General features: G+C 36.1%; 4 protein-coding genes across 5 annotated transcripts in view; 1 reads left to right on the forward strand and 3 right to left on the reverse strand.

Moving 5' to 3' along the window:
• LOC140150569 (ras-related protein Ral-A-like) overlaps positions 1-18,448 on the forward strand; it is a 53,397-nt gene extending 34,949 nt beyond the window's left edge. Inside the window, exons 3-6 of one of the 2 annotated variants that reach the window (XM_072172602.1) lie at positions 1,949-2,195; positions 8,797-9,005; positions 16,688-16,871; positions 18,071-18,448. In XM_072172602.1, the coding sequence (XP_072028703.1) occupies positions 2,091-2,195; positions 8,797-9,005; positions 16,688-16,871; positions 18,071-18,196 (624 nt within the window). In that variant the 5' untranslated portion in view covers positions 1,949-2,090 and the 3' untranslated portion in view covers positions 18,197-18,448. Of the gene's footprint in view, positions 1-1,948; positions 2,196-6,076; positions 6,185-8,796; positions 9,006-16,687; positions 16,872-18,070 lie in introns of those variants that run through there. The other variant, XM_072172603.1, reaches the window with a different exon arrangement.
• Positions 18,449-31,389: 12,941 nt separating this feature from the next.
• On the reverse strand, positions 31,390-37,970 carry LOC140149690 (PR domain zinc finger protein 14-like). Its single transcript, XM_072171762.1, has 4 exons — positions 37,901-37,970; positions 34,101-34,371; positions 33,298-33,527; positions 31,390-32,517 (listed from the first exon to the last, which is right to left on the reverse strand). Exons 2-4 carry the CDS (start codon positions 34,318-34,320, stop codon positions 32,302-32,304), a joined length of 666 nt encoding a protein of 221 aa, XP_072027863.1. The 5' UTR covers positions 34,321-34,371; positions 37,901-37,970; the 3' UTR covers positions 31,390-32,301.
• A 13,039-nt stretch (positions 37,971-51,009) lies between these two features.
• LOC140149982 (uncharacterized) lies at positions 51,010-51,486 on the reverse strand. The gene has a single exon (XM_072171984.1). The coding sequence runs from the start codon at positions 51,484-51,486 to the stop codon at positions 51,010-51,012; it is 477 nt and encodes a 158-aa protein (XP_072028085.1).
• Positions 51,487-69,571: 18,085 nt separating this feature from the next.
• Positions 69,572-71,137, reverse strand: LOC140149983 (surfactin synthase subunit 2-like). The gene has a single exon (XM_072171985.1). The coding sequence runs from the start codon at positions 71,135-71,137 to the stop codon at positions 69,572-69,574; it is 1,566 nt and encodes a 521-aa protein (XP_072028086.1).
• Between the last annotated feature and the right edge of the window lie 952 nt (positions 71,138-72,089).

Here is a 72,089-nt window from a genome sequence, read left to right on the forward strand (position 1 = left end):
GGAAGAAATGCATTGTGGGAAGGGTAATATATCTTCTCTGGTGATGAAGACTGCTCAAAATGGTTTTGAGTTACTACATGTAGTTACAACATTAACATTCTATTGGGTTTTTTATTGAGATTTTAATAACATTATAAAGTGACTGGGATACTATATCCTGGTATACTATATTTGGCTTGTTTGCCCGTCATCTGAAGAGGATATTGGAATTTCATGTCTGTTTGTGTTGAAAGTGTTGGCTATCTGCAAAGAACAATAATATGTGGGTATTAATCCCAGGTTCCCTACACTCCATGAATTCATGGGTATGCATGCTCATCCTGAATTTTGTGACAGAGAGGAGTATAGTCTGATACAGAAAATGTGATTTGCGAAACATGCAAGAAAAAAAAATTAAAGGGTTATGTTTCAGAACACATTTGGATTAAAGTGAAATATAAGAAATGGGGATATTTTTATCCATTTTTGAGCTAAAGATCTTTTCAAATAGCAAGAAATGATAATAAAGTGGCAGACATGCATACATTACTAGTATATGATGCATAAAAACATCCACATATTGTACATAAATCCTTGTATTTCCATCAAATATGGTGTGTATCGTTGAAATGTGGTTTGTTTTTTAGCGGAACAAGGGTATTGCTGAAGAGCAAAAATAAGGGAATTGCTTTAAAGATTACCTTTTTTCACCTAAAACTTATAAGAGATGTAGTGGCAGCGGAAGCATGGGGGACAAGTATATTATATGGTGAAGCATGCAAAAAATTTCAGACCATTTTAGCTCCAAATGGAGAAGATGGAAGGCGCTTCAAACACCTGAGTCTCGCATGAAACACCTACACCTCTATTTCCCCGAAAGGCTATATATCCTCCCACAAAATACGGGTCCGAGAGAAGATGACTACTGAACTGAAAACAGGGTCAAAGAGCTGGTGGTGGACAGCACGTAGACTAGCTGGGAAGGGTGGAAAGTCTGACATTCCAGTACTGAAGGCCAATGGAAATACACACATCTCTTCAGAAGACAAGGCAGAATGTTTATCGTCCCTTTTCTGTGAAAAATCTACCATCCCTGAAGAAGATAACAACAAAAGTGTCCCAGAGCTGCACACTAGGACTTCCTCCAGCTGCTCGAAGGTCGTATTCTGGCCCAGCAAAGTTAAGAAAGAGTTACTGAAGCTAGATATCAACAAGGCTTCTGGCCCATATGACATTCCTGCTCTTGTCCTGAAGATGGCGGCTCCTGAACTTGCTACTCCACTCGCTCTCCAACCAGAGAGATGCTGATTGCAAGCCATCCACCACTTCACTTTTTCAGTGTAACTCTTGAAGAAGCTGACAGCGTGGACCTTCTAGGTCTTACATTGAATAACAACTTGTCCTGGAACCAAGTAGTCACCAAAATGTCTAAGACAGCCGGTCAGCGACTGGGACTCCTCAGAAGAGCTTCGCTCTATACCTGCACAGAGAGCCATCATCTACAAGGCCATGATACAATCAAAAATGGAATATGCTAGCAGTGCTTGGACTGGTGCAACTCCCACCTCACTAGCTCAGCTTGACTCCATCCAAAATAGAGCTAAGCGTGTCATTGGTCTGCCAACGAATGAGTATGAAGATCATCGTATTCAGCTATTGAGCCACCGAAGGGCAGTTGGAGCAGCCACCCTCTTCCATTGTATGTTCTACAAGGAGGCCCCTGAGTTATTATGCCAGCTGATGCCAGACATCCATGTCCATTCCCCCAGGTTGCTTTATTTTTCTTCAGTTATGATTTGGGGGTGGGGTGTTGCTTTTTTAACCCACAAGAAAATGTAATGGAGAACCCCTGCGGTAGCCTGTATATCCTTACAACTATTTTCTATTTTATGGCAGAGAAAATTACATTCCCCATTATATTCAAAATTAATCACTCTTTCTTTGTAAATCCTTTTTATCTTCCATACAGAAAAGGCATAACTGAAAAGGAGAGACAACAGCTTGAACTCTACTATAGCAGTGGCGTTGGAGTAGAGGAACCAGCCCCCTCAACAAGTGTAGAACTAAAGCTTGGACCTGGAGCAGCGCAAAGTGACGTGACACCGGTCAAGATGTCCAAACCTAAACAACAGCAGTTGCCCTTACATAAGGTTATTATGGTCGGAAGTGGAGGTGTAGGCAAATCAGCGTTAACATTACAGTTTATGTACGATGAGGTGAGTTCATTCTGGAGCAAAAAAAAAGTAGTTCACGATGTTAACATCGTAATTAGCCCCTCTAATAGCATCCCATGTGAACCAAATTTCTAATGTTAATCTGTCCAAGTGCTCCAGTTTTCAGTACCCTTTCACTTTTGAATTGGGTCATAATCTAAATGAGATCCTGGAAAATGAGATGAGATTTGAGTTCTTACTGTGAGCCAAAAGGGTCTCATTTCCATTGGGTATTCCATTTAAAGTCCACACTCCCCTTGTGGAAGATTTTGGAAATGTATCTTCAACAGCGGGAGTATGAATTTCAAATGGAATTAGTACAATAATCAACTCCCAATTAAAACTCACCCTTTGTCTGTGGAAGATTTTGGTTGAATCTTTCTCCGAGGGCATATGAAATTCAATTGGAGTTGCCTAATGTGTTCATTCCATACAAAATTTGTACTCCCTCTGTAGAAGATATTTCTAACATCTTTTTTAAATGGAATTGTCCATTAGCACAGTATGTCATAGTTTTCAGCAACATGAGAGTAATTCTAAACAAGGAACCAAATTGGATTGAATTTTCAGTCAATTATATTTCCTATTTAGCTGTGCATGTATGTTAATTAGAGAAATGAAACTTGAATACGGCAACAATTACCAGTTTAACAGTGCCCTGATCCTTCTGTTGCGACTACCTGAATTCACCACATTTTTGTTTGCACCATCTAAACGAAGCATATCTCGGGCTGTCGGGCATTAAATTTGACTTGGGTATATAATGAGCAAAATATGAACTTCCTTCTGATACCAAAATCTAAGTTTTGTTGAATAAAAATGGGGATGCTGCTGTCATATGAAATTTTGTTAATGATATCACCTTTTCAACTCATCGTTCTTGAAAGCAAACTAAAGCAGACAATGCTGAAACATCAAATAACCTTAGAAACGTCAATTGCCCAATCACGGCAAGGAATAGAAAAAGTCATTTTAAAGTGTCGTCTGCTAGCTATATAAACCAACATGGACAGCCTATGTGGAAATTACTTCCTCAATTCACAAACATTACAAAAGTCCTTTTGTAAGCTTAAGTGGAGGGCAGGAATCCCCTTTAGTATTGCGGAAGGTGTGAAATTTTAGATGCCGTTTGTAGGAAGTGTTGACCATTTGATCTTACCAAGAGGAAGTGAAGTCGGTGATTGGATTGCTTAGTGTCATCACCATGGTTTCCTGTTACTATGATACCTGCAAGGGGTAGTAGATGTGTTGTGGATGTACTATTGACGATATGAAATCTGATTTGATTCTTAAGCCGGTGTGCAAGGAAAAGATGGTGTGTAAAATTTCTGTAAAAGTGGGATTATAGAATTTCACAAGGGCAATGACACACTAAAAATGTGTAAAAATTGGTGTGAGAAAATGCAGGGTAAGAATGCACAATTCTATAGTGGACAAATGCAAGGTTCTTCTATTAAGTAATAACTTCACCGATCCTATTATCTACAGAAGATAAGAAAATTATTCAGTCTCATGGTCTTAGATGATAGCAAGTTTGAATATGCATACACATGCATACAAATCTATACACACACATCCACTGACCTATTTCTGTGCTCCTTGCACCTCGTCCCTGTTACCAGCATGCCATCAAGTTAAGATGCAATTTACATGTGATGGGAGTGATAGTCATTAAAAGATTCCATCGGCCATTAAATTACTACCATTAACCATTAACCTAAGCCAAAAAACAGCCCTCGGAATTTCTAGGATTAGTGTAATAGGGGTGAGGTAATCCTAAGCGTGTAGTGCTAGATTTTGCTCAGTAAATATATGCACAGATATTGCATGGTGTCGAGGTTTGAGAACACCACTCAATGCATATATGTAAGCATAGACCCTGGAAGAAAAATGTAAGCAAGCAAGTAGGTATTAGCATTTTCCCTGAGGGACTCTGGATTGGATGGGGTTATGCTGGTGGAATTCTGAAATTTACCCCCAAATAACTCAACCGTAAAACTAAAAACGCGATAGTTAGCATATGTGCTTACTATCAAGCGGTTTTGAAAACATGAAATTGTACCATTCCTGCGCTTTACTAATTGAGCTAATGGGGTTGAGACACAAATTTGCAGGTTAACCTGTTCGTATATAACTATGTGTATCAATGATTTGCTCAAAACCCTTTACATTTTTGTGGATGGGGCTCTTCAAGTTTGCATGTTTTAAAAGTGCTCGATAGTAGGCACATATGCTAACTATCAAGTTTTTACGGTATATTTTGTGTAAAAGAGACCCAAAAATATACCAATTTTCTGGATGTTAAAATTATTAAATTTGCCATATTTTGCTTTTAAAAAAGCACTTGTACCAGATTTTTGGAGAAAATTTTGAAAAATCACCTTCTTTTTAAAAACCATTTTTCTGAAATTTGCTGCATAGCCCATACCCACCTTGCCTCTAAGAACCGACCCAGGTAATTTTATACATAAGTTGCTGCATAGTGCATAGACCCTGTAGCAAGAGTGCCACAAGCCCCCAATCAAGGTAAAAATTTTGCAAATTGCTTTAAAATTTTCTGAGCACTCATTGATAAGCCGAGATCCACAAAATTTGGATCACCACGTTTTAATGACTTGAGCTACACTCCTGGCAACTGTCATGTCAACAGGCAAAAATTTTTTATGGTATGTAATCTGCTGCACTGATGCGTTGAGCGTGATCTCTTAATCAAATTTACCCAAATTTAATCAGTAGTATATAATATATACAAATATACATGTGTTTGGATTAATTATAAATGCATATGAACATCTTGAAATTTAAGGCACATTTACAAACTTCATATAAAAAAAGACTGAAAATGAAAAAAAAAATGTTTGTCACATTTTCATATCATATCAATAAGGACAGTTGAAATGTATTCTTCCATTTTTTTGATTGATCACAGAGATGGGAGTTTAAAAAGAGTGAGAGCTTGGCTTAATGGCAATACATGTAGGGTAATTGCCTGTGGTGCTTGAGGTCCCGGGTTCAATTCCTGGGGTAGAGACTTGCTTGGGTATTGGCTAGGGGAAAAAAAGATAATTTGTAGATTGAATTCAGACTTCCGCTCTCCGACATTATACATTTAGAATTTGGTAAATGAACCATGAAAGTATTCCGTCCTTTGGAGGGGATGTTAAGTTGCCGGGCCCGTGTACAGAGAGCTCAGTCAGTGTGAAAAGAGTAGGGTGTTAGCCCCTGAATTTCCCATTCACAGTACATGTAAGTACGGACATTAGTGTGCACTACATGTATATGGTCGCATGCATGGATGATGAGAACTAATTCTGATAATATTTTCAATACACAATGGCCCTTTCATGAGGTGGTATTCACAATAATATTAATGATTATGCCACTACTATTATGTTGTCTACTTCCTGTTTGTCACACACATTGCGGGAATCAAATGATCTTGGTTCATGCAGAAATCATTTACAACTGATTCACTGTGTGGACTTGTACAATGTGTTTCATTTGCGAGAATCGATTAGCAGAGTCGCGCCAAAATTCTAACCCTACTTAAGCCTGCAACTACTGCAATTATTTTGACAGATGGAATGAATGCCATAATAATAGAGCAACGGAAATACTATATGCAATACGAAAAAATAAAGCTAAGCTATTCAGGCCTCTTTCAATGTCAAATCCATCTTCTGATATCAAGTTATTGTATGACGGAATACTTGATAGAGTCACGGCAAAGGTTATTGGCAAGAGAAATCCATAGCTGAGGGCATGGTTTACACTTGGGCCGTATTAGCCATCCATCCCGACATCCGCAAGTGTTTATTTGACCATGTGCATATTTCCTTTCGGTATTGAAATTCATCGATTTATTTTAGTTGGACAGTCAGTCGATGGAGCAATGTTCAAGTTCATAAAATCCCAGATAGGCAGATTTGCACTAGCTGGTTTCCTGAATGCTGAGTTCACAGAAGACTTGGAATATCTGGATTTGCTTTGAGGTATTATTAAAACCATATTGAAAAAAATATTATGATAATATTACTTATAATATGGATTTAGGAAAAAAAGCACTGCGCCAAAGTCGCCAGAAAAAAATCAGGCTCTTAATTATTGGTTAAAAACTACCATAGAATAAATAATAATAAAAAACATAATTTTTTTCATGTAATCTGATTTTTGTATCAGTTTTCTTCATCCTGGCTTTAACCATAAGGGTTAGCTTGCAATGGTGTATTCCTTCTGCTTGTCTATGCATGGAAGGGGGTGTGGTCCATTTTTGTTACGTTGTTCTTTTCTTCAAAATCTGGAGATCCATAAGATACAGTGATTTAACTTGGTAAGGGGTAGTAGGGATATAAACACATTCTCATCCTGATTAGCTTTTTAGCGCAAAGTATGCTTATTAAGTAGCTGATTTGCATAATTTGAATGGATGCAGTAAATAAATAAATAATAATAATAATTAAAAAAAGGAGAAGATATGTGGAAACCGAAAGATTTGTCATTGTGTAAAAAAGCCAATAAAAGTATTTTCAAATCTTTCAAGTTTAAATGAATGTATTAAATTAGTAGTCTGGTTGAAATATATTCCCTTTATGATTAGTGATGTCAGTACTCTATGTATATAGGCTATGTTATCCAAAACATATGTAGCTTTGTAGGTCAATTTATTTGAATGAGGAAATATTATTCACAATATTTATTCTGTGAGTGTCATTCAGTAAGTTCTGCCTCAACTCTTCTAACTTCAGTTCTGTAAATGATAGCTTCTTGTACATTGAATTAATATCTACAAATGGGGGCAAATGTATTAGATTGATACCTTTTGCAGATTTTTGTAGGTGGCTTCTGAACTAAAATAAGATTTGATATAAGCCCTACTGAAAACAGTAACCCCCCCCCAAAACACATTTACTCAAACAAATGTGCATCCCTCCTAATGGATTGCTTTATATTCCAGTGTAATGATTGCCTGCTTCATTGTAGATATCTATTGTATGCTTCTTTGTAGATGTCTGTGCAGATTTACGCTGTTTCCAATGCACAGAATCCCAATTTCATATTCCTTTGCCTACAACAAAAAAAAGAAATCAAAACAACCAAATAAAAGCAAAAGCTAGTTTAGACCCAAGATTGTAATCATGGAAAATATGAAAGAGCTACTATTTTTAGAAGTGTAGATTATGAGAGATATTTGGGTTGGAGGTTGAACTTTTTGAATGAGCCGCGCGTAGATCCTGAAATGCAACACTTTGAAGGTTGAAATTCTACATGTACAGGAAACCACCCAAACCGCTTTTCAATCAGATTTGTTTTGTTTATGATGAGTAATAAAATACTCTTTGTTTAATCCCCTGAGCACTACCTGCCGATCTAACATTACCTCTGATTGGTCAATTATATGATATTTTCACTCTAATCACCAATCAGAATAGAGCTTTACAAATAATTCACCCCAAATTTTTTGCGTGGTGAAATTATTCTAACAATGTTGCTGATTGGGCCAATTGATAATGAAAACTTCTTTTTGGCCAATCGGCAGGTTGTTCTCATGGGGTTAATAATGTTTAAGTTTTTACTTTCATTAGAAATAAGTGGAACTTAGTCAACCATCTGGTGACGATAAAATTATATAAAATTGTTGAGGGTTTGGATGATAAAATCACACTATCCATTTCATAATAGATTTTGGGTATATGAGAAATTATTTTGAATTTGAACTAGACTTGTATCGAAACCTAATTCCCTGCAAAGTGTAAAACCCTTTTTTAGGGATCCTTCTTTCATCCTGCCAAATAAAAACCTGTGAATTAAAACAAGATTTGTTAGATGCCATTTCGGATCATCATCAAATTAATTTGAAGAGAACCAACTTTCATTTCGTCTGAATTGGTCCTCTGCAGTCGGATAGAGATTACTGGTACATTTTTGATACATGTAATTCCTTTGGGGCTTACAAGATTGTCTAATCACTGGACCAGCTAGTAATTACTGGTCACAGTGATTCAGGTAATACAATAAAGTGATTAGTAGTTGGACAGTCCACTGGGAGAAAATGCAGAAACTCAATGAGATTACGACAAGTAAGGTCCAGCTTTTTTAAAAGCTGTTAAAATACATGGTACTTGTACATACCTGTACTTGCATTTCATCTAGATGCAATTTTAGGAAGGCATATTGTGGACTTTTCTAATTAATGCCCCCGGTAGTGTAACATTTTCAAAATGGGAGGGGGAGCATTTATTAGAGAATTTTTTTAACAACAATAATTCCTGAAAAAAATCATTAGGTAAGCTTAAAAAATCATGCTGAAATGATGAACTATGAACTATGAACTTACAATCAATGTCTTGAGGTTCACTTCTGACAATTGCCAATTGTATGTGGATCGTGGTAAGCTTGCTTACATGAGATAGCATGGAAATTTCAACATTTAACATTTTGGTTAAAAAAATAGGGGAAGGCATTTATAAGCAGGGACGTTAATTAGCAAATGATTAGAAAGAACACGGTAATTACGTATCAATAAAGAAACTTTGCACAACTGGCCATTTTGGTCAAAGGAATTGGTGTTTAGCTGGCTATTCTATATTCTTTTTCCCTTTTTCAGTTTGTGGAAGACTATGAGCCAACCAAAGCAGACAGCTATCGCAAGAAGGTACCACTGGACGGCGAAGATGTCCAGATTGACATCCTAGACACAGCAGGGCAAGAAGACTATGCAGCAATTAGGGATAACTACTTCAGGTCTGGGGAAGGATTCCTATGTGTATTTAGTATTACAGAGCAAGAATCATTTGCTACAACTTCAGAATTTAGGTAGGTGCATATATGTGTGCAGTTTGGTCCATTGAGCTCATCCGTTTATGCTTTGAAGTGCAATTAATTGGTCCCTTTTAACCCTAACGCCCGAACGGCTTTTTGGCAACTAGAAGGGAAAGAAGGAAGGAATAAAGAGAGAAAACAAACAAAGAAGTTGTTTATCTGGATTTTGTTCTGGATGGGATTCGAACCTGAGACCCCTCGGCCGCCGACACTTAGCCATGGGTCTTATGCTGGCTGGGCCAGCAAATTTGTGCCCATATATGACTTAGTGTTTTGTAGTACTCTGGCATGTTAGGTTTATATAAGTGACATGATCTCATCGACTGAGTCCAAGTTATTATCACTAATTACTATCTAGCTCAGTACATATCTTACTGATGTTGAAATTCAGCAGTCCCTGGCATACTTGGCTGCAAAGTTATGAACTTTTATATTCCAATTTTGTACTTTTTTTACGATATTTTTTGCGTTTTTGATTATTGCCAACTTTGGTTTAATTGGATCAGATTTAGTTACATATTGATATGTAGCCAGGGTGGAGCCGGGTGAAAACTGCCCCCTCACAGAAAATTTATAGGGATCAAATGGAGATGGCAAAGAGTAAAGTGTCCTTAAAATGACTAAAAATGGGTCAAAAATGGATGAATGGGGTGAAATCTTGGCTACATTATGCTACTGTTTCTTACTGTGATACACAATTTTCTTGCATATCCAACAAATATGTAATACCTGAAGGTTGTATATTCCATGAACCAAAACAAATCTTGCTTTGTTATTAGAGTTAGTATGATTGGAGTTTTCTACAAAATATATTCATTCCCACCTTGAGATTCCTTAGATAACACCATATTATTCTCTACTAGTTAAGTTTGAGGCCAGAGTGTGAGCATGTCCACACTAAAATAAGCATTCTTCAGCAGATGACAGATGTACCAATGTATGCTATCTTCGGTAGATAGCACGCTTTTCAATGTATGCATTCTTCATTAAGTAGTAGATTCCCAAACATCTTCAGTGCCCATCTGATTGATGGGGCAATCTTGTGTGGACATGCTCTCACTGCTGGGATAGTATGCCCTCTGGGAATTCCAAAGCAAAAATGCATAATGGCTTCCTTGTCCTTATAAGAAATTTATGTTAATTCATTAAATTCAAAGTATGGTAGGTGTGAAAGAGGTCAAAATGGGTGACTTCCACACCGCAATAGGTAGCATAATTAAAATTGATAACCATACACATACGATTGCCTCACACATTAAAATGCAATTAACTCGAAAATATATCTTAGACAAACTCCAGGTAACACCTTGGGGAACACCCACGGGATGAGTATTGTTACTAGGGATGATACTTAAAATAAGAAGAAAGAGAGAGAGATGGCGTGTGCAGACGGTGATAAAATTCTTGAGGATTAGCGTACTCGAGAGTTGTAATTTGTAAGTCAATCCTGACTGCGCATGTTCACACAATTTCATTGAAAACTTGAATCCTTGAGTTTTGCGATGCCTGATGATGCCAGTTTTGGAATCCCAACGAGAAGCTTACTGTGACCTACATATACCAAGTGGTTAAAGGTCATAGGTTAAGCTCAGCACTTGAGAATCACATAATGGCATGTTAAATATGTCTGTATCAGTTGAGGATCACTTGGGGAAATCGCAAAATCTTCTAAATATCTTGAGGATAAATTTGGGACAAACTTAGGGATTGGAATCCTCAAGACTGTTCACACGACAGATTTCCCCAAGTTTTTGCTCAAGAACCGTGTAGCTTAAAAAACCCTCCGTGTGGACATGCGTAGAGTGAAAGAGAGAGAGAGAGAGCACAGAAAGAAAAGGTGGGGAAATAACCAAAGGTGATGTTAATGTCACCAGTATAGAAAGGAGACTCCTGGCTGCATTTTGAGACAGAAAGGTAATTTGAAGTTTCTGCATGAGTAAACTGTCCAATATTTAGAATTACACTTGAAGACATTTTGAATCAATAGCCAGGGTGCAGTGCAAATTTCATACAATGCTGGCTCTTAGGCTTACTATGCTCATTGGACACGGCTAATAATATACCTTTTGCAAAGCTGGTTTGTTGAAAATTTCAAAAGATCATGATTTTCATGAGCCTTTTCTGCGGCTATATTCTGTATAGAATGAACCCGATCCATGGCAGTAGGTGGAGAAAGAAAAGCATAAAAGGGATAAATATAACTCAATGCTTTTTTTTATGCTAAAAGGAACAAACCCGGGCATAAAATGAACAAAATATGTAATGCCTTCACATCACAGTGAATTATTTTGAGTGCTTCCAGCCCATTTGCAAAACTTTCATCCATGAATTTCAGCGATAAAATGGTTGTCTTTAAAATTATATGGTTTCGCTTGAATTTATTGCGGGTTGGTATTGTGCACTATAAATCACCAAAATTTATTGTTTGCAATAAAGTTCATCTAATAAAATAATTACAGAGGTGAATGACTGCATATCAGTTGCTTTGAGGGTATTGAGATTTGTAAAAAAAATCTTAACATTTTACTTTGAGGCTGAGGAATATCCTGAGGGTGAGGGGTGCATCCGAGGTCCAAGCAAAATTTAAAGATTTTTCACAATTGCCGAAAAATAACTAATGCATATCATGAACCTCATTCATTGCTGTCACTTTTCAATTTGTCTATACTCTATCTGCATCATATTTTTTTTTACAAAATATTATTTGAACTTCATCTTTAGTGTTGTTTTCCCTTTAAAAATTGAATAGCTTAAATGCACTAGAGACTAATTACAAAGTGCTTAATCATCCAAATTCAAATACGATGCATAAATTGTTCGTTCATAAGATACATCGGCACGAAAGTCATAGTACATTTCCATACCACGCACAAGATCATTAAATGTTACGCGGCGATCCATTGTTGTTTATTAGTAATTGGCAAATAAATAAGTTCGATTGGGTCCCATGCATCACACATATGGTCGAATCCAACCAAAAGTGTCCACGGGCCAAAAATAAAAGTCCAAAATAAAAATGTCTCCACAATTTTTTTCTTTTGCCCATTGATTGATGGCATGTTGGCCTTATAGGATTCAAAAGTGCCATCACTAATCTTGAAAAATAAATCCAGGACGTGTGATAGTAAATGTGACATCAAAACCCAATGTTACCTACGAATACCACTAGGATGCTTTCACTATCGCAATACTAATCAACCTAAAACAAATGGAATATCCCCATTAACGCTTTTTTTCGTGTAATGTAGACCACAGGGTGTCAGGAAAATGCTAGCTCAACCAGAAAATATTTGTTTTTATTTTTATAACGCGATAAATATGATCTTAGTCAATTATGCTAGTTTATTTTTGAAAATGAAGTTTAGGTCAGTTACTGTATTTTATTTATCAAATGAGTATGAATCAATTTACATATTGTATAAGGACAACTGGGATATCTGTTTTCAGGAATATTAGGAATTATACGCATACACATAACACTTTATAAAATCATAGGTGAAGAAACCCGGGTATTCGTAGGTAACATGAGCAATTTAACAATATCTATATTGAGTTTAGAGGTTCAAATTTTGCTATTATAATAATGAATGAATAAAATTGTAGTTTTTAGATCTCTTTCAGATGGTACGTCCAAATGAATAAATGCTATTACCTTAGATCAAAAAAATTTGATGCTTTTAGCACGATTTTGAACACTTCATTTTGATATACAAGTAGTTAAACAGCAAATTTACATATTAAATAATTGTTGAATGAATCCGTATATGGGTAATAATATTGTCCGGGGGTACCGCTTAAAGTTTTTGACAATTAATTTCCATTGGTAGGGACACTTCATTACACATGTCATGTATTATGCTGTATTCGTAAGTAACATTTCAGTATTTCTAGGTAAGAATTAGACTTTTGGTGGATATCGCAATCAAATCTTCATTTTATAAAGCACTTTGAATGTGTTATTTTTTTATGTTCGTTTATTGATACTAGAGACCCTATCATGTATTAATAATGTTGATTCACAGCGGTTGAATGAGGATTGACGTAAGAAACAAAGGCACCAAAGTGACTTTAATTTGCTTAATTGCACAAAAATCGCATAAAACCGTTATTATAGACTTGTGAAGTCCATCTTGGAGCCAGTTACGTCTTGTGGCCTTTTGTTTGAGGGCAACTACAATTAGCTTTATATCAGGATCCATCACTGTGTTGTCTAGATCAGGAGACGATGAGAACAGTTGTTTTTGTCCACGGTATTCGTAGGTAACCTTAGCAAAAACATCAAAAGTTACCTTCGAATAAATCAATTTGGACACAAATTACTCAGAAACCAGAAGCATGACAGCTGACAAATTCAAGTATTTATCCCCTTCTAATCTTCCTCAAATCTGATTTTTCTTTCAAATGAGCAGACCGTCGTCTATTTCAGTACATATTTTTTCAACAATTAAGCCGTATTCAGTTTTGCATGGCAGGCATGCATGTGAATTTGCAACTTTCATTGACATATGATTTGATAGCGAACATACAGGCCTTCGTTATGTACCAATATGGGCATTGGCATGAATGGCTGTGTTTTACAATACTGTCATGAAGTCAAATTGTATTCGTAGGTAACATGCGGTTACCGAAATTTACCTATGAATACTTGCTTTTATTGTTGATATCTCAGAAATATTTAAACGCAGGCTATTAAAAATTGGTAGTATTAAAGAGTGTATTACCCTGCACCTATTGCTTAAATATAATTTACTATGCTCTCAATTTGTGGAAACGACAGAGCTTTTAACATGTATTCGGAGGTAATGCATATTTTTTACCAAACCTATCTTTGTGCCATTTAGAATTTCTGGCAGCTAAACACAATAATAAAGATGTCTGAATGCAATGCATTTCAGTATTGGACATATCAAAGCTTGTATCAATCGCGCAATTACTAGTGATTTCCATTTTTTAAAGATATATCTAGTGCCATGAAAAATTGTATTCGTAGGTAATGTAAAATAATACCACTCAAAAAAGTATCACCAAAAATTATTAATTATGTACAAATATGTGAAAAATTGAACAGGCAATCTTTGAACACACACCTTTCAGGAAATCAATTTAGATTCAATCAAATGACTGCTTTTCATAACTGATGTAGATGTTTTTAAAAATACTTTAAGAAATATTTTGAAAAAATTGATCAAAATAGCATGTTTTTGGGTCTCTGGGTCTAAGTTTTTTACAGAAGGGGTCTTATTATATATGGCGCGAAGCGTATGATCAAAACAAATAAACACAATACAAAAAAAGCGAAAGCCAATTGTTTAATACTTTTAAGTTATGGCCCTGAACATACCGTGTACACTTTTCGTTGGATTCGACCATATATTCATGAAGTTATGCATCTTTAGATAAATAACAGTGAATCAGTTCATTGCAAATAGGTCAATGATTGCATTGATGAGAATATCTGCAAGCAAAACTGATAAAGTATGGAATAGAATAAAATAGTCAGTAAATCATTCAAGTGTTTTCTAGTTTGAAAGAAAATGGGTGCTGCATCATAATTTCAGATGCATTGATTTTGGGATGGCAATCACAGTGCTTCCGGTCATATAAGACAGAGATGCTAGTGTTTGATATCAGGGTTGCCAAACCTGCGATTAGGGTGCCCAATTGGGTGCCTTTTGATGATTGCTCCTGCAACTTTTGGTCCTTCCCAATGTAATAGAAACCAGGGTTTAAGAAGAAAAAATTGGGTGACTTTTGGACATTGACTGCAGTGAGTTTAGGTAGTTTCCTGACCATTGAAAGCATTAGGTGTGAGAAAATTTGGGTGACTTTTGTTGATTTTGACCTACAATTTGGGCTGAAAGTTTGTGTCAACCCTGTGCAATATAAATGTCATGGTATCTTCATAGAATCACAAAGACCAAGATAGTTTTATCATTATATAGTAATATTCAGAACTCTGAATGAAATGTTAAAGTCTGAAAAGTTACCTCAGGGAGTTTGACTGAGATAGGATATATTGATACCCAGAATAACAGATTCATTTGAAGGAATTACAGGTATGCATACAGGTATCTGAACTGTGGCTCTGGGAGATCATGCTGTACATGAGAGATCATTGGGTACGCTTTTTAAAATGTGTGTGTTTGTTTTATTTCATCATTTTGATAGGCTCTAGAGTAAATATAATATAATTATTTCAAAATTATTATGTAAATGTGATTGAGCAATTCAGTAAGCTAGAAGATGAAAATAGCGGACAAGAAAATCATGAATTATGGTACCCTTTTGAGCGACAATACAGCTTATTTAGCCAATGTCAACATGGGGTCATCAGGTAAAATATTTTTCTAACATGTTGAACTTTAAAACGCCTTCACTATTTGGCACTTCACAATATGACAGTAATGGAAAGAAAAGTGCAAATGTTCATTGTTTTTTGGCACTTTAGATTTGGACAAATAGACACATGGCAACGTGAGCATTAATCTCTTACACAAGACATACCCCACGCTTGATCATGTATTCTATGCAGATTTGTGTTCAGGCAAAATAGTTGCATTTGTGTTAACATTGATGACCTGTAATTATAAACTGGGTTATCCAAACAAACAATAGCTGTCGTTGGAAAACTTTGATTTGGAAAGGTCTATTCTGGAGATAGAATTGGCCATAACCCATTTTTTTTTTGCATAATCTTTTTATGTACCTCCCCTCCATTTGATGAGATCAATTAAAATAAGAAAACACAATAATTTCAATCTTCATACTCACAAAATCAATTTTTGTTTTTTGTTCATTTCATACAATGCCTAATTCATAATACTGGAAATCCCATCATAATTGCAATGGTCATTTCTGTGATATGATTTGTTTTATACTGCTGAAAAACAGCAAAATACAAAAGATATCTATAATCTCTTAAAATTAGTTTCCAACATCCACTTATCTGCTTGATAGATCACCATGATCACACGGCATATGTCACCAGATGGGAGGAAAGATTCAAAGGAGAGATAAAATGGGGTGATAATATTTTATGAAGAAGTAAAAGCTTCTAATTTTTGTTGGTTCGTCTTACAGTTTCATACAGTGAAATGCAAGCAATGAATGTGTTAATTTGTGTGCATGTATATTTGGCTGTCTGTACATGTTTTCAAGCACCAAATTGGGGTAATACCGTCATTTTGGTGTTAGGCAGTAATTTTACTTTTTTCAGAGGTTGTAAATAATGGTAATGCTGATGAAAGTTGTATACATGTGACATGTAAAATGGCAGATTACTACAATTGAGAGTAACTGAATCTTGAAAATCAAGATACAAAGTCTGCTAATCATAATAAACCAAGTTGGGTCGATCCTTCATGTTCAATTATTTCGTGTAAGCTAATCCTAACCCTAATCCTAACCCTAATCCTAACCCTAAACTAACCCTAACCCTAATTTTGTGTATAATTACATAAAGGAGTAACCCTAATTTGGCGCGTATACCAAGCGTTATCAAATGAAAAGTGGTGTAAGGATTGAAATTGATGGGTTTTCTTTTTTCTTGTTTATTGTAAAACAATTTCTTCTGCCATTTTAGTGAAAACTTGCACCAAACGATCCTTGTGCCTTATCAATTAAGCTATTAATTAAGCTATTAACCATGTGCTCTTTCCTTTATTTTTTATTTTTAGGGAACAAATTTTAAGAGTAAAGAGCGATAAAACAGAGGAACAGATTCCTTTTCTTCTAGTAGGAAACAAAGCTGATCTAACAGACAAAAGGCAAGTCAGCCAGGAAGAAGCACAAGAGAGAGCGACGTCATGGGGTGTACCATACGTGGAGACTTCTGCAAAGACAAGGGAAAATGTAGATAAGGTATGTATGACAGGTAGACTCTATGATGATTGTGATATACTCTGGACAGCGAGCTTTTCAAATTAATTTGTTCATGGATGTGGCACGTCAAATACCTATCTGTCTAATACCTATACAGCAGTAAATTTACGACCCATCAATATTGTCACGGACTGCTCAGCCGATGGTAGTTGGACTCCCAGCCCACATCTGTAGAAACATTCAGCGAAGTAACCTGTTTCATACCGTGGTCAAGCTTTTATCTTCATTCTGTCGTGCTGAGATTCGAACCCATGATGGTTAAAAGGAGAGTGCGCTAGTGCATAGACCAGATGAGGACTTCCCCGTCTGGTCTATGATACTAACACACTTATACCTCATTGACTAACAATCTCATGGTTGAAAGGCGAGCTATAGTGCTTAGACCAAGTTTTGATAATCCAGGTTCACATCAAAGGCACTGTTTTTTCCTTCATCGAAAATTATGTCTTTATTGAAAATGCAGGCTTATATATCTGTAGAAAGAGGATTTATTAAAATCTTCAAACCAGCTTTGTACAGCAGTTGTGAACTTAAAAGCTTCAAAGGTAGCAAATGTTCTTGATAATAAAATGATTATGTAGACAAGCTTCTTACTATAACATATTATACAAAAGTAGACTAAAATTCCCCTCCCCATTAGTCTGTAGCACATTTTAGTCCCCATTTGTGAATATTGGCAATTGGTTATTCCAGTTGAAATCCATACACTCCAATATGTAAGACATGACCTTAATCTTCCACACAGGGGGTGTAGATTTCAAATGGAGCTACCCATTTAGGTAATCCCATTTGAAATTCACACCCCCTGTGTGGAAGATTAAAGTCATGTTTTCCATAGGGGTGTATGGATTTCAACTGGAACAGCCCAATTTCTTTTTCCCTATAAGATTTATGTGCAATATTGCTTCAGTTGAATGTCATAAAAATCAACCAAGTTTTAATTAAACACATCAATTTTCTCTTTTGGTTGGTAGACTTTGTCAAGTTTAAATTTCACCATCATTAATGCACTCAAACTACAAAAATTTATTGAACTGAAAATATGATCCAGCACAATGATCATAAACATATGACTCATAGGAGGACCATTGCAATTACGACCTTGCATGGTTTTTAATTATCCATTGCAAATATTAATAATTTCGTCTCTCGTTGTTGTCTGCTCTCCATCCCTACAGGCATTTTACGACCTCATGCGCAAGATACGCGACCAGAAGGCACTGGAGAATCAGAAGCTCAACGGCAAGAACAAGAAGAGTAAAAACACAGACGGTCGACGAAAGAGAAAATGCTGTATATTGTAAAAGGACTTAGAATAACGTAATAAATTGATGCAAGCTGATCACCATTTGGTTCCGCCTTTGTAAATCAACACATTTAAATTGTCTGCTACATACTATCAGTATCCCAAAAGGCTGCTTTGTGTGATTTTTTTTATTATTGTTATCTAATGTGATGTGATACACTGTAAAATTAACTTTATATATTAATTTGGAGGTATTATCACAATATTACAATATCATGCCCATTCATAAAAGAAACAAGCATGCTGAAATGTAAATGAAATACAACAATGATGATAAAAATCGCATAAGGCAGCCTTTTGAGATATGACAGTATGTGATGCAGACGACGATTCGATGTTGTGAACACTATTATTATATAACTGATATATATTTTTCAATTACGGTAGTCTGCTGTCTCGGGACCCCCACTTTGGTGTGTTTACGTTACAATCAAAATGACATAAAACAAACAAAATATATGATGGATGTGATGCAGCGAAGGTTAGAGCCTGGGAAACGATGCATCACAATTAATGGGCTATTCTACTTGAAATCCATACACTCCCTATCAATTCACCCCCTATTATAGCAGACATGACCTTAATCTTCCATGCAGGGAGTGTGAATTTCAAATGGGGTTACCTGAATGAGTGATTCTATTAGAAATCTTCACCCCCTGTGTGGGAGATTAAGGTCATATCTTCCATAGGGGGTATAATGATTTCAACTGGAATAGCCCAATTCTTTGCAGGCAACTTTATCACTAATAAACAGCAAATTTGATTTAGATTTTTTCCCCTTCAATTCTTCAAATCTGGAAGAACCATCTCAAAACCACTGAACGAAAAGTAGATTTGTAAGCTCTGTTTGTTTTACTATTTATTTAAAAAAGCGCTTGCAAAACTTTTATTGTGAAAATGTTGGATTCCAACTTGATTGACAGTTTGATCACTTTAAGTGGGTTCAGACAACTTTGATGGATACGGTTGAATATGTTAGATATAGTAGTCATTATACTACACTTTGTTCAGAACTAAACAGGCATTCCACACACTATGTTTTGGCTTTGAAAATTGTAGACCAATTCTAGGTAGGGGGTGTATGATAAAAATTTAGTACTTTAGCGATAGACTACAACTTTCATTCTGTATTTGAATATAAGGAGATCTTATAGTGAGTGCAATAGATAACTGAATACAGTAAATTCCCGGGCTATTCCAATTGAAATCCATACACCCCCTATGGAAGACATGACCTTAATCTTCCACACAGGGAGTGTGAATTTCAAATGGGATTACCTGAATGGGTGACTCCATTTGAAATCCACACCTCCTGTGTGGGAGATTAGGGTCATGTCTTCCATAGGTGGTGTATGGATTTCAAATGGAACAGCCCGTATGCCTGGCTAGTTCTGATCAAACTTTAAGTTAAACCAAGTTATGGGGTCTACAGACAGCACACTAACCAAGTTTAAACTGTAATATATTGTATTGTGGCATTTCTACAACGGGAACAGATAAAAAGAAGTGATATCTTCTTGATAAGTATGTGTCAGCCTGCAGTTTTTGTGCGTGTAGGAATGAAGCCTGCCGATGTGAATCAACTCTACATATTATGCACCGTGTATATATAAGAAAATATGAAACTGAAAATATATCATTAATGACGTGATTGAAGTTAGTGTGATGTTATAATATCACGTCGCTGAGAGGTTGTATGTAGTGTCGTCGCTGAGAGGTTGTATGTAGTGTATTAAATGACTGTAAGTAAGCACAATCAAGAGCTGATTTTATGGGGTATCGTTTTGATTTCAGATGAGGCATATTGATAGCAAAAATTATTTGGTTTTAAATTTCTAATAAATTACCTCATTTTTTATTTTATGATAGAATTTTTGTTGTAGATAGTGGGGATCTGATCAAAATGTGCTGGTATCAAAGATTGGGATATTCCAGTTGAATTATACACCCCCTATGGAAGATATAAGCTTAATCGCCCACACAGGGGGTGTAGATTTCAAATGGAGTCGCCCATTCAAGTAACCCCGTTTGAAATTCACACTCCCTGTGTGGAAGATTTAGGTGGTGTTTTCCATCATGGAAAATAGGGTTGTATGGATTTCAACCAGAATAAACCATTATCACTCTATCCCAATATCATCTAAACAAGTCCAATCGTGTTTAAAGAGAATTCACAGAAATTCAACTTTATAAAATTGAATTAACTAATTAAGCATGAATAGCATGGTTGGAAAAGACAAATTGGTTGTGTTAGTGAAAATTGATGATGAAGTAATTCTGTCTGGCTGCCACTAAAATTTCTGAGAAGAACATGCAAATAATCTTAATCAAGCAAAATGTGTGTTTCATTTTCAATATAAATATGTTTAATGTTGCAAAAGAAATTGAACATATATTCCATGTTGTGTGAGTTTGTCATGTTTTGGCCTTGTGTGAGTGGGGTTTATTGTCCAAGGTTATCAAACAGTGGCAGACTGGGCTGGGGAATGGCTCAAAATACCAGCACAAAATCAAGCAAAAGGTGTTGTATGCATGTCCCTGTGGCCTCTTTATATTCACCGTAAAATCATCCTAATTATTGAACACATTAATTCCATGGGCAGGCACTACCTGCCGAATTATCTGCTTCCAAGAACTACTTAATTGGTTACTTAAAGAGGCCTATATCTATCAAAAAGTCATTAGGGCTGAAGGGAATTGCACTTAAAAGATGATTAAGCAATCAGGGGCATTTTAAGAAGAATGGCAATTATAGTGCCAATGGAGTTAATGTAAAATCTGCAAATGTCTCATAGACTAGCGAAGACATTTTTTGGAGTCGATCAGAGGAATGACTTTACCATTATGCCCCCCTGGAAATTTTGCCTCATATACCATGGCAGTCATTCATACCCTACCTTGCCCTAAGTCACAAATGTTACTCTTCATAGGCCACTGGCAACATTTTTAATATTAATGTTGTGAAAGTGTTCAAAATTCAATTTTGTCAGGGCATTTTTAAACCAACAACTTAATCAGAGGAATGGATGAGATAACCTACTGTTACAAAGGTCTTGCCGAAAGATGAAATTTAAGAGATAACCATCTGCTATATAACCGGGGGAGGATGAGAAGGGGGAATATCACATTGATGCCAATTGATGCAGACATTCCAATTAAGGGAATGGGAACACAGATTGGATTATGAAATTGTTGCCACCAATTCACCAAATTAATCAAGTTCAAGAAACTGGAGTTGAAATCAAGAAAATTAACCAAAGTTCAGATTCAGGACACCGGATGTTTTAAAAAGAATATTAAAGATGTATAATTAAAAAAAAAATTGAATGAACATAATTTTCATTTGAAATTATACTGTGTGTGCACATTGTGATGAGATCAATGTGACTCTATCAAGCAAAATGAGCAATGGCCTATTCCAGTTGAAATCCATACCCCCTATATGGAAGACATGACCTTAATCTTCCACACAGGGAATGTGAATTTCAGAAGGGGTTACCTACATGGGTGACTCTATTTGAAATTCACATTCCCTTTGTGGAAGATTAAGGTCATGTCTTCCATAGTGGATGTGTGGATTTCAACTGGAATAGCCCAATGTCACAAAAATAGTTTTTGAGTTATGAGCCAGTTTTCCATTTGAATCTATATTCATTATTGCTTAAATACCCAATGATTTCAACTAACTTGGCTTTCCCATGTCACATTTTGATCACATCTACATCAAATTAAGTTGATTAACAGTTCTCATCATGATGCAAAAATATATAAATTGACTGTTCATGATATAGTCCTCGTTCCGATTGATCATGTCACATATTACTGGTAGTTAAGTTTTTTATCTCAACCATCTATCCATGCATTGAAGTCATGCATTGTTATACACACTATCAAATTGCATTAGAGTGAATCTTGATATTAAAGCAATACTATTTTGGCATGTTCCAGCTAAAATCCATACACCCTCTATGGAAGACATGACCTTAATCTCCCACACAAGGGGTATAGATTTCAAATCAAGTCGCACAATTCAGGTAACCCCATTTGAAATTCAATTCACCCCCTATAGTAGACATGACCTTAATCTTCCATGCAGGGAGTGTGAATTGCAAGTGGGGTTACCTGAATGAGTGATTCTATTTGAAATTCACACTCCCTGTGTGGAAGATTAAGGTCATGTCTTCCGTAGGGGGTGTATATATTTTAACTGTAATAGCGCAATACTTGCCTGTTCAAAATTGTATACTAATAGATGCTTTACCATCGTAGTGACTTGGATACATGACGTGCATGTCCCAGTATGTAAATGAGGTTTGAAGCACATATGTGACATGATCAAGGGGAATGAGTCACATGTCGGCCCTGGTCAAAAATGAGGTTTACATAGGTTCCTAAAGAGGACAATTAGAGCTTTCAGAAACTGAAAACCCCATGTTGATATGACTTTTCTTTGCAAAGTTCCATCAATTTATCAATCGCTGAAAACAATATAAAACATAAGAATTTTAACACTTTCTTTGCCAATATCTCAAAATCAATATCAGCGACATCCGACTCATTTCCCTTGATCGTGTCACATATATATATACAGAAGTCATGCTCTACGGGGACCAATCGTGCACTGACAATTTTATCATAAGTTATCGTTATGCACCGTTTGGGTATTGCAAGTATCTTGTTATATTAATTATATTATCATTTTTGGCCAAGGCATTACGATGGTATGCAGCTTGCTTTATATGTGATCGGATTCAAGTCTACAAGATACGGCCCCGGATTAGAGCAGCTATAACCTTAGAGCAGCTATAATCTTATTAACTGATTTAATCATCAGTCCCAAGAGTTGGCCTAGATTAAACATGGGTTCAATTTTGCTATGTAATTTAAGGAAGGTAATCATTGCATAGCTGCCACTAGTTAAAACTTGCCACATAGCTATTAGGTTATGGGCGTGTGTGTGAGTTTGGGTTGTGTGAAGAGGGATACTCTATTCAACCCATTTAGCACCCCTAATAGCGCCCCACTACGGAATCTGTTTAATTGACAACTATCTAAGCACTCCCTTTTCAGTGCCCCTGAAAAACTAAATTATGTAAAAATGTCTAAATAACATTACCATCTAAACCTTACTGCTTAGGATTATGATGATTTTGACTTTAGGTATATTGTATTTTTATTGTTCATGTGTGTGAATTCACAATATTGATTTTTCTTTCATTTTAATAAGTGCCCTGCAACTAACTGCTCGGGGGCGCTAATTGGGTTGAATACAGTAATCAAATTTCTCGTCAATATTTTGATAAATGATAGCATAAAAGTCTTAAGATAGAAGTTGTTATTTCATGCATCAATACTAGGCATGTTTGTAATATTTAAATGGATCTTAATTCTAGTTATTGTAGGTTTCACATTTGGACATAAAATATAGAAAATCCTTTCAACTGAATTGAACAAATGAATAATTTATGTGTACGGCACTCCAGGCTGATAACATGTGGACTGCTCAGTGCCAGAAGTGGGTAAGTCCAATAGCTAGCTGCCCTGTTAACATTTGGCAATTTACACACCATTTTGTACTCATCTACACATGGCAGCTATTGCACTTACCCACTTTTGGCACTGAGCAGTCGATTTGTACAGGAATGGATATCCTGCCATGTTTGGTTGGCACATACAGAGAGAAAAAAAATGGAACAATTTCAGATTCTTTTCCACCCTACTTTGATGGTCTTCCAGGAAAAATATCACGGCCAATAAATTAATTCATTTTGGATTGCAGTCACGTGTGATTAGGTTTTATAGCATTACGGTAGGATATTTATTTACAATGATATCCAGGCGTAAAATTTATCAGCTGAATAGAGTCTTTCTGGCTGCTCAAATTTGTGGGTTTTTTTTTCAAAATATATATTTTCAGCCCAATTTTGTGTTTTGGGGTTTTTTTTATGGTTTTTTTGCCAATTTTGTGCTTTTTCAGCTTTTTTTGTTTACTACTACAGCTTTTTTTGCAAGTCAATCCAATATCATTCCAGATATATCAAATTATTTAATCATATCTTGCTTTGGGTTATAAACATCAAACATGGCTGGGGGTACATTATGTTTATCTCATTGTGACGAGCCAACATGGATTTTCATTATTATTATACCCTCTCCTTTAAGCTTCTTTGGTTTCTAATCCTTTCTTAGCTTGCTTTGGGGCCGTTGATCTAATATCAAGAATTGATTTTACATATGGAAGAGGTACATAGACTTGAAACAAAAATAGGTAAATAGTTAAACATGTTATTGCATATATTTCATGAAATATCAAGTGACAATCTTCTAACCGAAATATTACAAAGGGTCTGGCTTAAAAATCTGTACTCAACCCTCATTTTGCCCCCAAAATTAATTAAAATGAAAATGGATAGCATGTGTTTGCAAGATTGTGAGAGTGGGGAAGTAATGTCTGCATAGCTATGCTGTTTTTATGATGTGATATGCAGTAAGTGCACCAAAAGGTATATATATATATAATGGTATATATTATAAAGGTATATAAATACTTCTGTTATCTGTATTTGATAACAGGAAGCGAGTTTTGATGTTGGTATGTGTACGAGCTATCAAGAATGTAAAAATATGTAAAAAAAGGCTTATGGATGTAATGCATGTATTGCCAGTAAGTGTGAATCATATTATGGCAACAATGCTTGATTTAAAATAAGTTATCGGGTTATTCCAGTTGAAAGCCACACTACCCCTGTGGAAGATTTTGGAAATATCTTCCACGGGGGAGTTTGAATTTCAAATGGAATGAACATATTCGGCAGCTCCATTTGAAACTTACCCTCCCTCGGTGGAAGATTCAAATTGAATCTTTCTTAGAGGGTGTATGAAATTCAAATGGAGCTGCATAAAGTGTTCATTCCATTTGAAATTCATACACCCCCTGTGGCAGATATTTCTTAAATCTTCAACAGGGGTAGTGTGGATTTTAAATGGAATAGTCCATTGAATCCATTAAAAGTTGATATTTTTAAGGTGAGTCTATGGTCTATATACCTTCATCGAGTCAGTATTGTTTTTAATTTTTTCTCTAAATGATGCAAGGATCCAACTAGGATAACAGATTCCTGAAAAAATTAACAGATTTTGAGAAAATCTCAAAAGTGGCTTTTACTTTACTGACTCGAGGAAGTTATACAGACTATAGATGGAATTTGCAGGGGTTAATATAAAGTCTGATCATACATTGAAGGAATCGGATTATTGCAAACAAATCCATCAGGTGCAAAACGTTTCTTGTAAAAATGTGTGCGGTAGATGGGAACAGAAATACCGATTCCTGCAAATGGGCTATTCCAGTTGAAATCCATACACCACCTGGAAGATACAAACTTAATCTCCTCCTTGAGTGGGATATAAAGGACAGATCTTCCATAGGGGGTATATGGATTTCAACTGGAATAGCCCATAATTGGTCAGCAGGTATAGACATGTTGTCATCATGAATGCATTAACAGAGTATGGTTTACATACAACATGTCTGTATGTGACATGTCGTGATGCACGCATAAGGTCAACTGGTCATACATGATTGGGCACTTGTACATCGCACTCAATGCAGAGCAAGTAACTCGGAACAATTATACTAATGCTTTTAGTTGTGTGCCAGTACTGATTTGGCTAGCCTTAGTGAGGCTTAGCTGAGAACATCAGTCCCTTATTACAGTTATGTAATCTTGAGTCCCATTTTTGAGAAATTGAGTTCACTTAGTGTAATTGCAATCTCAGTAGTTTCCTTGGCTGCATAGGGTGTGTGACATGAGAACAAATGGGGTAACGATTTTATCCTTGAGTGAGCATGAATTCTCTTATCTTCTGACTTTTTCATGAACTTTGGAATTCAGTTTGATAATCTCACTGAAAAGTAGGCACATTTCTTCTTTGCTTTTTATTAACAGTACAGCCGTGCCGCGCGTGAAGTATGCACACATCTTTGGATATGGTGCAAGTTATGTTACGCACAAGCCGTGCATGTGAGGATTACGCAGGTAATACAGAAAATATGACCTGCCTGTATATTAATGAGGAGTACGCAGGTAATATGAATTTTTATCCAAGTGGTGTTTGACCAGTGAGATTGCAGAATTCATGTTAACTAAAGGATTCATATGTCATAGGTTTGTACTTGGTATTTGTTATTGATTATTAATATTAACAGTAAATATGCAACTGTCATGAATACATTTTACCTTGCAATGAAATTGCGTCTTCAAAAAGAATAACTACACTGCAACTCTGCAAGTTTCCTATTGCTGTCACCTGAACCCTAAATTGTCGCTAAGGTTCTTGGCTAGTACTGTGCAGTACCAAGGGAGTACCAGCGCAGTAACACTGCTGGTGGGTCCTGTGCAGTAACAGCATTGGTACCAGTGTTCTGCTCTGAGATGCTTGTAAATGCAACTTTATAAACATAACTGTGAGCTCATCAGCATCCTTCTAGTTGGCCAATATCTGATAGTTTACTCCAATAATAAAAGTGGATCTTTTTCATTTTTTGATACATTACTAAGTTTTATACCAAAAAAAATGCTACTGCCGATCTCTAGATGTAAAAAAGGCTTTATGTGCCAGTAAGTCTTGTAGTTGAATAAATCATAAAATTGTGGATAGTTTTGTCAGCAAATTGTGGATGAAATGAAAGTTAAAGTTGGTGAAAAATCCACTTGTATATAATTACGGAGAATTGGTCTTCATGTTGAATAGGTCACCATCTTATCTTAAATCTACACTACCCCTGTGGAAGATTTGGGAAATACCTTCCACTGGGGAGTATAAATTTTAAATAGAATGAACACTTTATCAGCTCCGTTTAAACATCATCCTCCCTCTGTGGAAGATTCAGGGTGTATGAAATGCAAATGGAGCTGTGTTCATTCCTTTTGAAACTCATCCTCCCTCTGTGGAAGATATTTCCAAAATCTTCCACAGGGGTAGTGTGGATTTTAAATGGAACAGCCCATTACAAAGAAAAATGCCCAGAAATGTTGCTTCTTGATAATTTTAACTGAATTGCAATCAAATTTGTGTTTTCGGTTATCCACATTGCTTCCTTGTTGAAATACCACATTGAATACCAATTCGTTTGTGTGAGAATATCTAAGGAATTACTATGAGCATTTTAACTATACAACCAATGACATGCAAATATTTGTACTTATTCTTTCTTGCCTAAATGTTGACATGACCAATAACATGAGAATCATAGAAAGATTGAGCTAATTTCAAGTGAATTCTGCACCCCATCCTTTTTATGAGAGGCATATCCTGAATTAAGGTTAAAATGGACTTATAACAGAAGACCAGAGATGTATTTTTCACATTCATGAAAAAAAAATCAGTTAAAAGTGACTGGTAGAGTAATTAAGATAAACGTGTGCTCGGACAAAGCTGCAGAATCAGAGAGACTCTAAATAGTCAATCTGTCATGCAAAATATTGTTTACCCGTTGTTGAAAATGGACCCAGAGGGTGGTGGACACCAAGTGTGCCTAGAGCATTTTGGTGCTAAACTATTAACAATTATCCAGCATGCACAGAGTGTGTTATCATTGATAATAATATCCATATTTGAACTTAAAATTTAAAAAATAAATAACATGCTTGTATTAATGATAAGTGTCAATGCAACCGGAAATCTAATTAAACTAAGATGCCCAGTGTTTCCAAAATAAATGTACAAAATGTTTACCTAAGTATAAGTGACTGAAAACAATTACTTACAGTTCTGTATATGCATACCCTGATAATGAATGGTATTGTGGGTAATATAAGCATTGTGGGTAAATATATGCATTGTGGGTAATATATGCATTGTGGGTAAGATTTTAATTGACAGAATTGGTGTAACAGAATATAAAGTTATTAATTAATTAAGATATATATTTGATCTGTTTATTTTAAGCCTCAATGTTTCACCCAGTGCCTTATACATTAACAGTGACAATAAGTTGTATCAATCGATGTTTAAGTAATAGATATAGTTAGGTAGTTTATTGTTATCCTTGCAGATGTAAGACACAACTGTAGGAACTACACTTTGATCTCGATCTACCATCTTTCACTAGAATACTTTATAATAATTGCATAGATGAAAAAAATATAGACCATTCACCAATAGGCCAAGTCCAGCAACGGGCCAATCATTACACTCTATGCATGAGACCATATATTGTTTTAAAGCACAGTTTTGCCATCTTTGTATAAACATACATAGGCACCATAGAGCTGATAATAAACCTCCAATACAGCTCCATTGTAGCCACAAACGGTGTGTGCATGATTTATTATACACAGCCGTATGAATGGCCGCTCCTCATGAATATGCGAGAATTCTCATCATACAAAGCATGGGGACTTTGACTGTTGGTTAATAGTCTGGATATTTTCTCGTCTATGAATAATTGCCTTTATGGTGTTGCTGTGAAGACTATTTGAACAACTCTTGGGTCAAAATCTAATACAGACATTGACTTTTAGTATGTCATCAAGGAATTTGTCAAAAAAGTAGATAAAACTTATCTTGGTTATGAACACATGTCAAAATTTACTTCGTTCAATTTTAAACCGCACAGTATAAGTTGCAAACATTTATTTATTTATCATACAAAAAACTTCAATTTATTCAGCATCTAATCTGTATAGTTTTCTGACCAAAGTGTAGTACCAACCCCCATCTCTGGGATCTGTTTCACAAAGATTTAGATCAATCTAGATCAGTTGAGTCTGTGTGAAATGGGTCCCATGTAGATACATTACTGGGCTAGTTAGTAACTCATGCCCTTTGTGTATTTCTACAGAGTTTATTAACAACAGTACATGTAAATAATATGGTTTCTTAATGCAGGCTTTTAGACAAGTTCTAGACATTTTTAAATATCTGACATTTTCTTCTAAAATTACAGAAAAGTTATACACTTCACACAAGTTAAGGTGAATTTACACCCCAGTGAATAGCGACAAGCAGATTATTTTCGACCAATCAAATGGATTGTTGTATACAAAGCAAGAATAAAGTAAAAAGCTGATTGGTCGATTCTTAGAAGTTTGTCTGTAGTGACTCAAGTGTAAATTCAGTTTTACAGTATTTTTTTGTGTTTCTATAAAAGGTTATCTCGGCCATAGGCATAGATAAAAATCATGAAATGATGTATTCACATGAAAGTTTTAAGTAGCCAAATGATGTAGTGTTCATGTTATGTCAGCAAAGGCTTGTTATATGTGCACTTTATTTGCCTTCTTCATCATGTTAGTTGTACCAAAAGCTGTTAAGGGCCATTTATACTCTGCAGAATGTGTGTCTCTTTTGCCATGCAGGATTTTATCCATCGGACATCACATCACTCTCTGCTACAGTTTTCTTCCCTGTACAACTGTATATAAATGTTGGCAGGTCTGTGACAGACACCAAACTACTGGGCTAAAATATGCTGTATCAAAAATGTAGAGTGTAAACAGGTCTTTAAGTTACCTCTTGGCTATTTCACAAACTGGTATGCAGCGTATGTTATGTGTGCATTATAGGTTACACATATGCACATAGGTTATACATACATACAGGGCTAGAAATTTCATTGAGAATCAATTCTCGCAAAGATTCTCTTGAGTAGATATGAAGGAATCCAAAGTAGAGTCTTGTAAAATTTGTGTGGTGTGTAACATTACGTAAATGGAGGAGAACTGAATGATTCTTGTAGATTCTTTAGCAAGAATCTAGATGGATTCATGCAGCATGAAACAAACTTCTAGCCCTGATTTACGCTGTAGTTTTAACTTCGGCCCTGCAATATCGGTTTGTGCACTGCCATGAAGAAGGCAATTTAGGCACTATGTCTAATTTGGTCCTTTAGCACTATCGGTGCTCTGATATATACCAATGATTCTTTATATCGTACCCTGAGCATAGTGCTTTGGTTTTTTATTTAAATGAAAAATAATAAAACTATGCAAATGTTAATTATTATGCTTGATACATTACATCACCTGGGTATGACAAAAAAGTCATCGGTACCTAACCAGACACCATTAGTGCTATAGGACCAAATTGGATATGGTGCCTTAAGAATGTAATGATTTGTTATTAAGTGACAGGTTTCTATGACGATGTATATTGGGGAATAAAAGTTATGTAATATAATCATGATCAAATTTATATTATCAAAATCTAGTTCTGCCTTTCTTCACATTTCCTTAGCACCTCTTTAAAAGTCTATTAATCTATTTTACTTTGTTATCAAATTGCTTGTATGATTTTGCAAACTATAGTTAGAGAAAACACCATGTAGTCAGTTATCAAATATTTGTATAAATGTACTGTCCCAGTTGAAATAAATACACCCCCTATGGAAAACATGATGTTAATCTTCCACACAGGGAGTGTGAATTTCAAATGGGATTACCTGAATGGGTGATTCCATTTGAAATCTACAACCCCTGTGTGGGAGATTAAGGTCATGTCATCCATAGGGGGTGTATTGATTTCAACTAGGGTAGCACAGTTAGTCTGAGTCACATGTCAACCACCCCCTAGGAAATGTATCATGTATATTTAGGTGCTTTCTTTTAATTTATGTTTTGTTTGTCCACAGTGGCTTCCATTTCATGTATGTTTTTATGTTGCAAATATATTATTATTATTATCTTCAGTTGTTTGTATAAATCAGTCTCGAGGCCTTTGTCTATATCATTCATTATGTTTCTACTTGTATGATATTGAAATAATAATTATACAGGCTTGTATGCATGTATGCCTTCCACTGTAAAATTGTATAGATGGTTTAATTTTGTGTCTGATTGTATTATTTTCTTGTAAACCAGATATGCGAAGAAGAAGTTGAACATAGTAAATATTAGCAGAGAAGTTGTTGTTAGGTATAGCATGTGCTTAATAAATCATGTTTTTTCAATGAAATCAATTTAATTAAACTTGATTTTTTTTGCATTGTATTTGATCTGATAAAATATTCATTCCCTCTATGTTGAGATTCTTTCTTTATCCAGACCTTGTCAGCTGTTCTGTTAGGGTAATTTTATTTTGATATTGAGTTATTCCAGAATTTCCAATTGAAATCCATACACCCCCTGTGGAAGACCTAACCTTAATCTTCCACAGAGGGAGGGTGATTTTCAAATGGAGCCTCCCAAGGAATCCAAATATTACACTATTCTGTAGGTCTTGTTATTCTTATGTTATGGCTTAAAAATGACACAACTATGGTTTTGATTTTGACTTTATTGCCAGTTAGTTCTAACTATAGGATTAAGATTTAGCTATGTTTCATTTGGTAAAACTGGGTGATATGTTTTTAATCCCAAAAAACGAGTGCTGTATTTTTCTGGAATCGGAAGTAGTTCGGGTATTACAAGTCTCGGGGGGAATGGGGATTACAAAATTTTTTTAAAAAGTATTTAACGGTACTATATCCAAAATCATTTAACGGCTTGATGACCCACCTTTGCACAGTATTTTTTGTGGGACCCGATAGCACATACCAAATTGCATTCTGAATAGGAGGAATGTCCTGATGGTATCAAATAATTCTGATTCAAATTTTATGGCAAATTATTCAAAATTAACATTTTGTCCTCAAAATGAATTTTATATATGTGACATGATCAAGGGGAATGAGTCAAAATGAGTTTTATATAAAAATGTTTCTAAAGGGGTCATTTAGAGCTTTCAGAAACTGAAAATCCTATGTTGATACGATTTTTCTTTGCGAAGTTACATCAATTTATCAATCACTGAAAACAATAGAAAACAAAAGAATTTTAACACTTTCTTTGCCAATATCTCAAAATGAATATTAGCGACATCCGACTCATTCCCCTTGATCGTGTCACATATAATGATTATGTAATGATTTCCACATAGGTAGGTAGAACTTTATGAATGACCGTCATACTCAATTTCAAAAATTCTGTTATTCAGTTCAGGTCAGTTCAGTTTAACAGTTCACATAGCTTCTAAAGACCTTAATCTATAATGAAGGTCTGCTGACATATTCCGAAATTTTGTGTAAAAAGGTCACAAATGTTCCTGTCATTCTTCATGACATTACTGTTGTCCATGGGTGCGTCTCTCATGACTATCATGTGCCGCATGCGAGGCAAAAGTGCGCCCACAATGCCGACATTTAAATGGCCTTTCACCGCTGTGTTGCCTGAGATGAGTGCGTAATATACTGGATGCGGTGAATGATTTACTGCAGAAAGTACATCTGTAGGGGCGCTCTCCGCTATGGACACGAAGATGTTTATTCAGACTTGATGACTGTGAAGAGAAAGAAAGAAACATTTTTAATTTTGATACAAAACTATCCAATTTGTGTAGGTGGTACCCGGGGGTGGTACAGGCTGATTTCGAGGTATTCAGCAGGGTGAGTTTTATACATTAAAGGCCAAGCTCTTGTTTTGTCCTAAATTTTGATGCCTCACCCGAGTAACCCCATGACAGACCCAGAGGAATCCCCCCAGAGAATAGCCAGAATACCCATAAGCTAAGCAATGGCATCACATGTAACTCCTTCAATGCCTGGGCTTCAATGTAGCTTTCATTTGCCCAAGTTTGGTTATTCTCTCGGTCGGAGTGGTGTCATAACACATAGGCTATATCCCTCAACCTCCTGACACTGGAGTGAACGATTGCTGTTTGTGGTAAATTGGAAAGATCTCAGGATTTGTAACAGGAACCTAATTTTTTTATGACAACAAAAATCCACCTTGTAAAATATTGTCCTCTTTTATATTCTCTGCTCAAGAAAATGTTAATATCCATTGTGTCAAACCAAAGTTCAGGAGCGATGATGCCCTTGGATTGCCACTGAAGATTCATATATACCTTGCAGATTGTCGATGACAGCAGTAGCATAGCCAGCGGAAATTGTTATCCCCCCACACACACCAGGAAAGCTGGCTACATCCTTGGGTAACAGATACAGACTTATAGGCAATATTCTGTTGTGAAATCTAGCTAAAAACTTTCAAAACAACTTTTTTATACTAGTATATGGCTGAACTATTTTTAAACCACATGCTTTGAAATGCTTATTACCTGTGAAAATGACTTGCCGCAAACACTGCAGACATGAGGTCGATGTTTTTCATGAACATGGAGTATATGTATCCGTAGCCTGTCTCGTTTCTCAAAAGAGCGTTGACAAAGCTGACAGGGATAGCCTCTGTTCCCTGTATCAACACATCGTGTGTACTTGAGGTGCTTATCCCGATAGTACTGGTACGCAAAAAGCTTACCACATCGATCACATTGGAACCCTTCTGAATCTGTCAAATATAAGAAGTTAATAAAGAAAGAGGTACAGAGAATTAAAGAATTGGATACTTTTTTAAATAAAATGATAAATGCATATATAAATGTTGGTTGCTATATATTTGTCTCTCCCCGGTCCCCACCCTCACACGCATAGGCCTACAGCCACTGCCACAGCACACACACTCATCCCACTTCGCATCTTTGACAATTAAAGCAGCTCTGTCTACCGAAGAGTATGATCTTCTAAATCTCAAGAAATACCCACATATTCACACACCCACCCCTCCCCTAGGCCCACACATACACACCCCCATCGGCACTTTATCACATCTATAAACGGTATGTGAGATAACCATTTTAGCCTCCTGTGCTATCTACTGAAGATAGCAAGGTAGGCTCTCATTCAATTTATTGAGACACGGATGTGATACGAGTACAAAGCAATTCAATTATGATATCAAACAGTTAACACAGATTAATCAACATTTTAAGAAACATACAAACCCCCACCCTCACACAACACCCCCACACACACCCACCCCCACCCACCTCACACCCTCCCTACAAAAGAGAATGACACTTACTATCTAAAGCATTTTCGCTCTTTTCATTCCCATTTGTGTAGCTATTACTTTTCATTGCAATTGGAATCCCCATAAACTGTGTGTAACATTCCCCGTACCATACCAAAAGCTCCGTACCACATGGAATATCTTTGCAGCATTCGTAGTAGAGACCATCTTTTCGTTGTACCGCTACCACATTCTGTTCTTGAGCGAAGCGAGCACTGTTGATGTATTTCATCCACGTGTTACTGATACAATTGGAAGTAGGAACAATTCCATCTTTGGAGATCTGAAAATTGGGTAATAAAATCAGCGTTTATTTAATTCCACCCCAACAGAATTTGTGAGAAAATTGGCTGATACTATGATCTTTTTATGATCTGAGTCTTCCCAACATAGCTTTTACCCCATCTGGTCAGTAGTGTAGCTAAAGGGGGAGGGCCGTCGCTAGAGGGGGGTGTGACACCCCAATACACATCAGCAAAACCATGTGACTGTCGGCAAATGTAATCAAAGGTATGTGTGATTTTCGGCAAATTGTGAGAGCCATATAACAGATTAATGTGTTACGAAATTGTGTTGTTGTAACGTAATAGACATACTGTGAATGGTATAGTAGTTACTAGTCAAAAAAAAATTGAAAATTTTTTTGACTCCTGCCCCCCCCACACTTTTTAGATTTCTGAGCGCCGTCCTGGCTAAAAAAAATTTGGGTCAACAAATTACACAAAATTTCCGTCGGCAAACCATACTGTACACCCCCCGAATCATATTGGTCTAGCGACGCCCCTGGGGGGGCGTTCGGACAGGTCGGACAGCGTGCTGACAAAAAGAAAGAGAAAAGTGCCCCCTGACAACAAAATGAAAGAGAAGATCGGGAAGCTTAGGCAAAGGAAAAGAAAAGGGGCAAGGAGCCCGTTTCCCACCGAAATTCACCCCCGATTAAAATAGTGTCAAATGTCAAATTTTCCCAAAAATGCCCTTGGAAACCCGAAGACTTTACACGTACACTCTCTCTAAAAAACGGTATAGGCCCATTCCATGTCAACTCCAGGGATGTGCACCGCAGCACCTCTTCAATTTTTTTTTTCTTTTTCTGTGTGGTGGTAGATATTGATGAGAAAGTAAAATCCTGAAAATTTGAGCTTCATACTCTATTTCGTTTTCCTGTGGCATCAATTTGAAATTTAGGGGGGTCAGCGTAAAAAATGTGTCGCAACGCGAAAGACGACGTTTGGAGGTCCATAAATGTATAAAGGGAACCCTTTAAAACTTTGAAAAGTATGTATCCTGGGGTACTTTTTGGTGTAGAATTCAAATCTGCTATCAGCAAACTTGTAACTCCTTTACTTTAAAAGATATAGGGCCCTCAAAATGCAACTTCGTCCAACCAGGACCAACTTTGGGGGGGGTCAGAACTCCAAAAAGTAAAAATAATTTTAGCGTCAATTTTTTTGCCAGTCAGAGCCCTTTGGTAGGAAATTACTCTTATCCAATATTGAGCATATTAGAATACATTTAGCTGAGATATTACCCATGCAAAACCACTTTTTTTACATTTTGACCCCCCTGAAAACCAATGTCAGACAATTTGCCCCACCATCAACTTCAGGTATGTTGAAGATATGTTCTTGGACAACATTTCTGAGAGATATTGGCTTGGGGTCTTGATGGCTTCAACACATCAGTTAGGTTTGCCTACTCCATAGAGTTGTACACATTTTTGATTTTGCATGTATAATGATTTAACTCCAAACATCGTCTTTCGCGTTGCGACACATTTTTTACGCTGACCCCCCTAAATTTCAAATTGATGCCACGGGAAAACGAAATGGAGTATGAAGCTCAACTTTTCAGGATTTTACTTTCTCATCAATATCTACCACCACACAGAAAAAGAAAAAAATTGAAGAGGTGCTGCGGTGCACATCCCTGGAGTTGACATGGAATGGGCCTATAGCTATATGGCAATATCCCACCGATAATACCGGGTCAAACTGATGCAACCGTGAATCTGTTTTCGTCTTTGCCCCCAAACTTTTTATTTTGCCCCTCCTGACCAAGAAAGATGACTACGCCCCTGGGTCTAAGGAGCATTACTAAGTTAAACTGACTGTAAGACACCAAAGTACACAAATAAAATTCATTAAAAAAAAAGATTCCCTACTCATTTATGTTTGACAAACTATTCAAATTTGAGTTTTGGGGTCTTTTTGACAAGACAAACTACTTAAGTTTGATTAAGTTTGGTCATTTTTGACATGAACCTATTCATTTTTTTTAAATGACAAGGCAATCTTATCAAATTTGATGAAATATGTTATGTCCACATATCTGAATAGTTTCCCTTGTCAAATTTGACATGTTTCTATTCAAAAATGAGTAGATCGTTTTAAGAGTGTAGGCTAATAAGTGTAACACTAGAGTGAAATCCATAAATGGTTAATTCCTCTTTTTGTGCACTGACAAAGTACAAAAGTATGTGACGGAATAGTACTACATTCTACACATTGTCCAAATTTAAGTATACACAAAATTTCTTCTATAAATTGTTCTAATTATTTATGCTTTCATAAAAGTTTGAAGAAAAGTAACCAAAAAATTTGCCACTAAAAAGGGGCTGTATGAGGTGCCTTAAATTTAAGGGGTTAAGGGAATGCCTGAAGGGAAGGGGTTAAATAACTCGTAATAATTTAAAAGAAGCCACTTCCATATTTAAGGGACCCACCTATTTAGGCCTATCATTTTTACGTGATTTTGGAGAAACTCACACACATGCACATAAAATCGATTATGAATATGATCACGGTTTAGGTCTTCGTAGAGACTGGGCAGTGTTTTAAAACAGATAAGGTTTGTGGTACGATACATTCAGTCTTTAGCTGGCTATGTGTTTCGTATGCTTTTCTTTTCACACCCATTTGATTTCAACTGAAGTTAAAAATGTAAATTGAAATTCATATTGAAATAATTAGAACATGAAAGTACATTGTCCTGAATAAACTAATGATTTTTGGGACATTAAGTATTGACCAATATGTACTTCTGACGCCTGTTTTTGATCGATGAATTTGGATTGAGGATCAATTTCAGTCGGTTTATATGCTCATATGTGTTGAGCACCTAATTGTCGAGACGAAAAGGCGCTAAATTACTAAGTGCCTTAATGACTTAATCGTTGGTGTTATAATTGCCTGATGGAACATTCACAAGTGATAGGCTTTGTCGGACGTCTGTCGCAATAAACTTTCTATATATATTTAATTGAATTGAATGACTTTCTCTGTTAAGATGTAGGCCTAAGACCATAGCCCTATATCGGACTGGAAAACACCCCGCACAAAACAACAACGAACCAAACATCTTGGGGCACGGTGGTCCAGCGGTACGGGCTCTCCTCTGCCTCGCGATCATGGGATTGCTATCGTGTTGTGCACTTGCGTAAGGCGCTTTACCTCACTTGCCTCTCTCTATCCAGGGTTGAAATGGGGGAGCTGTTATGAATATTGTCTACTGAGCGCCGCCTAAAGGTATGAGCATGCCTTGGGCATATGGCAGCTGATACGACAGCGGAATAAATGAAAGGCGTATAAGTGCCAACATTTTTTATTTCACCGTAAAAATTCGTTAATAAACATATGTGCCTATTAACGAGTTGCTCGGACAAAAACGGTTTTTTTGCGGTAGTTTGTTAAACTTTTTTAATTTTTTTCTTTCAATTTACAAATATCTTGCGAAAACGGGACGAAATATTAACAAATGTGGACGAAAATTTGGCTTTCCTCTCAAAAAGGCTGGCTACGCTGTTGAATACTGACCTGGAACGAATTATGGTGTCCATCTTTACTGGTCGTAGGCGATGATGATTTCGTGCTAGCTTGGTATGGCCCAAACACCGTCCCTTTATGAATGATTCCATGCACACAGAACACGCTAATATGTGTTATATCACCGATTTCTGTTCGCACCAATGACAAATCTGAAACAAGAATATTGTGATCTTAAGGGGTGGGGTATGAACGTCTGGACAGTTTTTATTGTGGGGCATTAGAGCACACCAGACATATCGAATTGCATTCTGAATACGAAGAATGTCCTTCTGATATCAAATTATTTTGATTGTTTGAAATTCGCAATGTAATACGCATTTTATGGCAAATGATTAAAAATTGACATTTTTGATATTTAACAGTACTCGAAGTAAACTTTATAAATCTGATGATTTATACTTAAAGTGTATGTAGGTGGGATAAAAACCAAAACACCAAAAAAATCCATATCTTCAATATGAAAGGTCAAAATTTTCAATTGATCGTCGGCTTTTCCTCCCAGCTACATACACTTTAAGAATATATCATTAGATTTATAAAATTTACTTCGAGGACTGTTATATATCAAAATGTGAAAAATATCAAATTTTAATAATTTGTCATAAAATTTGTATTATATCGTGAATTTCAAAAATGAAAATTATATCAGAAAGACATTCTTCGTATTCAGAATGCAATTCGATATGTCTGATGTGCTCATGTCCCACAAAAATACTGTCAAAACGCTCATTCCACAGACCCCTTAAGCAGTGTCGTAGATTTTTTTGACAGGGGGGGGGGGGGTGGAAAAAATTCTTGAAGTAAAGAGAATCCAGCACCTTTTGGCGACAGAATAAGTTAACGGTACAAATGGGCGCGAAGCGCACGAAAAATTTTGCCAGTTTGAAGCTAAACTGATGAAATGTGTTGCCAAAATGGAATAAATGCGGGCGAAGCGCGCTAAAATTTGCACTTTGGGGCTAAATTGATTGAGGTTAATTTGATCAGAAACCCATATTCAGACGTCAACATGGGGGGAGGGGGTGTATTTAAAGTAAAACTTTAAAAAAATGCGCAATTTCAAAAAATAACTTTTATTACACAAAGCTCTTTATTATGTCACTATCATCATCATCATCGTCGTCGTCGTCGTCGTTATGTCAATATCGTGCGCAATCATTACCTAATAAATGTTTTTCTTACTTTGTGGTAGCGTGAGACCCTCTTTCTGATAATATTCATATTGTGGTATTCCATATTCCTCGTTTGTACTATCTGCAATGTAAACCAATATTACATATCAGTGTCTCATTCAAAAGTGCTATATACCCTGATAACGAATTTGGTTTAAGACTTGCTATCTTCCGAATTTATTTATGCCTGCTATCTGCTGAAGACAAATTTATATTTGACCCACTATCTTCGGAAGACAAATTTAATATAAACCTGATCTCTTCCGGAGACGAATTTATTACTGAAGACGGAATTTTAATACTTTAGAAATGCTATCTTTTGAAAATGATTTGTTTTTAAACGTGCTATCTAGTGAAGATGAATTAATTTTAAGTCTGCTATCTACTAAAGACGAATTTAATTTAAACCCGAAGACGAATTTAATGTAAATTTGATATCTTCCGGAGACAAATTTATATATATACTAAACACCAATTTATTTTGGACCTGCTAACTTCCGAAGACGAATATAGTATAAATCTGATATACAGGGTGTCCCAAAAGTAACTTAACATTGTGAATTTGCCATAACTTGCGTTGGGTTAATAGTGTTGTTACAAAAATTGCACAGTATGTAGATAATTCTTTTAGAAATGTTATGATACCAAACATGCCTGTGTGGTCATGACCCTTTGGCATGAAATTATTAACGGATATCCACCGTACCGTAAAACCCACTTTTATAAACGCAAAATAAGTCTCGTCATTTGAGACGTGATAACATGATATAAATATGTTTTGTTTAATTTTGCTATGTTTGTTTGTTTATTTGTTTTCAATGCGTAATCTTCATTTTCTGTTTTATCTGGATTTTATATGGAAACTGCTTAAGATCTTTTCTGAGAATTCGATGAACAGTTGTACGCGGTACGTTGTTCTCCATTGAAAGTCAACGTACTGATCGTCTTGGGTTTTCGCCACCGCTCTTCGTACGACGCGACGTCGATGTTTGTAGCCGATGTTCCTGTTCTTCCACGTCCTGCCCGAGGTAGATCATGATCAGATCCAGTTGATAGGAATTTCTGCACTAGTTGCTGGGTTGTATTTCGGCTGGGTGCATAATTTACTTTAAAATGTTCCCTAAACTTTGCTTGAGTGAGTTTGTCCGACTTTGTCTCTGCAACTAAGAATCTGAATCCGTTGATCTATAGGAAATTCATCTTCACTACGAACTGTTTAAAGTTAAGTTTAATATTGGCAATACACCCGTAGAAACCCGTCTATAAGGAATAGAAGCGACTGTGATGATAGCATATTTCACGCTAGCGCCCTCCACAATATTATATCATTATGGAATTTGAGCAAATCATTTACCGACACAAGCAGGTATACAATGTATTATTTTATCTTTATTTCGTATCTCACGAGCATAGCTCACTTGGCAAGGCATAAGACTTTGGTTCTTTAGATCGGAAGATGGTGAGTTCGAGCCTCATCACGGTCACACAAACTTTTATAAACAAAATATTGTTCAAACTTTTCATTTATATTTTCTTGCATTTTCTAAAGACTGCTTTCGTGATCATTTTTTTTCATATTTAGTTTAATTTATTCTATTGTTTTTCTTTTATTGTTTCTTTTCTTTGTCTTTTTTTTCTTGTTTAATTTAATTTTTTCTTTATTTTTCTTTGATTCATATAATATTGGCAGGATAAGGAGAGGAGGAACTAAAGACCCATTCAGTGATTTGCTCATCCGGACGATCGTAAAAATCATCAAAATTCACCTTTGTCATTGTCATAGATGTGGTAACATAGCCTGCTAGTGGTTCAGCAGAAAACCGTGTGACACATAATATACATTTGGCTACATTTTATTATACGATAAATACGAATTTATTAAACATGGTAACAAATATTCTCTAGCAGATCGGTTATACGATGGAACTGGTAGGCATAGGCCTATTATAAATTCGGGATATTAAATATCTTCCTGACGAGACAGATCTGCGCATGTGGTCAAAGACGATTCCTTACTAGCCACAGACCGTCCGCTGGAATTAGTTGAATCGCTATGGCTGTTGGTCGGACCTCTCATCTCTCCACATCGATTGTGACCTATCCCCGACATTGCCCTTATGAACTCACATCCTCCTGTTTTATTCAATACGCTGGCGAAGTTACGTAATAATCGGATTAACTACCATAGCAATAGGTGAAAACAATTTTGAATATACCGCGTTATACACTGATACGTTCAGGCGGTACCTCTTCATTGAACCATATCATGCTGCACCTGTAAGATCTTTGAAAAGACCAGTATTGTATTCAATCTATGATTGCAGACATACACAGTACAGGTGATGAGTGTAACCTGCTTGTAGCGCAGCGCGATATGTTCAAAATTGTTTTCACCTATTGCTATGGTAATTAATCCGATTAATTACGCAACTTCACCAGCGTATAATAACCGAATAAATTCTGACCATCACTTGGCTTGTTGGATTCGTCTATACTACAATTCGCTGTCGAAGTGACGTAATAATCGCAATAACTACCATCAAGCAGATTGCACTAATCACCCGCGTATGTCACCAAACATAGATTGAATACCACTCTTAATATAAATACTAATCTTACATGGCGAGTGATTAGCATTTCTTTGACAACTATGGTTTAATGCATAGGTGCCACGTGAACGATGAAGTGCAGGGCTATATATTCGAAATTGTATTCATCAATTGCTATGGTAGTTAATCCGATTAATTACGTCACATCGACAGCGAATAGCCTATAGTATGGGTTCAAGTGGAACAAAAAATAGTGTATGTCCATTGCTAGCTATGGTAATTAATCATGTTAGTGTTTACATCACTACTTCGGTGAAGACAAGAGAAGTGTGCCTTCTCTACCAACGCCTGTGATATAACAGGTGCAAGCGAAACAAAATTGAATGACCAGAATAGTTTCCTTTGTCAGATGAATTGATTGAAGTTTTTGAAGACACTCTATTCTTGATGGGACAATAGATTCAAATATGGAATAATTATTATTTTTTTTATTGAAAAAACTGCAATTGTGGCAACAGAACAATATTTATTTTGATTTCATTTCAAGTAGAAACAAAATCGTGCTTAAGCCAAAAACGCACCCTACCTCAAGAATTGGGATGGCACAAAGGTGCAACATAGGTTTTTATTGCAAAGACGAGGACAGACAAGTAGTTACAACACATCTGTCTAAGGCCGTGTAAAATTAATATTTTGGTTCTCGTCCCCTCCCTCATCAATTTCTGGGATTTGTCAGATTTTTTATTTTTATAGATTTTTCAATTTTTTAGACTTTGGAATGATTTATGAAATCTTCATACATATAAATAAGTTTATTAGAGAACAAGCATCACTTCCAAGTCTTTTTGTGGTACTCTAGGGGTTTATCCTCAGAATCTCACATTTGAAAAAAAAAAAAAAAGGGCCTCATCGTTTCCTCGAGCACTGTTGGAGAAGACCGAAAACTACTGACAATGCTAATTTTACATTGAAAAAAAAAAAAAAACACCTCCTCCCTCATCAATTCATGAAAATCCTCTGGACGAGAACCAAAACATTAATTTTATACGGCCTAACCGTGGGTTTCGCTATTATTTAGAATAAATGCTTTTACTAGTTTCTATAAAACCACAAAATTACTAAAAAAAAATATTAAAAAAAAACTATAAAAAAAAATTAAAAAAAACGCACCTAAAATTAAAAGTAGAAAGGTAGATTTGAAGAGCTCGGAAATAAACATGTCAAAAAGTTAAAATTAAACGAGAATGAAAAAACGGAACCGGTGCCCGGACCATGCTCTCTTCAGCATGTCTTCAGTTCCAAAGTCTGACGCTCTATCAATTGAGCTATACGATCCTGATATACGAAACAGTCGTTATTATGTCAATACAATTGATTGGTGTTACAACATACTTAGATGGAATGCATAGCCACCCAGTGCCAGTATATATTTGCTCAAACTCCAAATACAACAAGCAACCAATTTTATTGAGGGCGTTTCTTGGGTATATCCTTGTAGACGGGGTTTTACGGTATCCTAATTATAATCTAAAACAGCAGTCACGTTTACGCTAGGCCAATCCATGAATGTTCATACCTAAGTGAGGCATGTGCAGTGAGTGAACCAACTCTATTGTTCAGGGAAGTACATCATTCATGTGCTTGAACACAGAACATATGAGCTTGCTTTTGTGGGTTTGACACATACATATGTACAGTCGCACAGTAAGGTCAATGGGTCATCAATAATGCTGTTTTTGGTATCAGAATAATTCTAACAGATCAATCTTTGTGAATGTGTTCTCCATTTAGGTATGAAGTAGGAAATATTTGAGATATGGCAAATTCACAATGTTAAGTTACTTTTGGGACACACTGTATTTCGAAGACTAATTAATTATAAGCCGACTATCTACTGAAGATTTATTAATTTCGATTCCTGATATCTGCTGAAGGCTTATTCTAAACCCGCTATCTTCCGAAGACGAATTTATGGTGAATCTGCTATTTATTGAAGATAAAGTCTTATTCTCAACCTGTTTTTTTACTGAAGACGAATTGATCTTAAACCTGCTATTACATTCTCCATTCATGACGTCCATTCATTTCAAACTTGTTATCTGTATCTGCCGAAGATGATATTAATATAAATCTGCTATCTACTGAAGACGAATTTATTAACATCCTGCTATCTGCCGAGGAATGTTTATTCCAATTCTATTAGCTACTTGAGATGATTTGTCTGAAGACGAACCTACCTATAGACAAATGATTTCTACAAGCCTGCTTTCAACTGAAATCGAATTAATTTTAAATCAAGCTGCTATCTACTGAAGACTAATTTATTCATGAACCTGCTATATCTACCTGAGATAACTTTATTCCAAGCTTGTTATTATAATTAATTAATTGTAAAGCTGCTATTTACCAAAGACAAATTAATCCTAAAGTTACTATCTACCTAAGACGAATTAATCCTAAAGTTACTATCTACCTAAGATAAATTAATTCTAAACCTGCTATCTACCTAAGACGAATTAATTCTAAAGCTGATACCTACCTAAGACGAATTAATTTCAAACCTGCTATCTACTGAAGACGAATTTATTTCAAACCTGCTCGCTGCTGAAGACGAATTATTTTTAAACCTACTATCAACTGAAGACGAATTATTTTAAACCTGCTATCTATTGAAGACGATTATTCTACATCTGCTATCTACTGAAGACGAATATATTTTAAATCTGCTATCTACTGACGAATATATTTTAAATTTGCTATCTACTGAAGACGAATTATTTTTAAACCTGCTATCCACTGAAGACGAATTGATTTTAAACCTGCTATCTACTGATGAAGGTTAGTTAATTTTAAACCTGCTATCTACCGATATGATGAATTGATTTTAAATCTGCTATCTACTGAAGACGAATTATTCTAAACCTGCTATCTACTGAAGACGAAATATTTAAACCTGCTTATCTACTGAAGACGAATGATTTTAAACCTGCTATCTACTGAAGACGAATTATTTTAAACCTGTTATCTACTGAACACTATTTTCTGAGCACAAAAATATAAATATACTATCTACTGGAGACAACCTTATTCTAAACCTGCTAAATCAGCCCAAGCCACCTACTTTATTAATTACTGAATGAATTCGTCGAAATTACTCACCAAAGTTCACGTCGGATATCGCATGTTTTAATAACAATCCATTGCATGATGTCTGCATATATCCATACAAGACATAATTCAGCTCAACTTGCGTAAATAGATGATCGCCCATCGGTGATGAAAGACTCTGGTCAGGATCGAAAGCTCTCTTCATCTGATGACAGCGTTCTTCAGCAACCGTCGTACGTGAAATTAAAGACATAGCCATCTTTGCTATAGTCTTGAAACTTTATCCCGATATTTTAAGGTAGTTTATGTTTTTAAAAGCGTGATACAGAATGGTTATTGGGCGCACATTGCAAAAGTATGGCCCTATTTAAACAGAACCATTACAGGAAGTATTACAACAGCTTATCAAACATTGGCTTATGAACCCGGAGTCATTGTACTTATATATCTAGGTGATACACACATGCGTAATGACTTTTACGACATAAAATCGTTAGTATTATTGTGTAACATTTTAAAACAACTTTAAAAGTGGTATTTGTTAAAAACATGTCAATAAAAAGTACATATCTATAAGATGAGAGGATGGCTATTTATCTAACAATATCATAGTCCGAGAATACTTAGCCTATGTAATTTTGGTCTGTATGTTTCCAAAGCGGTATCGGGTATTTAATAACCCTTGTTGACGGAGAATTCTCGGATCTTGTAAAAGTACAATGAATGTAACATATACTTATGTCATTTGATGCAATCGAATAATTCAGTAAGGTACACATCCCATGATTCATAGCGTCAGTGTTCGAAATGACGTCACCACTCTTCATCGTCTGCTACTTCGTGAGAAGACGTGTCATTATGGTGACGTAATTTATATTATGTTACTATTGATTATGGGATGTGTATATGTATGAGTCAGACTAGTATTGATGATGTTTTGGCGCTCTAATTAATGATGTACTAAAACAATCTAAAAGGAGGGTGTATAACTGATCAATATGATATCAATTTTAATCCGACAAGTAATTGGCGTTTCCAATATGAATCAAAAGTCCTGATGAACTTACATATAGCCCATGTCGCAAGGTATGAACTCTGGTTCGCAATATTAGCACAGGCAAGTCAAACCTATGCAGCGCGTACGCTGTAACACTTTTTAAACACGATAGGCGTTATCCATGTACCTTTTCAGCAAAATGTTTCATATTTTGAAACCTATTCTCCTACACATCACAAAATTCGGAGAATAGGTTTCAAAATATGAAACCTTTTTCTGAAAAGGTACCGGTACATTAAGGGATCTGGAATGAGCGTTTCGACAGTATTTTTTGTGGGGCATGAGAGCACATCAGACATATCGAATTGCATTCTTAATACGAAGAATGCCTTTCTGATATCAAATAATTTTCATTTTTTGAAATTCACGATATAATACAAATTTTATGATAAATTATTAAAATTTTATATTTTTCACATTTTTTTATATATAACAGTCCTCGAAGTAATTTTTATAAATCTTATGATATATTCTTAAAGTGTATGTAGCTGGGAGGAAAAGCCGACGATCAATTGAAAATTTTGACGTTTCATATTGAAGATATGGATTTTTTCCCCAAAAGACCTAATTTTTTTTATGTTTTGGGGAAAAAATCCATATCTTCAATACGAAAGGTCAAAATTTTCAATTGATCGTCGGCTTTTCATCCCTGCTACATACACTTTAAGTATAAATCATTTAAGTACTGCTAAATATCAAAAATATCAATTTTTAATCATTTGCCATAAAATGTGTATTACATTGCGAATTTCAAAAAATCAAAATTATTTGATATCAGAAGGACATTCTTCGTATTCAGAATGCAATTCGATATGTCTGATATGCTCTAATGTCCCACAATAAATACTGTCCAAACATTCATACCCCATCCCTTAAAAAATCCAAAAAATAAACGCCGTCCCTTTGGTTTACAAGTTCTCACACTTTGAATTTGTATCTAAACGCATCCTAAACACTTGTATCCGTCCAAAACACTCTAAATGCTACCGTATAGCTAAGCGACATGTTTAGATTTCAAACATCAACCTGTATATACTCTAAACACACTGGTGTTAACCATGTGTTTAGATTACATACAGGTTGATGTTATCAGGGAGATAACGCTACGAAACTTTATTGAATGTGTTGCTGTAGATAGCTGGGCGGGGGGTTACAGGACAGGCAAGTGTATCCAACAATCTTCCGAATCTTAAACCTGCTGTTTACTTAAGATGAATTAATTCGAAGTCTGCTATCAACTGAAAACGAATTAATTCTAAAGCTGCTATCTACTGAAGACGAAATAATTTTAAACCTGCTATCTACTGAAGAAGAATTAATTTTAAACCTGCTCTATCTACTAAAGACGAATTGATTTTAAAGCTGCTATCTACAGGAGAGGAATAATTTTAAACCTGTTATCTACTGAAGACGAATTAATTTTAAACCTGCTACCTACTGAAGACGAATTAATTTTAAACCTGCTATCTACTGAAGACGACTTAATTTTAAACCTGCTATCTACCGAAGACAAATTTATTTTAAAACTGATATCTACTGAAGACGAATTAATTTTAAACATGCTCCCTACTGAAGACGAATTAATTTTAAACCTGCTATCTACTGAAGACGAATTAATTTTAAACCTGCTACCTACTGAAGACGACTTAATTTTAAACCTGCTATCTACCGAAGACAAATTAATTTTAAATCTGCTACCTACTGAAGACGAATTAATTTTAAACCTGCTATCTACTGAAGACGACTTAATTTTAAACCTGATATCTACCGAAGACAAATTAATTTTAAATCTGCTATCTACTGAAGACGAATTAATTTTAAACATGCTCCCTACTGAAGACGAATTAATTTTAAACCTGCTATCTACTGAAGACGAATTAATTTTAAATCTGCTACCTACTGAAGAAGACTTAATTTTAAACCTGCTATCTACCGAAGACAAATTAATTTTAAATCTGCTATCTACTGAAGACGAATTACTTTTTAACATGCTCCCTACTGAAGACGAATTAATTTTTAAAAAAACTGCTATCTACTGAAGACGAATTAATTTTAAATCTGATATCTATTGAAGACGAATTAATTTTAAAACTGCTATCTACTGAAGACGAATTAATTTTAAAACTGCTATCTACTAAAGTCGAATTAATTTTAAACCTACTATCTACTGAAGACGAATATAATTTAAATCTGTTATGGAAGACGAATTATTTTTTAAACCTGTTATATATTGAAAACGAATCCATTTTAAACCGGCTATCTACTAAAGACGAAGCCATTTTAAACCGGCTATCTACTGAAGACGAATTCAGTTAAAGCTTATACGTTTATTTTAAATACCGTATCTATTTCCTCCCCAATATTGCATATTTTTGTTTTCGGTGATATTTTGTTATATTATCAAGTATTCACCACTTAATATCATGGTTAGCTGACATGGGTGATTAGTTCGAAAGCCCAATAACTATAGTTATTGCTGAAAACAATAAAATTCAAAAACAATTATACCATTATTTTAGTCAAATCGCGTTAGTTTTATCTGTTTATGGACATCTGGCTCACTCTGATTTAAGTGTGCTAAATACGCTCGTATTCGCGGCACTAATGATGACAGAAACACATTTACTTGATTGATTGGCAAATATTCCCATCTTGTTTCTGAGGTACTAAAATTCATAATAATTAAATATGGCATTTGAATAAGGAATATTTGCACTAGGCATGATGATCATAATGAGTTTTGGTAAAAGAAGGGTATACAATTGCTATTGTATTTTATTGTTTTCATTAGGCCTACGTGTCATTTCTATTGAATTAATAATAATAATAATAAATCTCAGTTTTTTGCTGTTCTGTTAATATGAAAGGAAAAGAAAATATTAGAACACAAAGTGTTTATTATTATTATTTTATTTTCCTTTCATATTAACAGAACAGCAAAAAACTGAGATAGTTTGATCGGATATGCTAGGAAATAGACAACGTTTAGGCCTACCCTCTTATTCCAAAATTATAAGAAAACATATGAATATCCTCCGCCCCCATCGCCAACAAAGTGCCGTCACCGGGGTACCTGAGTTCGGTTTAAATTATATCCGCATATAAGGCGTTAAATATGCAGCCCTTTACGTCTACCCAGCAAACATAAAACTATTTTTAAAACGTTATAAACGTGTTATAAACGCGTTTTGGTTTTTGCCAAAACTTTTTAATATGAAAACCCTTACAACAACATTCTAAAATGTGTCAAAATGTTATTGCAAAATATTTTCTTGACAATCATTTGTGCAAACTATTTTATCAACACTTTTGTAACTATATGATAAAATGTTTTGCATCAAGTTTTCACAAATGTTTTCTGAATGTTATTAAAACGTTATATACCTTTTATATAACCCTACAATTAAATATTTCTGTAAAAAGTTTGGTGTTTGCTGGGTATATACCGTCATGAACTTGACTGCAGGGGCTACACGGTTTAAAGTGAACTTCCGATATACAACAAGCTGTATCAAATGGATTGGTACCCATCAGCTTATTTTATAGATGAATGTTATAAACGTTCATAAAACTATAAATTATGGTTCTTGAAAATGTTCATCAGGACTGTTCATGGTAAACTGGTATTTGTAATTTCATACAACTAGTCCAAAAAATTCCACTTACTTGCAGACGTTTCGGAAACTCACATTTTCCTTTATCGATGCTATTGTTGCAGTGACGATCTGTGTACAGCAGATGATTTTTGCTGCTTAGCAACCGAGTTGCCAGTTGATTTTTCAGCTATCAGATCGTCAAAGACGTGACTCAAGTTGTATTGCCCCTCGTCTCGGTTCATGGTTTTTCCCCGCTTTCTGATGGTGATTGCCTCCTTGATCCATCTCTTATATCTATCACTCTCTTTGCCTACGATTCTAGCCTCCTCCCAATTGATGACGTGGTTGTTGTCTACTACGTGGTCGGTGATGGCTGATTTATGAACTACCGATTGGGAAGCCTTTCTGGTGGCTCTTGTTTTTATATTGTCACCATTTTTTTCAGCCTCAGTTTTATGCTCATCCAAACGTTTACCAAACTTTCTTCCTGTCTCCCCAATGTATGACAAGTCACAATTTTTACATGGGATTGAATATATCACGTCCGTGGAATGATGGGGATCTCGCTTGTCCTTGGGATGAACCAGGAGATTCCGCAGCGTACAATTGGGTTTCATGGCGGTTGAGATATTGTAAGATTTAAAAACTCTCGAGATGCGCTCTGAAACGCACGTACGGTATAACAACTAAGCCTTTAGACTTGGTGGAATCGTCCATGATGCAGTCATGTCTACAGTAGAACTCATCTCGACCTTTGCAGGATTAAACCCCATTAAAAGCTATTAAACCAAGATAACACTCATTGAAGCAGCTCAACTGATTAAATCAGATCTTCTCTGGTTGTGAACAAGTGTCTGTTTTCAATGTGCGACATCGCAATAAAGCTGGTATTTATAGCTTCAGTTGGGTAACCGATTATAAAGGAAACGAAAGGAAACAATGGTATGTTCACGAAATGAGACAAAGACCTGCTTTTTGTTAACCAGCATTCTTCAAAATGAGCAACATAATGATTGTTGACTTAACACGGTTTGGAAATAATTTCTTCATATTTTTGGTGTTATCTGTCGTTTACATATCCTTCCTAAAACACAAAAGTGCGACCCTCTCCAAACATCTAAATTAGCTAAAAATTTAGGACATGTTACAAAACTTTATTTTCTAGAACCTATTTAGAATAATTTAAATGTAGCTTTTACCGTTTTTTGTGGCATCCTTCAGAAGTGAGCGGTCCGATACCAATATTTTTGGTCAAATCTCCATTCAATTAACACGGGGAGTTGGCTAGCTATGCCTTGCCCTCACTCATATTTTACAAAAGTGCGACCATTTCTGAACATCTAACCTAGCTGTAATTTTAGGTCATGTTAGAGAAATATATTTGCTAGAAGTTTTGGAGAATAAATAAAATATTGACTGGTTATTTTTCACACAGTGATGTTAACTAGGCAAGTGTCCATTCTCCCAACATACATCATTTGTAGGGGTCACGCGTCAATGGTGAGAGCACTGTGTATTGTGTATAGGAAAACGGACAGTAACTGCAGTATGCTTTCTTTGGTCTGTCTTTCTTGGGTTTAGGCTTAGCCATCTGGTCTTTCACTTTTTCAGTGCTTTATTCTGGATAACCACAATTTTGGAGAGCCCCTTTGATATGTGTTTCCTCCTCTACCTTGTCTTGCTCTTCCGTGACTATTTTGTTCTTTCTGTGAAGGAGGGTACGCACGACGCCAAGTTTCTGGTGCAGAGGGTGGTGTGACCTAAAGTTCAAGTATTGGTCGGTGTGTGTTGCCTTCCGATATACCATTAACTTAACTGACCCATCATCACGGCGAACAATCAATGTGTCCAAAAATGGGATCTTACCATCCGCTTCCTTCTCAAAGGTGAATTTAATGGAGTCAGTGTCGTCAGCTTGATTCAGGTGGTCAGTGAGATTATTAACTTTATCCTTGCAAACAATTTCTAAGATATCATCCACATATCTCTTCCATAACTTAGGTTTACATTCCATTGGGGCTGTGGCGATAGCAATGTCTTCCAGGTGTTCCATAAAAATATTGGCGGCCAAAGGTGAAACGGGGCTGCCCATCGCTGCGCCGAAAAGCTGCCTGTAAATCTTCCCACGGAACGTAAAATAAGTGGTAGAGAGGATGAAATCAAGCAATTCCACTACATCTTCTGTTGTTAAGTTGAAGCCGTGAGATTTATTATACTCTTTCAACCAACCCTCCTTCTGTAGCCTTTCTTTAACAATGTCCAGAACTTTATTGATGGGCGTGCACGTAAACAAGGAAACCACAAATATAAAAACAAGAGCCACCAGAAAGGCATCCCAATCGGTAGTTCATATATCAGCCATCACCGACCATGAAGTAGACAACAACCACGTCATCAATTGGGAGGAAGCTAGAATCGTAGGCAAAGAGAGTGATAGATATAAGAGATGGATCAAGGAGGCAATCACCATCAGAAAGCGGGGAAAAACCATGAACCGAGACGAGGGGCAATACAACTTGAGTCACGTCTTTGACGATCTGATAGCTGAAAAATCAACTGGCAACTCGGTTGCTAAGCAGCAAAAATCATCTGCTGTACACAGATCGTCACTGCAACAATAGCATCGATAAAGGAAAATGTGAGTTTCCGAAACGTCTGCAAGTAAGTGGACATTTTTGGACTAGTTGTATGAAATTACAAATACCAGTTTATAAATTATGGTCATTTCAAGAGGATCGAATATTGCAAATTAAAGCTTGTGCTTTTCAATTAACACCAAAGACTGATGGGTAGGCCTACCAATCATTTCGATACGGCTTGTAGTGTATACAATTATTAAGGGATCTGGAATGAGCGTTTGAGCGTTTCGACAGTATTTTTTGTGGGACATGAGAGCACATCAGACATATCGAATTGCATTCTGAATACACAGAATATCGTTCTGATATCAAATAATTTTGAAAATCACGATATAATACAAATTTTATGACAAATTATTAAAATTTGATATTTTTCACATTTTTGATATATAACAGTCCTCGAAGTAAACTTTATAAATCTAATGATATATTCTTAAAGTGTATGCAGCTAGGAGGAAAAGCCGACGATCAATTGAAAATTTTGACCTGTCATATTGAAGATATGGATTGTTTTTCCCAAAACGACCTAATTTTTGTTGGTGTTTTGGGAAAAAAATCCATATCTTCAATACGAAAGGTCAAAATTGTCAATTGATCGTCGGCTTTTGATCCCACCTACATACACGTTAAGTATAAATCATCAGATTTATAAAGTTTACTTCGAGTACTGTTAAATATCAAAAATATCAATTTGTAATCATTTGCCATAAAATGTGTATTACATTGCGAATTTCAAAAAATCAAAATTATTTTTAAATATTAAAATATCAGAAGGACATTCTTCGTATTCAGAATGCAATTCCATATGTCTGATGTTCTCTAATATCCCATAATAAATACTGTCCAAACGTTGATACCCCATCCCTTAAGTATTTTCATGTCAAACTGCTTTTCATGTAATTCATGGACCATTGTGCCGTGCAGCACCGAATGAAGTAGAGAGCCCCAAATTATGTTTCTGGACAATAAATATAACTATTATAGCCTCAATATTTTTAGGACAGCTATTCTTAATTGATTAAAATATTAAATTTGCAAATTGATATTTCTATTTGCTTTTCTCCTAATGACATTATAATCAGAGACTGAATTAAAAAGACTAGTTTGCGTCTGATGTCACTGTCAATCAAACTCTCTTCGACTCTTGATTGATTCATCTAGTGTCTTCATCGATGAAAAGAAATTGCATAAAATGGCAAAAAAATAACGGTGCTTTTACTACGCAACTTTTTTAGGCATTGCTGACATGGTGCCGTCAGGAAAGAAAGTTTCCTTTTACTAAAGATTTTTAAATCTTTTGAGACAGTTTGTATGTTTGAAGCAAAAGGCACGCTGTTTTACTGCCGCGTTCAGAAACTCAATCATAATCGCTCGTAAGCAAATCTTTTCTGAGTTTGATGGACAGGTGACGTCAGACGCAAACTAGTATGTTTTATCTCTGGCTCCGATTATAGGCATATCTAGCTTATATAACCATTCCACCATGTCCAATGTGACTTGAACCAACAGAATACGAGACTAAATAAATGAATGAATGAAAGAATAAATGAATGAATGAATAATGAATGAATGAATTAATTAATAAATGAATGAATGAATGAATGAATGAATGAATGAATGAATGAATGAATGAATGAATGAATGAATGAATGAACACCTTCCGTGATAGTATAAAATACAATAAAACGTCCATTTTTTTAAAATCTTTTGTTTTATTTACTTCGTTTGCTTTCACCACACATTATAAATATATATAATTCGTTACATCATATCATTTCTATCTTTACTATTAATTAATTAAGCTTTCTGATTCTTAATTCAGAATTTAATAAAGCAATCAAACCAAACAAGGATATTTCCCGTATCGATATTTGCTAATAATGTTACTTTACTTACACTGTGTGCACTCTCAGTCATCTGGGAAATGTTCAAGTTGTGATTAATTAAACCAGATCACTGCTTTAGATAACCTTAAACCAATAATTACAATGATCAAAAACACACATACAATTATAGTTGGCCTATATATAGACATACCCTAATTAAATATCAATAATTTTGAAATTCATAAGCTCAATTGAGATGTTATCGGTATGTACTTAATTCTACATGACAATATATTTTAAAAATAGCTTATGCCAGTGTCTACTACTATTATACAAAAATTCTAATTTCCAAAGTTACAAGTATTCTCCTGAAATTGTGATCTCAAAACAATGACAAAACAAATACAATGATAAAGATACTTTAAATCTTTAAAACCAAAAACAAGAGAAAACTATTTACAATCAGAATGGCACCAATTTAAAAGTAAAAATACACTGTTTTAGATAACCTTAAACCAATAATTACAATGATCAAAATACACATACAATTATAGTTAGCCTATAATAATAGACATACTCTAATTAAATATCAATAATTTTGAAATTCATAAGCTTAATTGAGATGATGTCGGTATGTACTTAATTGTACATGGCAATAGGTTTTAAAAATAGCTTATATACAATACAAGTGTATACTACTAGTATAGTTAAGTGTCTAATACTAATATAAAATTCTAATTTCCAAAGTTACAAGTATTCTCCTGAACGCGAATGAAAAGATTTATACTTGTTGGGAATAGACATCAAAGGTATATTTTAAAACTGGTCAACAACACTCACTTTTTGAACATTCTCCGTCATCAGCGGTGTAATGCTGTTGGTATACTGACTGATGATTCTCCAGTGTTTCTAGATGTTGTTGACAATGTCCTCTTTGTCCTATGTGATGGTGTTTCTAGAAGAGAATCATATATTCTGGAAAGGTTCTCGGCCCGTCCCTATTTAGGGTAGGGCTGGTCTCTTGTTTGATTTTAATGGCTTCCCTCACTTTCCTTGGCAAACACTTGTCTTCTCTGCAGAAGACTTTAACATTTCCAATGTCCGGTTTATGTCCGGTGTCCTTGCTGTGCTCTGCTAATGCAGATTGATTTGAGGTTGTGTTGGTAGTGTGCTCTTTCAGACGCTCATCAGTTAGTCTACCAACAGCATTACACCGCTGATGACGGAGAATGGTTTCTCTGAAATATTCGGTTCAAAAGTGAGTGTTGCTGACCAGTTTTAAAATATACCTTTGATGTTCTCCTGAAATGTTCTCAAAACAATGACAAAATAAATACAATGATAAGAACACTTGAAATCTTTAAAACAATGAAGAGACAACATTTATAAATACTATTTACAATCAGAATGGCACTAATTTAAAAGTCAAAATACACTGCTTGAGATAACCTTAAACCAATAATTACAATGATCAATAACACACAAACAATTATAGTTACCCTATAGACACACCCTAATTAAATATTAGTAATTTTGGTTACAGAAATTCATAAGCTTAATTTATTGAGATGATATCGGTACGCACTTAACGTCCATTTTTTTATTTACTTCGTTTGCTTTCACCACACATTATAAATATATATAATTCGTTACATCATATCATTTCTATCTTTACTATTAATTAATTAAGCTTTCTGATTCTTAATTCAGAATTTAATAAAGCAATCAAACCAAACAAGGATATTTCCCGTATCGATATTTGCTAATAATGTTACTTTACTTACACTGTGTGCACTCTCAGTCATCTGGGAAATGTTCAAGTTGTGATTAATTAAACCAGATCACTGCTTAGATAACCTTAAACCAATAATTACAATGATCAAAAACACACATACAATTATAGTTGGCCTACAGACATACCCTAATTAAATATCAATAGTTTTGAAATTCATAAGCTCAATTGAGATGTTATCGGTATGTACTTAATTCTACATGACAATATATTTTAAAAATAGCTTATGCAAGTGTCTACTACTATTATACAAAAATTCTAATTTCCAAAGTTACAAGTATTCTCCTGAAATTGTGATCTCAAAACAATGACAAAACAAATACAATGATAAAGATACTTTAAATCTTTAAAACCAAAACAAGTGATAACTATTTACAATCAGAATGGCACCAATTTAAAAGTAAAAATACACTGTTTTAGATAACCTTAAACCAATAATTACAATGATCAAAAATACACATACAATTATAGTTAGCCTATAATAATAGACATACTCTAATTAAATATCAATAATTTTGAAATTCATAAGCTTAATTGAGATGATGTCGGTATGTACTTAATTGTACATGGCAATAGGTTTTAAAAATAGCTTATATACAATACAAGTGTATACTACTAGTATAGTTAAGTGTCTAATACTAATATAAAATTCTAATTTCCAAAGTTACAAGTATTCTCCTGAACGCGAATGAAAAGATTTATACTTGTTGGGAATAGACATCAAAGGTATATTTTAAAACTGGTCAACAACACTCACTTTTTGAACATTCTCCGTCATCAGCGGTGTAATGCTGTTGGTATACTGACTGATGATTCTCCAGTGTTTCTAGATGTTGTTGACAATGTCCTCTTTGTCCTATGTGATGGTGTTTCTAGAAGAGAATCATATATTCTGGAAAGGTTCTCGGCCCGTCCCTATTTAGGGTAGGGCTGGTCTCTTGTTTGATTTTAATGGCTTCCCTCACTTTCCTTGGCAAACACTTGTCTTCTCTGCAGAAGACTTTAACATTTCCAATGTCCGGTTTATGTCCGGTGTCCTTGCTGTGCTCTGCTAATGCAGATTGATTTGAGGTTGTGTTGGTAGTGTGCTCTTTCAGACGCTCATCAGTTAGTCTACCAACAGCATTACACCGCTGATGACGGAGAATGGTTTCTCTGAAATATTCGGTTCAAAAAGTGAGTGTTGCTGACCAGTTTTAAAATATACCTTTGATGTTCTCCTGAAATGTTCTCAAAACAATGACAAAATAAATACAATGATAAGAACACTTGAAATCTTTAAAACAATGAAGAGACAACATTTATAAATACTATTTACAATCAGAATGGCACTAATTTAAAAGTCAAAATACACTGCTTGAGATAACCTTAAACCAATAATTACAATGATCAATAACACACAAACAATTATAGTTACCCTATAGACACACCCTAATTAAATATTAGTAATTTTGGTTACAGAAATTCATAAGCTTAATTTATTGAGATGATATCGGTACGCACTTAACGTCCATTTTTTTTATTTACTTCGTTTGCTTTCACCACACATTATAAATATATATAATTCGTTACATCATATCATTTCTATCTTTACTATTAATTAATTAAGCTTTCTGATTCTTAATTCAGAATTTAATAAAGCAATCAAACCAAACAAGGATATTTCCCGTATCGATATTTGCTAATAATGTTACTTTACTTACACTGTGTGCACTCTCAGTCATCTGGGAAATGTTCAAGTTGTGATTAATTAAACCAGATCACTGCTTAGATAACCTTAAACCAATAATTACAATGATCAAAAACACACATACAATTATAGTTGGCCTACAGACATACCCTAATTAAATATCAATAGTTTTGAAATTCATAAGCTCAATTGAGATGTTATCGGTATGTACTTAATTCTACATGACAATATATTTTAAAAATAGCTTATGCAAGTGTCTACTACTATTATACAAAAATTCTAATTTCCAAAGTTACAAGTATTCTCCTGAAATTGTGATCTCAAAACAATGACAAAACAAATACAATGATAAAGATACTTTAAATCTTTAAAACCAAAAACAAGTGATAACTATTTACAATCAGAATGGCACCAATTTAAAAGTAAAAATACACTGTTTTAGATAACCTTAAACCAATAATTACAATGATCAAAATACACATACAATTATAGTTAGCCTATAATAATAGACATACTCTAATTAAATATCAATAATTTTGAAATTCATAAGCTTAATTGAGATGATGTCGGTATGTACTTAATTGTACATGGCAATAGGTTTTAAAAATAGCTTATATACAAGTGTCTACCCAGCAAACACCAAACGTTTTCGACATCATTCGCAAAAGGTTATAAAAGGTTTTCAGAAAACGTTTAAATGTCGGGTTATATAAAGGGTATATTAAGAGTATAAAACGTTTTCATAACCTTAAAAAATATTTCTTGATAATCTACTGCTCAGCAAACAAAAATGTTTTACAGCAAACGTTTAAATGTCGGGTAATATAAAGGGTATAAAAACGTTTTAATAACATTTCAAAAACATTCTTGAAAACTTGATACAAAACATTCTAAACAGAATGTTATTTTGGGAGTTGAAAAATATTTTGCGAAAAATGTTTGCCCAAAATATTTTCAATAACGTTTTAAAAACGTTTTCATGACCTTTATATAACCCGACATTTAAATGTTATTAAAAGGTTTTGAAAAAAAAAACATTTTAAGAACATTTCTGTGTTTGCTGGGTTCAAACATTTTAACATAATATTATTTAAGTATTGACACAATATTTGGCAAAAATATTTGCAAAAATAGTTTACAATAACATTTTTTGAAAACATTTAAAAATATTTGTTGTAGTGTGTTTTCATACAAAACGTTTTAAAACGTTATCATGACCTTTATATAACCCGACATTTTAATGTTATTAAACCAAAAGCAAAAATATAACTTATTTAAAACGTTTTTAAAACGTTTTTGTGTTTGCTGGGCCCAGGAAACACAAAACGTTTTCGACATCATTCGCAAAATGTTATAAAAGGTTGTCAGAAAACGTTTAAATGTCGGGTTTTATAAAGGGTACATTAATGGTATAAAACGTTTTCATCACATTAAATAACATTTGTTGGTAATTTACTGCACAACAAACACAAATGTTTTACAGAAAACATATAAATGTCGGGTTATATAAAGGGTATAAAAACGTTTTAATAACATTCCAAAAACATTTTTGAAAACTTGGTATAAATCATTCTAAACAGAATGTTATTTTGGGGTTGAAAAAATATTTTGCAAAAAAACGTTTGCCCAAAATATTTACAATAACGTTTTTAAAATTTTTTCACCACCTTTATATAACCCGACATTTAAATGTTATTAAAACGTTTTGTAAAAAACATTTTAAGAACATTTCTGTGTTTGCTGGGTGCAAATATTTTAACATAATGTTATTTAAGTGTTGACAAAATATTTGGCCAAAAATGTTTGCAAAATAGTTTACAATGACATTTCGAAAATATTTTAAAAATATTTGTTGTAGTGTGTTTTCATACAAAACGTTTTAAAACGATTTCATGACCTTAAGGGATCTAAAATGAGCGTTTATTGCGTTTCGACAGTATTTTTTGTAGGACATGAGAGCACCTCAGACCTATCGAATTGCATTCTGAATACGAAGCATGTCTTTCTGATATCAAATAATTTTCATTTTTGAAAATCACAATATAATACAAATTTTATGACAAATTATAAAAATTTGATATTTTTCAAATTTTTGATATATAACAGTCCTCGAAGTAAATTATATAAATCTAATGATATATTCTTAAAGTGTATGTAGCAGGAGGAAAAGCCGACGGTCAATTGAAAATTTTGACCTTTCATATTGAAGATATGGATTTTTTCCCAAAAGACCTATTTTTTTTTTTTTGGTGTTTTGGGAAAAAAATCCATATCTTCAATACGAAAGGTCAAAATTTTCAATTGATCGTCTGCTTTTCATCCCACCTACATACACTTTAAGTATAAATCATCCGATTTATAAAGTTTACTTCAAGTACTGTTAAATATCAAAATATCAATTTTAATGATTTGCCATAAAATGTGTATTAAATTGCGAATTTCAAAAAATCAAAATTATTTGATATCAGAATGACATTCTTCGTATTCAGAATGCAATTCGATATGTCTGATGTGCTCCGATGTCCCAAAATAAATACTGTCCAAACGTTCATACCCCAGCCCTTAATATAACCCGACATTTTAATGTTATTAAAACGTTTTAACCTAAACCAAAACCCAAAATATAACTTATTTAAAACGTTTTAAAAACGTGTTTGTGTTTGCTGGGCAGTTAGTCTACCAACAGCATTACACCGCTGATGACGGAGAATGGTTTCTCTGAAACATTCGGTTCAAAAAGTGAGTGTTGTTGACCAGTTTTAAAATATACCTTTGATATTCTCCTGAAATATTCTCAAAACAATGACAAAATAAATACAATGATAAAAACACTTGAAATCTTTAAAACAATGAAGAGACAACATTTATAAATACTATTTACAATCAGAATGGCACTAATTTAAAAGTCAAAATACACTGCTTGAGATAACCTTAAACCAATAATTACAATGATCAATAACACACATACAATTATAGTTAGCCAAAATTACTAATATTTAATTAGGGCGTGTCTATAGTATAGACACACCCTAATTAAATATTAGTAATTTTGGTTACAGAAAATCATAAGCTTAATTTATTGAGATGATATCGGTACGCACTTAATTCTACATGACAATAGGTTTAAAAAGCTTTAAAAGTATTAAAAAAATGCTTACTTGTGAAATTATGTTCTGAAAATTAAGCCAACTTCTTGCAGTTAAGTTCATAGTCAAGAAAACCTAACGTTTAAAATGTGCTCACAATATCTGGAAGTGAGTAAAGGGCAAGTTTTATTCCAAAAAAGTTCTTTTTAATCATCACACAAAAAATTAAATTGCCCTGATTATGGTATTTTCGATGCCAATGTCCTAATCATCATTTAATTCGACTTTACTGGGAATAAAAGTTAAAACTATATTTACAATCAGTTTTGAGAAAAACCACCTAAAGCTCTTACTTTGGATTTCAATAACAGTCACTAAGTGTATGTTATCACAAGAGTTGGGCGCAGTATATTGACCAAAAATCAGAATACATAGAGTGAAATTAGTTTTTGTACAAGTCATCCAGGTGACCTTTTCTAGCATATAAAGTATATTTTCGGCATTCTTTGCAAAAATTGATGGAATACGGAATTTCAACTTTTATTTCCAAGTAAATTCGAATTAAATGATTATAGGATTGAGCATTGTTTCATCTAGCAAGGCAGAACAATTTTGTTTAATTAAAAATTTTATTCTGTATTTTACTGGAATCGGGAGTATTTATAGTCAATAATTCTTCTTTTTGAGTGTAAGGTCCATCACGTACATCGTAGCTGGAGAGGAAGGTCCATGTACAGCTAGCTAATGGTGTCTTCATCAAGCTCTTGAAGTCCAGGGGCATGTAGATGGGATAGAGAACGATGGTGTGCTTCATCGTTTGAAGTTATCCACATTCAGTTGGGCGATGACACTGCGCGAATCTTGTGTAATGTGTAAAGTGCTTGATCACTGTTGATGAGTCCGACTCCAGTACCGGTCCTATTTAAGTTCAATCATGCCTTCTTTGGAAGGTCCCAACCACTTAGATATGAAAAATGCTAAGGTGATGAATGACTTCAGGTTGGTGGATTAGGTCTCCCATTCCTTATCCCAGCACTCTGTGCACAGCACGGTTGTTTGTTGGGATCATTTATTAGTTTTTCAAACAAAACATGTACAACCAAATTTTAGGTTTAAACAGATAAAAGCGATATCATGCTAATGTATACAGATCCTTTTGAGTCATTCTCAACATTAATTTCACCTCTTTTATAAACTTATTAAGTTTTACAGCATTTTTTAAAGCTTTTTCAGATATAAAATGTATCTATTAATGACAAAATTGGTGGTGCTATTTAGTTACTGGAAATTACTCCTCCAAGCTTTTAATACAAATAATTCCTTTTCCTGTTTGATAAAATATGTCTATAAAATTTCCTTGTTGCTTGTTTTACCTATTCCAGCTGTTTTAATGTCAGTATTAATCACCTACCCTTTGCAAATAAAGAAATATGATTTAGGATAAATAGCGCCATCTATAGTTTACATTTAGTTAATAATGAAGCCAATTCTATATACATCAAACAACCGTGACAGGAGGGTGTGACTGGAAGGAGATAACTCCAGTGGCAGATATGCGGCTTGGGTTGCAAAGTATCTTCTAGGAAGACGCTGGTCTATATCATCTGCAGATCTCTTTGTTGGAGGGATGCCAGAGAGAACTGAGAGCTTGTTGATATGTGTCGCAGTGAGTGCACCACTGATGAGTCTCATGACATCTGTGAGGACACTATCAACCTTGTCTGTGTGGGCGCTGTGGCTCCATGCAGGTGCAGCATAGCAGTAGAGTACGTAAGAACGAGTGTTGATGTGCGCAGGGTGGTAAAGGATGCTCTTCAACTAGTGCCAGCAAATTTTTTGAGAAGGTTCACTCGGGCTCTGGTCTTGGCAGCAATGTTATTCGCATTCTGAGAGAAGGAATGGCTGCGGTCAAGCAGGACATCAAGGTACTTCGGCGTTGGGTCAAAGTGTAGTTTGGTACCGTTGAGTGAGATGTTGAGTTCTCAGTTAGCATATCTGTTCGCAAGATGGAAAACTGAGTAGACGGCCGTTGGTATGCTGAACTCGAGATGCCATCGGTGGAAGTAGCTGGCCGGCATGCTGAGATCCTGCTTATCGAATGGCTCAATAGTTTCAAAGGAGTGATGGGCTACTCCGAATGCTAGTCAATAGTCGATTTGACTTTTCGGAAGCCAGCTTTAGTAGAAGGGAGATATTCCTCAACTGTATCAGCCTCCATCATGGAGCTTGTAGATGCGTGCAAGCAGGGATGTCGGTCGGTAGCTCTTGGGATCATCTGCAGATTTTTAGGCTTCAAGATAGCAATCACTTTGGCAGTCTTCCATCTAGATGTGTAGTGGAGATGTTGATGCAGATGGAGAGGAATGAACGTAGTCAGCAGGTAGCTTCATGACTCATTAAAGAAACTCAATGTGGACATCATTTCCAGGTGCCTTCCCGTTCTTCAGCTACTTCAAAGTCTTCGGAAGTGAAGGCTGGACTGTGATGTAGCTTGGAGAAGCTTCTTTATATCCGCATTCACTGAGTGGGTGTGGACTTTAGCCTCAGCCGTTCTATCTTACCACTTTCCTTGTTAAATAAAAGTGAGGGTATGGAGTTAGCGTAAGTGGACACTATTTTGATGTACTACTACGGCCAGTGAACTTGTTGATGATGGGCCATGCATTGTGGCTGGCTGGCTGGAGTGGGTGAAATTAATCTCTGAGACATGGACGTATTATAGAGCACGTAGTGCGATGGACTTGCAACTCCGATCATCGATGTGAGGTCAGCGAAACAGCGACCGTCACGCTTGCAACATGTGGACGTAGATGGCAGCAGCATTTTTCTTTAATTAGCATATTCGTGACGTCATGTTAACGTAAGTCTCCACAGCACTACGCAGTAGGCCGTAGGTGGCAGCAGCATTTTTCTTTACTTTTCCAAAATGGCCCCGCCCGGGAGACGCCATTGGACGCCATGTTAGTGCAGGGTAATACACAGGGGAAGCCGACGGTGTCGCCACCTTTTTGTATTGCGCTAGTATACGAGTTGCAACGGCCTGTCTGAGACATCTTCTTCTCATCTGCCACGTCTCTTCTCGCCTTGTAGCTCCAACAGGTCGTTGCCAGGTACTCCTCTCTCTTCATTGGTCACAGACGCATTGCTGGTTTTGTAGAGCACATTACAGTCTTTGTCCCAGCATGGTATGTTTGGGTTTCTCCTGCCCGTTGGGATTGAATGCTACTCCGCCTGGTGCAGCATCGAGCAGAATAGCAGAATAAGATTCATTCATATTACTGGTAGCAGGGTCTGGCTGGCACATGCGATGTTCCTTGAACTTTGGCCAGTCTGCTTTTCTTGAGCAGGCCTGCCTGATGTTCGATGAGACCAACGACAAATCAGGACAAGTCTTTTTGAATAAGTTCATCAGGATTGTTAGATGTCAATTATTGGTAAATTATTATGCTTTACAAATCCACTTGATTACTCACGTTTTTAGACGTTTCATCTTCCTACGGAAGACTTCATCAGTAATGTGGTGGGCCAGCAACACTCTTGCTCTCATCTCCAGAGGGTGTAGTTCTTTGTAATAGCTGGTCATATACATGATTGAGTGAGTATGTCCCTTCATCGCGGTTGATAACGTTGGAGCCAAAGTAATCGACAAAGACTCATGTAAGCAAACCAGATGGATTGGAGAAGCAATGTGGATCAGAAAACGGGGGCCAACGTTATCAACCGCGATGAAGGGACATACTCACTCAATCATGTATATAACCAGCTATTACAAAGAACTACACCCTCTGGAGATGAGAGTAGGAGTGTTGCTGGTTCATCACATTACTGATGAAGTCTTCCGTAGGAAGATGAAACGTCTAAAAACGTGAGTAATCAAGTGGATTTGTAAAGCATAATTTACCAATAAAAGTCTTTGTCTGGTGGCTGCTAGAGTAGAAGGTAGAGGGATCTCTGCTGTCATAAAGAACCACTAGCCCCCGCTTCAAGCCTTTCAAAAGTGGTGTTTCTGCTATTAAAGTCTCCGCATTCAAAAGAGTTGGATGGGAGAAGCTTATCATCTTCAACTGGAGGTGGCTTGTACACGTTGCAGAAATGGGTCCCCATGGCCGGGTTCACAGGAGATTATCTAATAGTGGAGGTCTTGATGCCGTGTTTGAGATACGAAGCGATGGCATGCTTCGGGTGTGGTATGAAGCAATCTTCGTGGAAATTGTATGAAGTTCTCCGTACGATGTATAGCTGTCATCTCAAAATATTTCTGTTGCAGGTGGTCTTATAAGTCATGGTTCTTAAATTCCTGTAATGAAAGGATCCACGTTGGATATCACATCATTGATCTTGAAGCCTTAGCAACATAGTCGTAAAACTGCATCGGACAGTCTTTCCATTAGTTTGACATCTACCAAATTCTCTGCATATTCGGATATCAGGTGGTACGTGTTGGCTTCTTCGTTGAAGACTATGTTGTACATACAATAAAATAGTAGGACTCTGTTGCTTCTGTACTGTTGCAGTACCTTTTGATCTCGCCAGCTGATTCTAGGCACATGTCTCATCTGTTCTCTTTCGCTCCATACACCACAACGTTGGGATTGTTATTCTCCGATGGTGGCTGAATTGCAAGATTGGAATCACCTGGTAATGTGGATAAATTAGCATCCCAAAACTCTTTGTCGTCCTCATGATTTGCGGATGTGTTGTAAATGTGCTCATCATTCGCATAATCAGAGAAATGTTGGGATGATGATCGGTTTCTTGACTCTCTACCTCTGATAATTTCATGAAGATCCTTTAGAATCATATGAAGTGTAACATCAGGGGGAAGAGTTCATTGGTAGAACACCAGCGCTGTCACCTTCGGAGCCAATTTTTGTCCATTTTAAGATAAGCATATTCCTGGTACATCACTTTGTGAAGGTGACTTGCAGGACTCTTAAGAATCTCGATGTGGACGACATCATTTCCAGGTTCACCTTATGCAGATTATCTCTGTCTAGGTTAGTGTGCTCCAAGGTCATCGGACTTCGGTAGGTTAATCTTCATTAAGCTTTCTAGGTGAGCCTTCCACGGTACTTGAGGAGACAATCGAACACTGAATGAACACCTGACACTCTTTACTTTAACCTACTTACAAAAGCAGAGCTTATACTTAAGCCTATGAATGACGAGGCTTAAGCTACACTAGCAAGTACCACATTCGTTGCAACGGTCGACCCGTGGTGATAGGGCAGCAGGCTGGACTAGTGTAAAGCTATGAAGAGTGTCATCAAGGAATATCTCATTTGTAGAGCACTAGCGCTGTCTCCTTCGGAGCCTATTGTTATCCGTTTGCAGATAAGCATTTCTGGTACATCACTCTGTGAAGGTGACTTAGTAAGGAAAATATCACATTCATATGCAATACATCCCATGCTGTATTAATGTGATCTTAGGTCACTGGATTTGGGTTCGGACTTTGGTGTGTTAAACCTGGTTTTGTGAGTCGCACCTCTTTTAAGGCATATTGCTGGTGTTATTTGTAGCTCTATCGGTCTGAATGCCTCTGAGCTTCTGCATAGTCAGATGACGTAGCTTGCTCTAAATGCAATATTGGCTGCTGTATCCGTTGACTGGTGCGTTGCAGATTGCAGAAGCTTATGCTTTTTACTTCTATTGTAAAGTAGTACGTAGACCATCCTCTGCTCTTGCAGTCAACCACTAGTATTTGTACCTCTTCTAGTGTATGCAAAATAGATTATCCTCCGTAGGGACTGTCAGATAATGATGATATGATTGTGATGATAACAGTGTTATTTTATTATTATAGAGAAAATGGTGATATTTGATCTCTAAGTGGTCTCAGTAATTTCTGGAGAAAACGCTATTTTGCTTGTATTCCTCATTCTTCAAGTCATTGGTCTTCTTCTAGATGTTGGTTGGCTCTGTCTGTGGAAATCAGATGACTGGATTTCGGTAGGTTATGGCATCAGTTGTACTAAAGGCTACTGTAAAGACGAAGTGCAGAGTCTCGGTTGAATCTAATTATTAATAGAATTGTTGACATAGTTGGTAGAGTTCTAGATTGGTCTTGCCCCATGGCTTTAGATTGATTGGCAGGAGAGAGAAGTTGATCATGAATTGCGTTGATGTGGAAGGACAGCAACACAGCAAACACTGGATGTTTTACACATCCGTAAAGGTAGAATTTTTTTCCAGGAGATGTCCCAATTCAGCCGCTGTCCTTGTTTTACACATCCATAAAGGTAGACCAATAAATACAGGATGCACATGAAGTGCAGTCTTTGGCAATATCGATGTGACAAAACTGGCACAATAGGTATGAGATAGCGCCGATGACGGGTATTTGACTGCATTACGTATTCTCCAAGGTTTTTAGATACTTCTAGTGTTTCTGATTCAATCATCAATGGTACTTTCCTTTTCGAAGTCTTATTGTACATCTGCTAATCGTTGGACATCTGAATTACGGATGTAATATCGGGGGAGTTTTAATTAGTTGGTTCAAAATATCCGGAACCTTGACACTAACGTCTCCACAAAGGCTGTTGTAATAAGACCATACACTTCTGAGCTGAGAATAAAGGGATTGATGATGGCAAAGAACTTTGCGACAATGTTTCATAGGATGAATCTTTTTATCGCTGTCGTAAATCTTTATGTCGTCCCTGTGGTTTGCAAACAATTGTTTTTAATTCTAAAACTTAAGTTGTGTATTTATTGGAATCAGGAGCAGTCATAGGCAGTCAATTTTACACAATCACAAGTTCAACGTCACAATCTTGACATTGCTCTATTCTATTTTTCACAATCGATGACAAAATCCGCGCAGGTGCCACTTCGACGAAGCTCCGTACTTCATCCTCGTAAGCTGTTAATATTGACCTCTTCCATTGGACAGGTTTCACGAGTTGTTCGCGGAGAAGCGTTTTGATTTGTTGTGGATCTTGAACAATCGTCCCGCTTGCGTTCATTATCACTGGTAGAGTTGGTCTTTTAAATTCAATACCATTGAGTATTGGATCTATTCCTTGAGATGCGTTTGACATATACTTGGAATGAAACGCACCTGCCACACGCAGCTGGCGTACATCGATGATTTCTTCACTGAACTCTTTTTGCAGGGATTCTGTCAACGCTTCGCACTCGTGTTCCTTCCCGGCTATCGTGTGCTGATTATCAGCGAGATAGGTTGATATTTGCATATTTGGAAAGTTCGATTCCAAATAGTTTTGAAGAACTTCACAACCGATGCCAAAGACGCTTACAATCCCAGCTGGAGATCGTTGTACTTCAAATTCCATTGCTTTTCCACGTTCTTGAACTAGATGCAGCGCATCTTCGAATTTGATAACACCGGCAAAAACTAACGCAGCAAATTCCCCCACACTAAGTCCAGCCACGTGCGTCACTTTCGCTATCAGGTCTGGTCTGTCCTTCCTCAGTTGCTCAATTTTGGCAATGCAGCTGACAAGCAATGATACCTGAACAAATTCTGTTGATTTCAGCTTTTGCGCTAGGGTGTCATTGTTACTTAATAAGATGTCAAGTAGGTCATAGCCAAGTACTTCTTTGGCCCTTTTGAAAATCGCTTTCGCCTCTGCACTGCCCTTCATTGACATACACATGCCTCGTTTTTCAGCACCTTGGCCTGGAAACATCAGCAAAGTTCCGACGGCTTTTCCCATCTCGAAAGGTACCATTCTGGTCTTCAAGTTATCCGGAATGCTGACAGAATTATTATTGTGTGCATCATTTTTGTCTCTTACTGGCTTCACTGTTTGTGAACTTTTACTTGAAAGAAGGTCAATCTCTGAATCGCCTTGTACTTGATCTGCAATGTACTTGGCAAGAGCATTCAGAGTCGGATAACCAGAAGTATCAGCTATTTCAAGTTTGAAGCCGATGCGCTTACGTACAAGGTACATCATCTGTATTGCCAGAAGGGACTCCCCGCCGAGAGCATTGAAATTGTCGTCAAGATTGATATCATCAATTCCAAGTAAGTCGCGCCAGATATTTCTAAGCTCCTCAAGTATTTTTCTTTCGTTGACTATTGATATCGAAGGAACATCTTTGTCTTCGTCATTCTCCTCTAACTCATCGAGCTTTCTGATTGGATCAAATCGGTTGGCATTTGTTTCCCACCAGCTCAGTTGGTTTTTGTACTTATGAGGTTCTGAAGACCTTTGGCTGCAGAGGAAAAGAAATTTCTCCACATGCTGTCGTTCGACATCATCCTGAAGACAGGAATATATAGACGGAAAACCTGCCCTGTTCATAACCTGTTCCCATTTAGCAGGTTCTAGCTTTGGTTCAGTTGATCGAAGTTGATAATCTTCAAAAAACCACCATCCATCGAGAATGCCCCAAACCAGATGTGCCCACATGTCATTTCTTGCAGTCTCTATGACGAACAATACACCGTCCTCCCCCAAACATGTTTTGATATTGTGAACAGTCTTCTCGATACTCTGAGTGGCATGTATGACATTATATGCTATTATAATGTCAAAAGAACCGAAAACGCCTTGCTTTGGAGCATTCTGTGTGATATCGAAAGTGCTGAATTGCATCATGTGCAAATATTCGGAAAACATTGTCCTTGCGTGTTCTACGAATGCCTTTCCTAGATCTGTAAACCAGTACTCTACGTTTGCCGTGTCTTTTAATTTGGGAAGAAGCTGTCTTGTAACATATCCAACACCAGCGCCAACTTCAAGGATTCGAACTTGTTCACCACGTCTTGCTAGATTCTGAGCATATTCTGCTATCAATTGCATGTACATATTGTAATACACGTCACCAAGTAAATCACCCAGTTTGTCGAACTGATACATGAAGTTGAGATCTCCTTGTGGGTATATGACGGATAGTGGACTCATATTACCCCACAGAACTTGCCGAAGGTATTTGGAGCAATGCAAGGGTAATCTAAAGCAGTCAGCCCATGCTGGATACTGTTTGATGGCAGTAGTAGCGATAAGCTCTGCATCAATGTTCAATGCATCCTTACACTTGAATTTGATGACATCAAGACAGCTGACAGAATCATCACAGCCTAACGGTTCTATCAAATCATTCTTCGCTAGCTCCCTGATCATGACAAAAAACAGCTTCTTATATTTCTTGAGCATGCCAGTTAAGTTAAACGCTTCGTCGAAGGACGTCTTCCCGTTGGTTTGTAGCAGTTGTGCAATTCCGGTCGCCATTAACAAGTTGATTATGATAGCGGCACATGACTTTCCAAGCTTCAGCAAGAATTCGTAGACTTTCGTGCGAAATGCGGCATTGCTTTGGTTTTCCAGTAGACCCCGATGTTCTGATGATATATGCTGTGTCCTCACCTGCCACCACAGTATCGATGTTCTCCTCTTCAATCGGACATTCCTTCTCACACGATTCTAACATATCTTGAAATTTCCACATTGGAGTCACTGGAGGAAGGGCTTGTACTGCTGCTGAGTGGAAATCATATATTAAGGCTGCAGGTGTTTCTCGTTCAAATATATCATTTAAACAGGCTTGGTTACTCGGTGGTACCGGCAAGAAATGTCCTCCAGCTTTCCAGATGCCAAGACTGCAAGCAATAGCATACTGATTCTTTTTCAGAGCCATGACAACTGATCTTCGCCTCAAATCCTCCGTCGACAAATTACAGCGCAAGAAAGTTGCAATCTTTGTGGAAATTGTATGTAGTTCTCCGTACGATGTGTAGCTTTCCTCGCAAAATATCGCTGTTGCAGTTGGATCTTGTAAGGCGTGGTTCTCAAATTCTCTGTGCACTGGCACGAACTGATGGCAAGTTGCTGCATTGTCATTGCTCGTTGAAAAAGATTGAAGTAACCGGAGTTCTGTTGGTGAAAGAATTTCCACTTTGGATATCACTTCATTGATCTTGAAGCCTTCGCAACATAGTCGTAAAACTGCATCGGACAGTCTTTCCACTATTCCGCCATCTACCAAATTCTCTGCGTATTCGGATAACAGGTGGTACGTGCTGGCTTCTTCGTTGAAGACTATGCTGAGGGGCATTTTGGCATGTTTTGATCCGATTCGTAACGCATTGTGTGGAAGAGATTGGGCCTTGTAATTAAACGATACAGAACACAGTGAACTCATACTGCGACCATGTGCCTTCCACAGCAATCCAGTTACTTGGTCTAATGGATATCTCGAATGGCTCTGCGTCTTCAACCACTCATTTCTGATGTATCTTACGTAGTCATCCATCGTTTGATTTTTCTGGACTCTTACCCTGAACATCACAGTGTTGGTGAACATACCATCAGCGTCTGCAAACAAGTATGTTCTGGATGTCACAGGAACAGCAATGAAAAAATCATCAACGCCAAGGTATCGTTGCAGTACCAAAGATGTACAAGCAAGAAAATAGTGGAACTCTGTTGCTTCTATACTGTTGCAGTATCTTCTGATTTCACCCACTGAATCTGGACATATCTCCCTTCTATTCTCTTTTGCTCCATACACCACAACGTTGGTATGGTTATTCTCCGATGGTGGCTGGATTGCAAGATTGCAATCGCTTGGTAATGTAGATAAATTAGCATCCCAAAACTCTTTGTCGTCCTCATGATTTGTGGATGTGTTGTAAATGTGCTCATCATTCGCATAATCAGAGAAATGTGGGGATGATGATCGGTTGCTTGACTCTCTACCTCTGATAATTTCATGAAGATCCTTCAGAATCATTTGAAGAGTAACATCAGGGGGAAGAGTTCATTGGTAGAACACCAGCGCTGTCACCTTCGGAGCCAATTTTTGTCCATTTTAAGATAAGCATATTCCTGGTACATCACTTTGTGAAGGTGACTTAGTAGGGGACAATTCACCTTATACAGATGATCTCTGTCTAGATTAGTGTGCTCTACCGGACTTCGGTAGGTTAATCTTCATTAAGCTTTCTAGGTGAGCCTTCCACGGTACTTGATTAGACAATCGAACACTGAATGAACACCTGACACTCTTCACTTTAACCTACTTACAAAAGCAGAGCTTATACTTAAGCCTATGAATGACGAGGCTTAAGCTACACTAGCTAGTGCCACAGTCGTTGCAACGGTCGACCCGTGGTGATAGGGCAGCAGGCTGGACTAGTGTAAAGCTATGAAGAGTTTCATCAAGGAATAGCTCATTGGTAGAGCACCAGCGCTGTCTCCTTCGGAGCCTATTGTTATCCGTTTGCAGATAATCATTTCTGGTATGGTACATCACTCTGTGAAGGTGACTTAGTAGGGAAAATATCACATTTATTTGCAATACATCCCATCTTATATTAGTGTGATCTTAGGTCACTGGAATTGGGTTCAGATTTTGGTGGGTTAAACTTGGTTTTGCGAGCGCCCAAGATTCGCACTTTTCTTAAGGCATCTTGCTGGTTTTATTTGTAGCTCCATCTGTCTGAATGCCTTTGAGCTTCTGCATAGTCAGCTTGCTCTGAGTGCAATATCGGCTGCTGTATCCGCTACGGCCTTCTGCTCTCCTTTAGGGATACCCAAGGGTACAAGATATTTGTTGACTGGTGTATTGCAGATTGCAGAAACCTATGCTTTCTACTTCTATTGGAAAGTAGTACTTAGACCATCATGTGCTCTTGCAGTCATTTGCAACCCTTCCAGCGTATGCAATATGTAGATTCTCCTCC

The sequence above is a fragment of the Amphiura filiformis genome, chromosome 4 (genome assembly GCF_039555335.1).
Source record: "Amphiura filiformis chromosome 4, Afil_fr2py, whole genome shotgun sequence".
Taxonomy (NCBI): domain Eukaryota; kingdom Metazoa; phylum Echinodermata; class Ophiuroidea; order Amphilepidida; family Amphiuridae; genus Amphiura; species Amphiura filiformis.

Bases quoted from the DNA above. Each gene is read 5' to 3' on its own strand.
- LOC140149983 (XM_072171985.1), bottom strand. From the start codon at position 71,137: ATGATTCTGAAGGATCTTCATGAAATTATCAGAGGTAGAGAGTCAAGC.
- LOC140149982 (XM_072171984.1), bottom strand. From the start codon at position 51,486: ATGGGCAGCCCCGTTTCACCTTTGGCCGCCAATATTTTTATGGAACAC.
- LOC140149690 (XM_072171762.1), bottom strand. From the start codon at position 34,320: ATGAAATACATCAACAGTGCTCGCTTCGCTCAAGAACAGAATGTGGTA. The intron at 33,528-34,100 runs GTAAGTGTCATT...TATATTTGACAG, and splicing joins GAGCGAAAATGCTTTAGATA to ATTCAGAAGGGTTCCAATGT. The intron at 32,518-33,297 runs GTAATAAGCATT...TTCTCTTCACAG, and splicing joins GCGGCAAGTCATTTTCACAG to TCATCAAGTCTGAATAAACA.